Genomic DNA, 72089 nt, shown 5'->3' with positions numbered 1-72089 from the left:
GAAAAGTAACAGAAACAGCAAAAAGATCAGAAGAAAGCGAAGAGACAGTCATCAACGAGCGGCTTTCGAAAAACAACGCGAAAACAACGCGAAAACTTACTATGAGAAAGAGGACAACTCAGACTTCATCAATTGACTAGAGTGCCCTTTATTTCATACATTAATTTTTATTTTCTGGAAAGAACCTTCAATATATTTCTTAATAAACGTCAAAATCATTAAATTCTATTTTATGTTATTAAATTTTTCTGTTAAGAAATAGGGGGTCGGTTTCGGACCACTACTTTTGAGTACGACCAAAAAGTAGAGTTTTATATTTGCCTGAATATCTAACGCTTCAAAGCACCTACGCACTTACTAATCATTTAGATGTATAGTAAACTGATCCCTCTACATAGTAAATTTTTGAACTGAACTGAAAAATTGATTTTTCTCACCTTTATCGCCTTTGCCTTTTAGGGGGTCGGTATGGGACCACCCTCCCCTACTTAAAATTTTGAGAATATAAAGTAGATTTACAAAATATATAGAATTAATGTTTTTGACATAATAATTTAAAAATATATGTATGTTTCTTGGTATGTGATAGTATTTTTTATATAAAATATCCTACCTGCTCTTAATTGAAGAAAACCCGTATCCTAAATGTAAATCAATCTTCCATCCAGAAAACTTTCCAAGGGTTCCTTTGTTCCACACTTTGGTAACCTCTGCCAAGAATTACTTTGATTGTTCAATATTTGTGGCAGGGCAAAAATATTGATGGATCACCGCCAACAAATTCAAAGGCGATTGCCACGGCATAGTAACCTTGATAAACTCTATGTCTTTCATGACTAATTCCCAAGAAAAACAGCTGCCCGTGGCACTTTATCTGGAAGTAATTTTCCTTAGCCGGCTTGAAAGTTTTCCCATATCCATGGGTATGTGATGTGGGTGAAGATATTTTTGTCGCCACTAAAAGCAAACACAAAAACATTTTTGCCAAATTGCGTCAGCTAACCGAACGCCTGCCTCCCATTTTCGTGCTGGGCTAATGATTTGCCTAATGTTTCTAACAATTATGTGGCTTGGCCACACAAAAGAATATATTATGTAAGTTATTAAAATTATATCACCAGCAGCAGTAGCGGCAGAGCCACGAACAGCGGCCAAGTCTAATAAGCCTCCTGCACTAAGAAAAACTTACTGCAATTCCATGCATAAAAAATATTTAGTAAAAATTTAAGAAATGTATTAAATATAAAAGTAAGCAACTGTTAACAAATGATGTTAACTTAATATTCTTTTACATCCGACTGTACCCTTTATCTTCTTGTTGGAAACTACAAGCCATGTACCCAAAAATTAAACCTAGATCCATTCCTTGATACCTTTTTTTTCTGCCAGTGTGCTCCTTATTTTCCTCACCTTCAGGCCTTCGCAGGCTCTTTCAAATGTAAATGGCGGCAAGGACGAGGTTTTTGTGGCTCGCTTTCCTTTGTGTGGTGGCACATGCAGCCGTGGAGGAATATTTCTTCTCCGCTCTTATTCTTTTTTCGGTGGTTATCAATTTGGCGAACGCTTCTGGCTTTTGTCCGTGGTCCTGGTCGCAGCTCCTTTATTTATGTGGCCCATAACGAAGGTTTCTTTCGCTTTTTTTGGTAACACGAATGACAAGATTTTCATCAACGTCATTAATATTAACTTTTGCAATAATTCTCGAGCTGTGGAAAATTATGAGAAATGACCCACAAGATAAAACCAGAGGCTGGGGCGATGCGCACCAGAATCATAGTCCACTTTTCGACAAAGCCATAACTCTCGGTCTGGAGATTGGATTGGTTTGCAGGATATACTGGATGTCCTTGTCGTGGTATTAGCCCGCCGTCTGGACGGACGGCTTTCAAGTCAATCTTAATTGTGGCTCTATGCTCTGTGCTCTGGACTCGGCCTAATGACAGCATTTCGGATTACTTTCACTCAAAGCCAAGGGGGAAGCTAGAAAAAAAGGTTGCATATTTTATGGATCCCAAGCAGCTTTACGGGTGCACTCAAAAAAACATACGTAAATTTCCATAAAAAAGCTATATCTCTATAGTTTAATTTAAATGTTCTCAAATATATTTGTTTGCTGCTTATAAATCCAATTTATTTGCATACATGTTCAAATAAAGTAGGTGAAATATTTAAGTATGTAAACACAAACCAAACATCTATCATTATTTATTGCTGGTTGTATTTAAGCATTTTAGATCAGAGCATGAGTTATTGTTAATTAATTTGATAAGAACAAATGCGTATTTATCCAAGTGCATTTGTTTAAAGACGATTAATTTGCTGACACAAAAAGCACTTTTGTCCAGATAATAGCTCTGTAAATATTTGATAAGAAACTAGTTTTAAGTGGATTTTTCTCTTTAAAATATTTAAAGCGTATAAATGTAACAACTCTTGCTTGATTAAATGTTTTGCCCTACCAAATTGCCAAACTGCTTTGGCTTAGTTAACCTGTACCTAAAAATACAGATAAATTATTAATGAAACACCTTGAATTTGCTTTCAATGTAATTCGATGTGGGGCAGGGGCATCTTGGCCCCTCCGACCAGGACAAAAATCACAATTAAATGTAACAATTGCGTCTCTGGGGGCCTCAGGTCTCAGTAACAAGAGCATCAGACTCGGTTCCCTCCTGTCAGTTGCTTGTCCGATGCCAGCTTAAATTGCCCATACACGTCACAGGCGAATACCACCCACCACCCACCGCCCACTGGCCACCGTTCACCGTTCACCATTCACGGCCCCCACATCCTTCAAACACCCAGCCGCCAATGCCATCCTCCTTATCCGTCCACCCACCCACTGAAATCGGCCCATTCCGCCATCCTTTTTGGCAGCTTTGGCTCGTCCTCGTTTGTCGTTTCTCTTTCACTCTGTTTGCGTTTATTAATTGTTGCCTTTATTTTGGCCTCATTTTATTTGATTTGGTTTTCCTTCGACTCTGCCGGCCTTCGGCTGCCGTTTTCTGCTCCTTTTGTTTTCACTAGCCGAGCAGCTATAAAGCCAAACCTAATTGACTTATCTTGCCATGGGTTTGCTAATTTCTCGGCCATTGTGTCTCGCTGGCCCGGGAGCTTCTTTGGGCCATAAAAATGACCAGATAGCCGGATAAGTCAGTCACTGAGGCATTTCAGGCAGCTCAGACAGGCGGATAGGAATCTTCAGCGCACTAATTAGCAATTGACATGAATTGCTCATTAGCAGCAAACTAAAGCTAAAAATTTTCCTAGGCTATCTGTCCAACTAGTCGGGGATCCGTATCCAAAAGATATGGACAGGATAAAAAGTGTCAGTCATGGGGGGACGAGGAAAATGGGAAAGCTGCTGCTGCTAATCTCTATATACACTTCTAAAAAAAATATACGTAATGGAATACAATGGCATTTAGCTGACACAAATCAAGTTGTAGCTGTCAACGTTTTCTTGGTTGGTATTTACGCAAGTGGTTTAATGGTAATATTAGTTTTATTTTTAATTCTCCTAAGCAAAATCTTGTTGAAGAAGTAAAAGCTTCTAATAACTTAACTAGTTTAATTCAATCTACTACCTGTTTTCTTTTTTAAAGTATTACAAATTCAAACTATTCTCAAAATAAGCTTTTCCAAGAATTTCCCCCAGCTCTCTTGAAGCGACAAAGCCAAAGTAAATAATGTTTAATATACGGAAATTCCGCAGCTAACCCAATTTTTATTGGAAAATATCTTTCCGCATGGCGAACGCAGAAGGAGGCTGCGGTTTCGTCTCCCCAGCCACCTCGGCAAATATGTTGCAACAAATCTTGAATGTTGCCTGACCAAAGTCCATAATGACAGTTGTGCCGCAAAGAAAATTGCACAAGAGCCAAGGACGAATCGAATCGAAAGGGAAAGAGGAAGCGTGGAGGAGGAAAACCGGTAGCTGGAACTGCAGCAGTTGGTTCCGAGCATTTTAGCCGGACCAAGTAATTGCCCGGTCGACCTTCGAGACGTTGAGACGTTCCGCATCCACATCCACATCCACTGCGGCTCAGAGTTTGGTCCGGTTCACATAAAAGTCCTGGCCACAGTTCTGTGGGTTATGAAAAGGTGGCAGCCGGAAATCGAACATGTGGCCAACTGAAATCGGAAAACGGGCGGTTGACATTTAATTTATAGGGAGCCGAGTGCCGGCTGGGTGGTTCACCTTGGGTGGGAAATAAGATGAAGTCCTTCGTCCACCAATTTAGTTGTCAAAATACGCCAAAAAGCAAACAATCAGTGGACAAAAAAAAAAAGAAAGAAACAAAATAAGTGAACGACAGTGCGACCAACTGGGCTGACTTGACATTTACCTACATGTTAGTGTTTCCTGCTTCCGCTCCAATGGAAAATTCAAAGAAAGGGAAACGGACAATGCACAAGGCCCATAAAGACATTTGGGAATCAGCTAACAAACAAATTTTTTATTTCCGTTCCCGGGGCAAAGAAAGGACAAGATGAATTGCCGATGGCTGTAAAATGTCCTTTTAAAGCAAATATCGAAGGACACCGGCGAACTGGACTACCACCGCAACTTATCTTGAGCATCCGCAAGTGTTTACCTTGGAGTCTCCTTTCAATTCCTCAATCTGCTCAATCTTCCTCAATTGCGGATTGTATGTGTGCATGACTATTGGATTTTGCATTGAGATCTGGTTTGCGTGGGCGGGGTGGGAATATGGAATTAGATAATATCTCCATCGAGATGACAGCCTCTGGGCTTGCAGTGCGATTCTGAGAGATACGGAGATACGTGAATGCCCGGCTCCTCAAAAGGATGTTTATGTCCCCTTCAATCTCAGATAAAAGTGTTGAGAATCCGCCTCTGTTTACCCAGCAAAGTGGCTCGGATTTGCAGGGACAAAGGCGAAAGGCTCGCTAAGCAGATGAAGATGAGATGGTTAACTCTCGAGATTCCGGGTATTTGGATTAGCACTTGCAACTGTTTTTAAAACGGAAGTTGGATTAACATATATCTTAGATCAGCAGTGAGAAGAAAGGTGGGACTAAGGAACATCTTAAAGCCTGGGAATAAAGTGTAAGGGTATCTTTCAGGACAAGATAGGAACAAGAAATCCTTCTGCAAATGATCACAAGGATACCCTACTTCTATTTTAGGACTACAAACCCTTATAATAGATTCCCTGTTATTTTTATAAAATATATTTTTTACCATTTTATCGTATTAATGACTGTTTAGGGATATTTATATTATCCAACTCCCATATGGCTTGAGCCCTAAGAACTTTTTGTGAAACCTTCTTAAGAAGGTATAAATAAGGATTTAATGTCAAATTCGACACCGTTATAAATCGAATATCCTTAAAGACTCCCTTGAATCGCTTTCCAACAATTGAAAGTGAAATTCTGTGCATAAGAATTTTCCGTTTTCGTTCGGAGGACTCTATAATCTTCTCATTTCCGCTCCGCGTTCCCTGGAGTTTTAAGTCTGACTTTTGGTCTGTGCCTGCTGTCAAAGCATTTCCATCCCCTCCCCTCCCTAATTTTTCTCCGCTCAAACCCTCGTTATCCAGCTCCACAAATCAACCAGCAATTTTCGATGTCGGGACAATATTCTCGGGTAGCGTATTCTTCATAACTAGAGACTTCTCGAATTTCATAAATTTCGAGGACTCGCACCCCTCGAAAGGACTGAGGGACTGAAGTGAAAGTGTCAATTTCCTAACGATTCAATCTAACTTTGCTTGTTGGGCAGTTGGTTTTTTATAGCTGGGCCACATAGTTGCCTGCACCTTTGGGTTTGATTTTTCGCTCTCCGGTGGAAATTGCGATCGAAACAAAAGCCGCTGCCTGGCAGCGGTCGGTGGGAGGGGGTGGGAAAACAATACGAAGGCATTTGGCAATGCGCCTAGCAATCAGTGCTGCCTTTGTCCTCAATCCTGGAGATTTCACACTGTTTAGCTTGACATTTAACTGTCAATCAAGACGGCACTCTGGCATTGTTGGACTCCTGGCTGTCCTCTGTGTGAGTCCTTCTCAGTTGGTTTGTAGGTGCACTCGAAAAAAAACTATGGAATATATAATAATAATGATCTTGAGAATACTTACTTTCAACTAGTCTGGTAAATGGAGCTCAAACGAAAATGTATTTATATAAATACCAAATTCAAGATTAAAACAAGATTATATGATGAAAATAGCCTCTTATTACAAATCTTCATAGCAATAAATTATTTACAAATTCAATTGGGCAATATAAAAAGATTTTGAGCTGAAATGGTTTTACTTGTTTATATTTCTGTAGGAATATCTACGAAAGGGACCAGTCTTATGTAAATTGCCGTGCACATTTTCTTCCAGTGCATGTCTTGTCCAGCAGCCGTGAAGTGTGACTCGAATCCAGTCGATTCAGTTGGATCTGCTGCGATTTGAGTCGTAAGGTACGAGTATGACAGCTACCATAATGCCATTAGGCGCAGCAGGAATTTCACTGTAGGAGCGCCACAGGACTTCACACCGAAAGAAGGAAAACTCATTAAATCGCAGCTGAAACAAAAGGGGAACGCCGTTGGATATATTGGAAATACGAAAACTGTTTCGAGACGGCGAAGAAAACCCTCAAAAGTGAAGTCAGTCGAACAATGCACTCCATGGGATGTTGCAAAGAGAGCAAGGAAAACTGTGGCAGTCCTTTCAATGTTTTTCCTTATTTTCCGCCAGCATCCTTATGTGTGCATGTGTGTGTGCATGCGTGTGTGTGAGTGCTTGTGACTTTGTGTTTCTGTTTTCGAGAGAACAGCGACAGCTGTTGTCCGTGGTGAGTTTTCTTGGCCACTTTGCAGACTTGAAAACCCACCACTCTCTCATTTTCCTCACTGGGTCACCTGGGAAATTTTCTCCCGCTCTCTCCAACTTTACTTCTCTCCCATTTCTCTTTGTGCGTGGGTGACACATTTTTGGAACTCCAATTTGGGTCTGTTGTTTTTTCTTTTGATGGCTTAAACTAAAATAAATTTAAATTAATTGCTGGCTAATCATTAGAGAGCTTTTAAAGACCTCTTTGTTTTGTTATATTTTTAGAGGCTTTTTAGGGAAATAAATAAATATTAAGAGTCCAGACTTTTCACGCTCACTGTTGCCACTGCTCCACCTTTTTTTTCGCAATTTTTCTTCGCCTCCTCTGTTTTTCCCATTTTTTTTCTTGTTTTGGCGGTTTCCTCGTGACTTACTTTTTGCTAAACAATTTTTCGGTGTCAATGTCGGCATTGTTGTTATTTTTCCCTGGCATTTTCTTCTTCTTCAGATTGCGCACATGTTTTCGAAATTCTTTCATATTTATTGGCAATTTCATCTGTTGCAAGTTTTTATTTTCATATCGTTCTCTTTTATGTGGGAGCTATCTTAACGTCAGGTCATTAAAGCCTTGTTTGGGTTGGGTTTTTATTGGAGAAAACACTTTATATGGCTTTAAGGTTATGGGTGTTGGCTTTACACACATGACTTGGTGATATTGAGGTAGGTAAGATGTCGTTGAAAAGCTTTGCTCTTATAATGTCTGTCAACACCGAACATTAGTTAAGTTTTAGATATTCTGCGATTCGATGTTAAATTTTATTTTTATTCAGTCAATCATACAAAAGGCTTTAAAAATGATAACCAAAAAGATTGATGTCGTGAACCAGTAAATCATCTCAGTAAGTTGTATTTTTACTCTCCATCTTTTGCTTCCATTTGAGTACGTCGTCCACACGAAAAGTATCTTAAGACTTAATGTTCTTCATCTGTATCTCTCGTCGGTTCTTTGCCGTTGCTTCTTCAATTTTTGACACACTTTCCAGGCGAGTTTCAGTTTTTATGCTCGGTTGAACTGAAATAGTTTACCCAAAACCAAAGCGCCGAAGTTGAAAGCAAGGCAGCAGTTTTGCAACCGCAAATATGCTGCAAGGATGCTGTGGGTGGTTGGTGGAAAGTTGTGGGAAAAGTGGGCGGTAAGAGCGAGCGGTGAAAGTGGGAGGTGAAAGTGGAATTGACTTAACCTGAGCATTAAAGTGCCTCCCGGCTGTTTTGTGGACGAGCCATCTGACTTTGATTTCTGGCCCGAAGGTGCGTGGATCTCAATAATCTTCCCCTATTCGGTTTCCTAAACGATTGTCACTATAGTACACTGAAAAACAAAACTTTCATATATAATGTATATTAGATTCACTTTATAAAAAATATTATAATATAAATATAATATTTAATATTACATATATGGATCGCTTACATAAAAGATCTCTATTTTTTACATTACGTATACGTATTATTTATATTTACGCAAACACAAATAAATAATGTATATTAAACATATCATTTATAAAATGATATACTTTTTTTGTGTTTTTAAGTTTGGTTAGGGTTGCCAGGAGCATAAAGATAGGGTTGCTTCTCCTCATCTGCCATGGAAACAATTGAATTGGCAACCGAGCGATGGCACGCCGTCAACATTTTTCAGCCATAATCAAAGTGAATAAATAACATGAAAGAACTTTTTTCACCCCAGTCGCCAGCATTTTCTCTCCTTAACTGAAACACAGGCGACAGAGCAATTAGAAATCAAATTTTCTGTGCAGAGGAAGCGAGCGAAATATAAATGGTTGGGGGCTCTGAGGGAAATTAATTAAAATATTCCGGAAAGGCGGAAAAAAGTGGAGGGGGGCATAGGACAGGGCAATTAGATTTCATTTATTTCTTTCTACTTTTTTATTGTTGCTCTACCGACCACAACAAATGATGGTATGGTCTAGGTTAAGTTGGGTTCGAAAGGAAAAGAGGAAAGCGGGAAAAACAAGGTGAAGGGAAAAAATTGATGGGCAGTGGAGAAGCGAAATTAAAAATCCTGAAGCTATTTGAACATTAATTGCGCGAAATCTTGTAATATTAATCCCTTGTTAAGAAAAGAATTTTGACGAGTAACTCTTTTATCTCAGAGGTTTTGAGATGCTTAAAAACAAATTAAGTAGCAACAGGACCCTTTGAATTTAATTTTTTTAAGTACAACGTAAGCAAATTCTATTAAATTTAATTTTATAATGCTTACTTTTTATTTAAAATCGTGTATCGTAAAACACACAATTTTTATAGCATGATACGGCATTTTTTCGAGAAATAAATATGTGCAGAGCTTTAAATCCATTAAGTCCGCTCTCCAATGTGAACAATTCAATGCGAAATGCCATTAAAATCATGTCAATTGTAATACGAGAGTAAAGCTTCGATGTGACCGTAGTTAAGCCTGTCTCTTTTCATCCCAATCCCCCTTCCCCTTTACCCTTTTTACCTTTTTCCCCGGTTGTTACATTCAATTTTTTGTTAGGCAGCTTTAGGTTTTGATGTGCAGGGCGTTAAATTTGTCAGAATTCTCTCGCTTGCTCTTTTGGTATGCGAATATGGCCATCTCTTCCCGTGCATATAGAAAATGTCATACAAATAAATTTTAATACCACACACACACACACACGCACGCCCACTTGCACTGTACAAAAAAGCTGTGGAAAAGTTTCAAGTGCAGTGCAAAGCGCACACCTCAATTTTCCCGCTCGCCATTTCCCTTTTCCCGGCCAGTGCAAAAATGCCATAAATTAAATTTTATAAAAAACAATTACAGAGGAGCAGGGACACGCCTTCCGCCCCGCCCCCTTTTGCACTTTTCCCCCGGTTTTCCACAGGAAAACCTTGACAGGTCTACATGTGCCCAGGCTGTGGTTTACACTTGTAAGCATTTTCTGCCCGAGCATATTTCATGCAGAAGGACCCGAAAAAAGAAGGAAATCCAGGGACTAGCAAGCAGCATTTGCAAGTGTGTAAATTTTATTATTTTTGCGGGCCGGAGGAGGTGACTTACCTGCATTGCTTAAATTAGCACTGCCAAAAATATGTGGGGCAACAGGTCGCCAGCAGGAGCAGCCGCCTCCTTTTGGCCAGAGCTCTACTTTCCTTTTCGCTAAATTGGCAACGGGGCGGTGGCTGCTCGTTCGCCCTTCCTTTCCATACATCATTTCCGCTTTTATGCTTTTTTATGTCCTTTTAATAGATGTCTCTGCATTGGAAGCAATTTATATTCCTTTTTTAGCCAAGGAATCTGCAAAGGAGTTGCGGTGAATGGGGACGGCAGACTAGAAGTCCTTGCCTGGGTCCTGTCGGTGTCGTTATTTGCATTTTATGTATTCAAATTGTGACATTTACACACATGCAATCGCACATACTCGTACTCCTGTAGAATTCACACACAATTCGGCCCGAAATTTTAGTAATTTATCGTTTTATATTTGATTTTGTTTATTTGTACAATATTCCAAACTTCCTTTATGGACATTACAATTATTCTAACTCCTTTTTATTTAAAAAAAAAAAAAAAAATTGGCACACAAACCGAAATATATACGTTTCATCAAATTTTTTAACTTTGAAGAAAATGTGATAACTTAGAAAAAATCCTTAATTTACTATTTCTTTGGCTTCAGCTGTATTTATCCGGAGCACTCATAGATATTCATTTGTATGTCAGTCGACTCCTTTTCGTTTTCCCAGCCCCTTTTCCACCATTCCCACTCATCCTGCACGAATGAATCTAATTGCGCAAATGTGTGTTAAATTATATTTTTGCATACGCAGACAATCTGGGGAGGGGGCAGTAAGGGGTTAAGCGGGCGGAATTTCACCAGAGGCGGCTGCCTTGGGGGGCCTTATATGCCAGCTGGGCTTCACATCCTTCCCATCCCGAGACACGTGGTTGTTCCTCTGGTCTTACCATCTAAATCTAACAGCCAGGTGTGTGTTTACATATGGCGCCCTCTCTTTCTCCCAACATTCGCCTCTCTCTCTTTCACTCCCCGAGGGTTGGGTGAGCAGTTCTCTGGGCTACCAGCATGGATGGGTTCAAAAAATATGTTACACTTAATTATCGAATGAAATATCTTAGGGGAGCCCGCATGGAAGAGGCATGATTTTGTATTCTGATCAAGAACTAATGAAGGCTGAGAAACGTTTTAAAAGAAGCAGCTGAAAAAATATCATTGAGTAAAATAAATATCAAATGATTTAAGGAATTTTATATCTTAAATATTAAACAACATAAAGAAAAATTTTATCAAAAGGCTAATTAAAAAATGTTGTTTCCCCTTACTTGCTTGTTACTTTTAGTTTCCATCACAAAAATGGTTGATAGCCCAATAAGTTTTTTGCCCGGAGGACGAAACACTCCCAAACTGAAAAATAAATCTGCGGCAACCACTGACTCTATAGCACTTCAGCATATCCCGAGCCCAAGGTCGCATTCCCTTACGCTCGGCAACCTTCGTAAACTTACAACTTTTGAAATCCACCAGGCACCATCATTTGAGCTATGTTTCGGATGGGGGGGATTCCGGGGGTTGTCGGTGGGGCAGCGGTGGAAGGATATGGCATTCTTTGGTGGTATGTATGGCTGGTGTGCCATAATTGTCAGTAGCTTTTGTTGAATAATTGCTGCCATGCCAGATGCCAAAGCATCAGAGAAGCGGGGCGAATACGTATATGGTACGTATATGTATATGGCACATTTATGGCAATGCCAATGGCACTTTACCTGTACCACCAACATCATTACTATTGCCATCATCATCGCTTTCAGCGGAAGCCAACAATGTAAAGAGCCATGGCCATGACTCTTCTTTTCAGTTGGGGCGAAATTTAATACATTTGGATTTAAAAGTCAAGACATGCGGCGTTGCCAGGGATTGTCCTTAAAAAAAAAAAACCAGAAAAGGGAACTGGAATGGGAAGTGTGACCCAGGCACACAACAAATTGCGACCTACACGTTGTTTTCTACTTTACATAAATTACAATAGCACAACCCACTGAAAAACAAACTCCCAACACACCCGCAAAATCCCCATTCCGTTCCGGCAACGTGCAACATTTTTATCAATTAGTTTAATCTTCTGTTCCATGGGGAGAAAATTCAGTCCCCCCATTTTCTCTTATCAAGGCAACAAACAGTTGACAGAAGTTTTCCTTCGCTCTGTTTTGTTTCTTCTTTTTTTTTTTTTGGTTTGTTTTTGGAGAGAGGTGACATCAGAAATCGTTAAAATTGATTTTGATTTCGCAAAAGAACATTTCCAATCTTCCGCCAGACACTGAAAACTTCAGACAGTGGCAAATCAGGCAAATTATATTAATTTCCCACATTGTCGGATCCCATTCGCATGACACGAGAAATCTCCGATTGAATTGGTTCCCAACTGCGAGACGCACACAAAAATTACGCAGAAAATCGATTATTTTAAAGCAGGGAAAACGGGAAACGGGAAAAGGACTCGCAGTTCGGTCCTCTGGTTATGTTTGGGCAGAACTTTTGGCAAACGGCAGAGACAACTGCCCAAACAAATGTTCGGAAAAAAGATTACTTGAGTGAGGACAAATGCACAAACTCAAATTATAGGGCCGCAACAACTACAAAGAGGAAGTTTGCGAATTAGATTAGGGTAATTTGGATGCCCTATCCTGTAACACAGGTATTAACTTTGCTTCCTTATAAAAAAATTATTATTAAAAAATTATTACACATGAGTAAAATAATAAGAAATTATGCAATTCGAAACTTTTGCTTAAGGAAATTTTAAATAAATAAAACTACAATTCAGTAAGGAAAGTAGTTGCATTAAATGCAGACAAATGTGAGAAAGTTAATCAAAACGTATATTCATCTGAAAAGCTTTCCTTTTTTATAGAGTATCCTGCACAAGGCTGAAAAAAGGAAAAACAGCAAAAGGGCTGATGGCCTGCCAACACATGGGTGTGTCTCACAGACAGCACACACTCGCAGGGGCGGAGACCGAGTGGGGCACACATATAGTTGGAAAAAACACTAAAATGCTCTTATTCAAATGCAGATTATCCCACACACACACGCACACTCACTACGACAGTTGGCCAGGCTTAGGCCAAGGATTTACTTTCATTTGTGCAAGGAGTGCGTGCCTGTCGCCTACTTTCGAAAACCTCCAGAATTAGACAAATGAAGTAGATCCTCGAGTGCGGAGACAAAATTTAAAGTGCACACACACACATACTCGTACACAGCACGAAATGGACACTTAAGTACCTCATCGCATAACTCGATTTGTGTAGTCCTTCCTTGGAATCCTTTCACCTTTCCCGATTGCTCTCCGAAAATGACCAGTGCTGTTCAGAGTGCTGTCAACTGTTGCCTCGATTTCGAGACTTTAAGTGTCCTGTGATTCTCGAATCTCGCCCCATCCTCCTGCCGATGAACCCAAAATACACTGGATGTTTTGCCAATTATCGATTTGACACATTTCTGAGTTGTCGGTGCCCCAACATTTTGACACACGCATCTCGAACATTTTCGGCCATTTCGGCAATGGGATTTCTCTCAAAATGGTCAGTGGCGAAACAATAGCCAAATTGAATTGGTTTTTGGATTATCAAATTTTGTAGGCCACAAAACGTAGATGAAACGAAATGAAACCAAAAACCAAATCGAACATTTTGTCAGCTCCCAATTTGCCATTGACAAATGGGAAACAAAAAGCTTCGAAATGTTTGACAAGTGCAAACCGATGTTTAACTAATGAGTTGGACGTGATTGAATCAATTAAAGTGGTTTTAAATGTGTCAAGAGAGCTTTAAGAAAGATGACTAAGAAAAACAGTTTAAATTTAAATTGAATTTACTAACCAAACTAAAGAATAAATTTTGTTTGTTTCGAAAAATCTGATAAATTATTAACTTGTATTTATTTTGCTTTTGAAATAGTTCCTTTGAGTGTGTTGAACTTAAACGTTGATTTCAACTTTGCAAATGAAATGCTTTGAAATTAGAGATCTCTAGGATGGGTATCAGTTTAGTTTCGAAAAAACCAGAAGCCCTTCCAAACATTTTTTTCGGAACTACTTATTTGTATAGCACTTTTTTCCATCTAACTGATGTACTTTACTTTTTGTTCTACTTAAGCCAAAAGATATTCTATTCAACTTTTTCTGGTCTCGAATTTCTTGTTGTGTCAACAACAGTTGGCCTGAATGAAGAGAGGGGCTCTTCAAGTGCCCGCCCTTCTGCGAATAGGTCGTAAATCCTATTAGATCCTCTGCAACATGTGATGGCCTTCAGAGAGGTTGAAGGGATAGCTCAACTCAAGCTGCAACATAATCGGCTTAGGATCGATTGCCAGCCATTGATGCTGTCAACGAGTCTGAAAAGAAAAATATCTGGACTGGCAGCATTTTGATCAATAAGATCGATTTTCTATGTCGGAATTAAACCAATTTCCGATCAAATTTTCTTCGGCCTGAACGGATGTTCACACCCTAGCTGTTGAAGGTCAGAAAAGCAATATGGTTTGTAAGAAATTTTAGTTTTAAGAATAGATCTTAGTATGAACAAAGTATGTTAGTATGTATTTAAAAAATAAATGCTCTAAAAGTATATAAAAAAGTCGTATAACTATATCACAAGAAAGTCAAATAAAAATCACCGACAACTGTTACTGTTAAATATTTAATGAAGTCGAATTTATTGTATATCAAAGAATATCAAATTTCTTTCGAGATGATCTTCACACCTTAAAATCCATCTGGTAGCTTATCTCAAAGATACACAAACAACAAAACCCAAACAAAATCGTCCTACAAAATAACCATTAACTAGATAGCCGGGTGGGTCAAACTGATCTCGTTTATCGGAAATGACTAAACACTTTTCTTGTATCGATCTAACAAGTTCTTGCCCCATAATTTGATGCCTCACCGAAGACCGAACCCATAAAAAATCAAAGAAAACACAACAGAAACCCTAGAATCTATTTATCAATCCGACTATAGGGTTGGGCCCAGATCAAACGAGATCGTGAAAGATCCAAGGAGTCAGCTGACTGACTGACGACTCCCAGGAGATGACTCCCAAGAAACCAAAGCGAAGCGAATGGCAATCGGAAAACTCTTTGCCGGCTGTCGGGATCGGATCGGAATGGATCGTTAGGGAAAGCGGAGAGACCGGCAAAGGGCCATATGGCAACCCCTGTCTTGTTTTAGGGCCCGCCTCTGACTTCGGGCTATGCCATATGTTGCACTCTTTTTTCGGTAATTATCCTTTACTCGCCCGCTCTTTTGCTCTCTGCACAGAGGGAAAATTGTGAAGATTTTAAAAAATAAAATCAGAGCAGTTTAAAATGTAAATCAAAGTTTTTAATTTTGGTAATGAGCAAAATAAAAAATCACTAAAGGGTTTTACTACATTTACAATAGAATCTTTTCCATAACTAATTAATTAACAGTCAGTAAATGAATATACAAATGTAAAACAAATATAAAAAAAATAAAAATCTGTCTTAAATAGATAAAAACTTTTAAATAATAATAACATAATAATAATAACACTCCTAAATTATTTTGTAATAAAGCTTCGTTTTTAGTTATAGGTCAAAGGTTATATTTCTAATAGGTTTTCTTTTTCCTCAGTGCATTCCTTTTCCTGTCCTAAAATTAGTTTCAGTTTTTTCAATTTTTGGGTCTTGTTGCACAGACCAAAGCGGCTGCCGCAAAACTGCACAACGTTAGTACGGGTAGGTCGTGTATCTCATGGATGCGGCCGCAGCTAATGCGCTTATGTACGCTCAATAAGACGCTGACAGCAGTTTTTTTTTTGTTGGGGGCCGCCAAGGTGAAGGGCGTGCCCAAGACCTCAGAGCGCTGTCTGGAAAAGGTTTTCGTTGTACACAAACTCATAAAAGTTGCACCGGCTGGCAGTGGGCATTCCCCCCATCCATTCACTCATTGCCCTCCGGGTGTCTGGTTGAGTCTTTAGCATAATCTGCATATGTCTCCCAGTGCAGGCACTAAATCTAACGCCCTCGAATCTAGAGCACTTAGCGCCAGCTGCCGCAAGCATCGAGTGTTCCAAGGATACTCTCCTTCGGCTCGGCTTGTTTCCTAGTTTGGGTTTACCAAAAACACAAAAAAAAAGTACTTAATTCTTTAACCTTTAACAATGCATAATACAGTTTACACTTGAATAACATTTTCAATAATATTATTAAATATTCAGTGTGTCTTAGAACGTTATATAATAGAAAAAGTGATTAAAACGCCATACATGTTAGCTCAAAAGCCTCACGTATTTTTTGTATAATCTTTTTTCTTACTGTGTATTTAGTTTGGGTTGTATTTTGATACTTCTGGTGTCATTTATCATGACCTTCGACTGCACTAAAAATAGTCGCTCTAGTTGAGTATGATGGAGAGCATTGTATTGGAAACGAGAGTCAGTAAATAAGGGCTATATAGATAATGCGATCGGTGACGATGTACATGAAGTACTTGGGCTGTGTCAAAGTAATCAGCTAACTGAAAGTTTGATGATCTTGAGGGAGGTCAGAATGCGCTGTGTCCCTGCTAGAAAAAAGAAAGAAAAATATTTGTTTTTTAATGGAAAAAAATTAAACTTCAGACAGTGTGAGAAATGAGATAATAAAATAGATCTTAACCATTCGTAACCCCAAAGTAGTAAATCAAAATTAAACATGACCAAATTTTATCATTTAAAGAATTAATTTAACCATAAGCTCAAGATATATTCAAAACCCAAGAAGAAATAAACGGAATCCTGGTGCCCTAATTATAATAATTATAATTCAAAAAATTGTTTTGCTAATTTTCACAGTTTTTCCTTCGTATTTCTTCGTCACTTTCTCTTTCCCTTGAAGGGGGCACCCCAAATTAATTATTTTATTGAAATTTCAATTTTCGTATATCATTAGCATAGTTTTCCTCTTCAAACTCCGTTCCCCCAACTGCTTCGTCTTCTTTATTTGAAATTCAACGAATTAATTTTGTTGTTCTCTCCACTCTCGAAAAAAAAAGCGTAAAAGCGAAAAATCTGCGCAGTTTTCCAATCGCCCGCTGACTTACTAACTTAACCAACGAGCCAAGCTGGCGTTCCCCGATCCCCGGCAATATCCTTTGCCAATTTGACCCCCCATCGACGCCTCTGCCTCACCTCTTAGCCCTGCCCTGCCACTTGGCCCTGACTTTTTGCGTACAAGTGAATTTTAATTTAATTTCCCTACAACTAGACGTTGAGCTAGACGTGAGCTGAGCGAACAAGCGTTCCCCCCATTTCCCCAGTTCCCATCCCTCCGTTTTCACTCCATCTACACCCCTGAAAAACCTACAGCTGCGGTCAGAAAGTCAGTTAACTTGAACTGGTAAATAATTAAAACAATGCATGTTCAGGAGAACTAAAAGCAATGCTTATTTAGAACAATTGTGGATCAAATTTATAGGAATCTATTAAAATATTTTAGAAATATAAAGATAATGTAAGTTACAACATTTTACAATTATATTATTTGCGTTATGCCTTTTCAACATTCATATATATATCTTTGTTAAACTTACATTTGTTAAACTGATATATATTTGTGATTTTGCTTTACCCGATTAAACAAATCACTATTTAAAATTGAAAAAGTAATATATGTTTTAAAACCCCCAGATGTCTGATGGGGATAGTAATTTTTCCACAACTGTGGGTAGCATAGACATAGCTCTGCTCTCCAGATCCTGGCGCTTTAATTGTGTATGGCATGACAGCGCACAAAATGGCGTCGAGAGTTGCACGTCATCAGGCAGCACTGCCACTCCCCCCTCCCAGCTCCACCGCCCCTTTCTAGGCCCCCCTTTCACCGGCCAACTCGCCCTGTGCTGTGTGCGATTTTCGTATTTAGTTAAACAAAATTAAAACGTGATTTGTTTTCTTGTTTTCGCCTAGCACTTGCTCTCTCCATTTCCCCGACTTCCCATTTCCCATCGCCTCCTTGAATGTTTGCACATTTTTGGCATTCCTCGAGTGAACTACGACGAATGTTTTCGGGGGCTTTCTTCATTAGGTCCCAGCATTTGCCTGACTTAAAGCGTTTTAAATTCAATACACCACAGCCTGCGGCACTGTCAATAGGAAATTTATTGCATTTACAAGTCGATTTATTATGCAGCGCTCTCGCGGGGAAGCAAATACACAGAAATTAGTTTTACCAATCGAAATATCTTAACTCTATAAATTACCAATATCATTCTGGAGTTAAGAACTATAAACCAGTTATGTTTATAAGATACATAGCTATTTGTTATAGTTTATTATTTATTTTATTCATTCATATTCATACTTAAAGTTTTAAAAATATTTATTTTGTTAAATCACTAGTAATTTATATATACTAAACATAATGAAGTATCATTCTCTGATTATATTTTTTGTATTCTCTGTAGGCAAGCTGTATCCTATCAAATCTGTCCTTGGGTTCCGGTTTTATTTTTACTTGTTGTACTGCTCCTGCTGCTGCCATTTTCCAATCTGCACTTTCATTTGAAACGCTGCTGACAATTTCCATTTGGCGACTCCCGCCAGCTGTCTCCCTCCAACTCGGTTTTCCCCGCTACTTCACCAGGAAGCTTCGAACCAAACCGCAGCTGGTAACCAACTGACGTTTAGATTTGATTTGAAATGTTCAAATTACCAACATTATAAAAGATGAACAGCTCCGGGACAGTCAACTATCTAGACCAGTCAACCGACTCGCGCCCTCTGTGCCACCCACTTTCCCACCCTCCCAATTACCACCCACTTTCATCCAGAGTTTCAATTTATTGGGTGGGTGTATTGAAAAGTTCTGGAAGTATAAGGAACTCTCTTTAAAAAATAAATAAAATTGTAAGAATTTTTTTTGTACTTGAAAATTGTTTAAATTGGTTTAGAATTTTCTAGATATGAACACTTTTATTTTTTAAATTTCTTTACCTTCCCCACATCGCACTTGGCGAACCCTTCCCATCTGTATTTATCCATCCGTCTGTATGTACACGTATATAGATATAAACTATATATATATCCAACTGTGGGTGGGTGTTTTAAACGCATCAAATGCTTGCGTGTGATTAGTTTGCATACAAGTTGACAGAGACGAGTGGAATGAAGACAAGGAGCTCCACTGATGATGATGATGGTGGTGGTGCAGATGGTGGCTCTTTTGATGAAGGGGCGGCGGCGGTTCTTCTGCTGAGATTCGGTTTTGGTCGGGTTGCCAAGGATGAAGGATTCCTTTGTTGACAAGTGCTGCATGGCATCATTCATTCCTGTCCTGTCATTTAGCGTTGCTTAATTTCGCGGTTTTCACGCGCTTCAAATTCCCCTTCAACCCTCCTCGCCAAAAGAAGACTCCTTTGGAAAAACTCCTACCAACGACCACAACAAAATGAACATTTTTGGGGATACTAAAAAGGAATTGATAATGACTGCGAACCTGATTCTGATTAGCATCGTGATGGGTTAGCTACTTTGTTGGCTAGTTAGTTAGTTAGCACGGAAATATGGGTGAAAATTGCCTGTAATTTTCAACGGGGCCAAATGCTAACTAACCATGGTCCAGAACGATTGCCAATGGCAAACAGTGTCCGACATGAGTGTCTAGTGTCGAAAAATTGGGGCTAATGAGCATTTGAAAAACGCACAATTGTGACTATAACACGGGAATTGGAGCCTCAAAGTTTCCCCGTATCCCCTTTGCACTCGAAGAAATTGTAAGTCGTTTATATTCACTATGGGATGGTACCAAATAAGAAAAAAGTATTTAACAAACAAATCTTAAACAATTAATACTCAGAGTTTGTGATATACCTTTTCCTAAAATGTTTTGGCGACACCAACTTGAACTGATTATTTTTGTGTGTGCATTTCCCTTTACAACTAGTAGCAACCGTTAACAGCTCCTGGCAACTTGTTAACAAGCTGGCACCCGCAACAAGCTCTCGGCTCAAAGGGGGGCAGGGAAAGACGTAGGGAAATTGGGAGGAAAAGCCGGGGGAAAGGCGGCAGTGCTGCTGGCTGTGTGTTGACAATTAAGCCGGTTAATATGATTGCCACTTGATGTGCTGCTGCTGAATGTTCGCTGCTGGCTGCCAACTGATGATGGCTCCTGATGAGGACGAGGACGTTGATTGGGGACTGGGGCTAAGGGTGTTAAGGGTTTTCAGGGGGCTAAGGGATAAGGAACGAGGAATGAGGCATGTGGCTAATGCCTCCCTTTTCGTCCAACGAAATGTGCGATCGCAGTGCGGCCCTAAAATTAAAACCAAAAAACTATACCCTAAGTGTACTTAGGAGATTATTTTGCCATAATTATATGATTTCGAGATTAATTGTTTCAAGAAATTAAAAAGGGATAAATGTAAGATAATGTAAATAGACCTTACTTTACAAAATACTTTTTTGTAGACTAAAGTATTTCTTTTTTACTTTAACATTTCGTATTGTAATCAGAAATGATTCTTAGATAAAGATACAAAAATAAAAAGTTATAGTTCAAGATGTAGCGAATTCAGGTTAATGACTAGCCATTCCAACAGCGCATTCAACTTTCGCATTTTAACCAGGTTTGATTTTCTCATAGATTTTCTCGGCTCACCTCCACTTCCGCCCACATTTTCTAATGCGAACTTTGCGCGCAATTTGTTGCCGCTGACAGCTGTGAGAAACGGAGAAAGGGAGAATTTGTTCCTGTTTCTCGTTTCTCGTTCCTCGATTCTCGTTTCTCTATCTCTGTCTGCAGTTGTTTTGCCATCTCTGTTGCCGCATTCAGGCCAGGATGTCAGCGGCAAATGCAACTGCAACTGCTGACATTCCCATTGTCCTGGAGACCTGAAAAGATATAGTCAGAGAAAGGGAAAGAGCGAGAGGGATAGGGGATAGGGGAGAGGGACAGAGAGGGCAAGAGGGAGCCAGAGTGTGTCACAAAATGCTAACGACATTTTGTTATTTACTTATTGCATTCATTTAGCTTGAAGATTCCCGCCCACTCCTTCACTCAATGTCTCCTTCTTTGTACAGAGTAAAAAAAAAAAATATAAATTAAAATTAAAATTAATTAAAATGAAATGCAACAAAAAAGCCGAATAAAAGTTTGCATGTGCAAGATTTAAAAAAAAATTGGTGTGGGTTCTATTTATGCTTTTTTAAAAAAATACCTATCAAGATATTCTAAAAGTGGGTAAAACTTTAACTTCCAAATACCTGTGAGTATTGAATGTCACCCATGTCATTTTTTATTTTTAAGACTTAAGGCGTTTAATAAACCATAATGTCATAATAATTTTTGTAGCAGAAATTCCAAGGACAAATTAAAATGAAAACTATTTTCGTTGCCTTTTTCTCTCTCTGTATGCGTCTTTTGCACATTTTTAATCTGGCTGCCTTTTGTATTGCACTTAACTTGGCTTGCAGTCTTGGCCCAATGCACTCGAACCCTCCCCCCACTCCTCGCCACACCGCTCTTTGGAGAATGCCTCACAGCTCCTTAGAATTTAGCCAGGAACAATGGGCTCGCATAATGGGGCAAATTGAATTTGAATTGCTTGGTTGGCTTGGTTAACATTCTAAGCGCACTCACACACTTAGAGCGAGACGGGTAGTGGGTGCAGAAAGAGACGGGGCGAACGTGTGCACGCCGGCCACATTTCAGATTCTCAATAATGCTTATTGTCAGGGAATTGAATGCGAAAACAATGCCATGTCCCAGAGTCCTCTTTTCTAGTGTCCTGCCATTGTGCGTGGCTCGGTAAATATTATTCTTCTTTAAAAATTGTCGAATGCCCAAGGATACAGCAGAAGAGGACCCCGGGAAGAGGGGGAGTTTTTTCTAAAAAATCTTAGAAGCACGAAAGGTTATGACAAGCACAAACCATTTGTCCCAAACAAGATAAATGGGAAAAAATTAGAGGCACAGAGATGGCTCATAGAAATCAATTGAAGTCGAGTAGAAAATCAACAGCGTATTATTTTTCCCTCGACCATTTTCCTGAATCCTTTGTGCGTTGTGGCAAATGACAAAGGAGCAATTATAAGGAGCACACAAGAATGTTGAAGGAGCTACAAGAGCCTCAGCTAAAATAGGGATTTTAATAGAGAGGCAGCGGTCCAAGAAGTGCTGAAAATCAAGCGAATTGTAATGCAATTGAAAAAAGTGATTACCAATTGGCAAGGTGTCTTCGCGATTGAGGTATCTATTATAGGAAGGCATTTTCAGGTAAATGTCCGAGGACGGGAACAATTTCAGATGGATTTTTGCAGAGGGAGTGAGGCCACACAACATGTTGGATTTCCTTTGATTTTGGTAAATGAATTAGGGGCTTTAAAATAAAATAAAAGTTTAATAGTAAAAAGCGGAAACCACATTTTGTGTTATCCTCTTTAAGAACTATGAAATGTCTTCACTATATTGAATATAAGATATTACTTTTTATAGCATTTTATTAGTGTAGAATAGGTATAAGAATTATAAACTAAAAAACTCAAAATATATTGAAATCTAAAAAAATAAATGTATGATATTTAAGAAAAAAATCATTCGTAAATTCGTATCAAAATCGATAAGATATAATCCATAAATAATTCTTAAGAAGGCAAGTCATCCTTCATCTAAGCACTTCCTTTTCGAAGGAGCAACCGGAAGCAAAGCGAGTTTCCCAATATTAATCTCCCTCAACTTGACCTCAGGACCGCAGCCGCAGGATACCTTTTCAATCCCATTAAAGAGCAATTCATTTAGCCTGGGCCGCAACTCCTCAATGGGTTAATCTCACCCGAATGCAATCTCCTTCTTAACATATGTATGCACAGACCGCAGAACCGAAATCCAGCATCCAGAAACCAGTCCCGAAACCCGAAAACTGAAAACCTGAAAGCCTGAAAACATGCACCATATCCGTTGCTCGCTGTCATGGCCGATTGAGCAAATAGCTAAGCCGAAATGCTAATCCTTTTTCCATTTTTTCATGGTTTCGCTGGGTGAGTTGGAAGTCCAGCATTTGTGCAGCTGTTGCTACGAAATTACTTTTTTTGTTTTTTTTTTGTGAGTATTTGAAAGGGACAAATCCACTGATCCACTTTGCGTACAGTAGCAGCCGCCTCCGTTGTTTTGACAAAATGTTTTTGTCGAGTGCCATTGACTTTGGTGGCAGTCGGTAGTTGGGAGTTGGTAGCTGCAACTGCAGCCCGCATTTACCTGGCAAATGATGATGACAACTTCCGCTCCCGGCTAAAACCCTCAAACCGCCCAGCACATATTTTAATTTTCGAAACAATCCAGCAAAACAAAATACGAGAAAATCAGTGAGACACACCAAAGTCGAACGGAACACGCCGAGAGTTGTCCTGTCCGGCCACGTTAAGAGGATTATGTCCTGGCAGAATGCGAATACGAATGTGTGGGGGTAAACTCGCAATTTTTATGAATATGGAAAAGCCGCTTTGGACGGCGGAGGAAATAATAACAAACTAACGAAACTTCAAACAAAAACAGGGCAACAATGTAGTTGGGTCGGGTTAAAATGTTATTAGAGCTGAGCAATGATTACATAACCGAAAACCAATTTGAAAAGAAATTGTTTCAGGAAAAATGGAGAAAGCTGTGCTTGAAATGGAGCTTAGATTATTTAAGAGGGTGAATATTAAAGAAATGTGTGAACTTACAACTTAAATACTGGAGATATGTTTAAAATATCTTCCTGAAAAAAAGGTTTATTAAGCATTTGTTTGAAACGTTCAGCGAAAGAATGCTTTTCTCTTTAGACATTATTTTGTGTACAATTGAAGATCTCCAATTATATATTTTGAACTAACTTCAAGTACTGACACCTTTATCAATGCTTTTCAATCACTTAACATCTGCATGTCACACTCCTCGTGTACTTTATTTACCATATCTGATCTCATGCACTTGGTTTTTATTTATGGAATCTTATTTCCCCACATGAATACTTACCCAACCCAACTTACCCAACTGTCTCCCCAATGGAATGCAATATCCAAAGTTGTAGTAGTCCCCCTGCATTAATTAGTTTCGCTCTTTGCCAATTTGTCACAGAGCCTGATGTCAATGCTCGGAAAATGGGAGGGCGAGATCTTGAACTCCACCCAACGGAACTGCCCCTTTCGAAGGTCTTAAAGTCTTAGCCAGAGGGACTTTAAGTTTTGGCGCCCATAAATATGCCATAAAACTATTTGAACGGTCGACTAGATAAAGGGGGCGGACAGTCGGCGAGCAAGTGTAGCAAACAACCAAAACAACCACCAGACCACCAGACTTCTGGGACTACCAACTAGATACTCCCCCTCTCCTCCCGGCCCATAACAAAGTTAATAATAATAAAGCAGGGGCGGAGAAGTCAGGGGCACGCCCCAGACAAAGTCCCCGCCAAATACGATTACAATTTGTTACACTTACGCAGCACAAAAGTCGTCAGCCACCCCGCGTCATCCCATATTCTCATTCTCATTCCGAGTCCGATTCCCATTCCCATTCCCAAGACCAAAAACTAGAACCACCAGTCCATCTTTTCCGTGGAGCTGGGACGCCAAACAGTCGCCAGTTGTTTCGTCTTTCGTCTTGTGGTTATACAAATCTCCAGACTGGCATCAAAAGCAGCAGCAGCAGCAGCATCGTAGAACCAGAAGCATCAGCAACCTGACCAAAGAAATGCCCAAACGAATGTCCGCATAAATCAGAGCATGGTTTGGGTTGAGACACAAAGGGGAAGCTGCCACATCGGCTGCCCAAGGGGATGTTTCCGTCTAATCAAAATCAAAGCAAAGGGGAACGCCACACTGAACAAAATCGCCAAGGGCTTACTTCATTTTACATTCAAGGTTGCAAGTTTGTGGCATGTAAAACAGAAATCTCAATCTTTATTCGGTGGTTGGCTTAATTAATTGAAAATAAAAAAAGAAAATGGTTTAATAGAGTTATAAAAATATTATGAAGTTGATAATAATGCTGCATGGTAGCATATAGAGAATATAATTTGTATTTATATCCTTAAACAATTTTATTGTAGAATTAGATTAACAAAAGTAACCACAGGTTTTACTCTTCAAGTGATTGTGCATACAATTTTATACACATCCCTTTGGGTTTTGGTTTTCTGTGTAAAACCATTTAGAAACTCACCGAGGAGAACTATGAAAAGGTTAAAGGGGAAGTACACTCCCCGAAAAGAGCGCACACTCTCGTTCGACGATCAGCCGATGCCAATTAATTTATCAAAGTCAGTGTAGTCGAGGAAGAAGCATTTTCAAGACAAGGCCACTGGGAATTAAACGACAATGAACGATCCCCATTCATTGGGTTATTAATACGGCACACTCTACAGATCCTCACAAGATCATCGGGGAATCGATTCCGGAAGCGGCTGCAGTTGCCATCGACATTTCTTTTCTTTCTTTCCATTCTTTCCCTTCGCTCTCTCAGGTAAACTCATTTGACTTTTATTAATTACAACTAGATTTTTATTTATAACCAACAAATTGTTCACAATTTATCAAATTGGCTTAGTGAGGCCTTCGTGTATGTACACCTATAAACGAGTAGATACATAATTATCAACATGCTCAGAGACGATCGCTGTATTTGAGCTTCTGCCAGCCAGCCCTTTGCCGCTTCATTTCCCGGTAGCTGTTGGGCAGGCCGTAGAAAAAGTATATGGACAGTCCTATATAGTATGTGTGGAGAACCGATTAGTTAACGTATTTGGAGGTATCTTAGGCATGCACTAGTTCTGACGTTTTTAATACCATTTAATATAATACTTTTACGACTAGTTTGAGTTAGCTAAGCATGCTTCGTAATTAATTGGTGATTGTGAGGGGATAGGATTAAAAGGAGTTTCTTTAACTTATTTATTATATTTACATGTTTGTCTCATTATAGCACTTATTAAGCACCCTGGGTGCCGAAGCATTTATAAGAAATCTAACCAAGGCAAACAGTTAAACTCAATTAATAAATTACATAAGATTTGAAAAATAATTTATCGCTCTTCAAAAACTAAACAACCATAAATTTTCTCTTTCCGTTAGCAGTTATTTCTTCACTTTGTTAGCAACTCCTTGTTTTTCTTTTCCGTTTCACTCTTTATGGCAAATCGTGAAGGACCCTTCGTAGCGGACCACCTCCTCCCTCACAAGCCACCTGGTACTTATCGTCTAGGATTGCTGGCACTCCGTACTAACTACGAACTAGTAACTACAGCTACAGCTAGATACATATGTACAAAACAAGCTACATTTGCATTCCGATTCGAATGCGGGAGTTAACTACTTTTAACCGGGGGAAAATGGCACCCTCTTTGGTTTCACCAGGGGCGATGGGTTGTGTGTGAAGGGGGCTGCTATATAATGGGTGAACCCCCCTCGGTTCTCGGCACTCAGCTGTCCCCCTCCTCGACTTCTATGTAGGTGGACTGCGGACGTTGGCGACGCACCAATTCCGGATGCTGTTGGGTTCGGTGCGAGGGACCCCGCTGCAATATGGCCTCCAATTTGGCTTTGAATGGCACCGGCTCGGACTGCTCCGGTTGCTCCGGCTGCTCACCGGGATCCGGACGCGCCTCCGCCTGCGAATCCGGTGGCAGGAGCGCCGCGTTCTTGGCATCCACGATATGCTGGCGACTTAAACTGGGTCGCTGCTTGCGCAAACTAATGCTGTTGATGGTCTTATATAGCACCGGATCGAATTTCGGTGGACGCGGTATGCTGTTGGCAGCCGTAGCCGCCGCATCTGCAATCCGAACTGGAGCAGGTGGGGACTTCGGGGTGGTGGGCACTCCGGCGAGGTCCTCATCAGCATTACCAGTCTCATTATGGTCGATTTTCCGCTCGCTGATGGCCTTGAGCATTAGGCGACGCACATCGGTTTCGCTTTTCGATTGCTTTAGTGGTGGCCTTGCTCTCGGCTCCTCCTCCTCCTCCCCGTTGCTCCTCTTGACAGGAGGAGGCCCCTTCACCTGGTGGGCATTGGCATTCATAATGATGTGGCTTAAGCGGTCTTTAAACTTGGCCGAGTGCAGCGGATCCTCAATCGCGGAGGCCTGGGATTTGAGGGAAGTTTGAGAGGCCAAACGCTGCAGTACGAAAATTGGTTTTGGCTCCAGCGACTCCTTCACTGATTCCGCATCCTCATCTAAGTTATCCCCTTTCAGTGGGGAAGCCTTTCCGGCTTTCATCTTTTCCAGTTGTTCATAGAAAGCCTCGCTGTTGAACAGGTCCTCCAGCATTTGATGGGCCACCAATTTGCATTCCTCGTAATTACTCAGTTTACCTATTTTACTCAAGTGGGAAATGCCGCTGTGGACTTCATCGTCATCGCTGCTGCTGTGAACGGTGGCCACAATGACAGTTTCTATAACACTCGGATACATCTCGGAGTCAAGGCTAAAGTGCCGCTCAAAAATCAGCTGTTGCTGGAGGTCCAACTCCTGTTGACTTGGCTGAATGTCCACTGCGTCCAGGACATCGTCCAACATGGCAATAACCGACTGTTCGTCCTCGCGCGTTGGAAATTCATTATCGCCGCCCAAAGTGGCAGTGGAATTCTCACTCTTTGAGTCTTCCACATAGAAAACCTTTCCATTGGCATGCTTAACTTCAATCAAATCTTCACCAACATCACTTAGATTCTGGATTTTATCCAAGCTGCTGGTGGGACTTTTCTTCAGCTGCGTTTCCAGGGTCAGGACACTCTCATTGGAAATACAGTGATACTCCTGCTCTCGACTTTCCTGCAGACCCTTCAGCGCCTTGTAGAAAGCCCACCGCTCGGGATTTCTCTTCTGCGGATTCTTGCTATCGTACAGATACCAGCATGCAAGGAATATGGGAATACCTAGGACATTTAGGTTAGTACAAACGTGCCACATGCATCACACTTCTACCACATGCAAAAGGATCTTAGGTGTGGAGTCCGACTCACCCACAATCATCCAGACCCCGAAACGAATCCACGTCCAAGTGTCCAGCTGGAGCATTAGATATATGTTGATGAAGATACTGATGGCGGGAACAACCGGCACAAATGGCACTCGGAATAATCTGCGACGAGCTTCTCTGGGCTGAAGGCAAATTAGCAGGATCACCAGGAACATCAACAGGACTAAAACAACTAGGAGACTTAAGGCCCAAATTTCTTTTGCGACAATCAAGGAATGAGCTTGCATAATCAGCACTCCAATACCCAAGGAAATCAGGCCTAAAAGTTTTTATAAATATCAATAGTTATATTAATATAAAATTGTATTTATTAAACTCACAAAACAATGTAGCCAGCACTCCCACAATCCTCGAGGATATGGAATTTGGTTCCTTGATCCTGTGCACATTGAAAAGTTGTGTGCAAACCGAACCGCAAGTAAATCGCTCAGCACTCGAAGTCAAAGAAGTGGTTTCCGAAGCTCTAACTTCCCTCTGTCCTGGATTCTCCTCCTCGCAGTAATCCATATATCGGAGGAGCATTATAGATATGGCCACAACGCTGTAGGCCAACAAAGTGCCGATGGACAGCAGGCTGACTAATTGAGCCAAGTCGAAAAGTCCAGCAATTGCGGCCGTGAAAAGAGCTGACACAATGGATCCAGTGACGGGTACTCGGAATCTTGGACTCACTTTGCCCAGAAATTTGAACAAAAGGCCATCCTGGGCCATGGAGTACATCACTCTGGGCAGTGGAAATAGGGCTCCAAAAAGACTTGCCATCAGACCCACCAATCCACCAATGGTGACAATCCACATGGCTGTTGGCCAACCAACGTATTCGAAGGCATAAGGAAGCGGTGCGTTGGCATCTTGGAGATAATATGGCAACATTAATGTAAGTACAGTGGACACTCCGAAATAACACAGGAAGATTATCAGCAGAGAGAGCAGGATCGATTTCGGTATATTTTTGCGAGGATTGCGAACCTCTTCTCCAGTTGTGGCAATGCAATCGAATCCCACGAAGCCAAAAAAGCAAGTGGCAGCTCCTCGAAGAGTTCCCTCGAATCCAAAGGGGAAAAATCCTCCTTCTCCAATTGTGGAATTCGTGCTGACAGTACTCGGATCCACCGTCCAGTTGGAAATGTCGGCTGGGGTTAAAAAAACAAACAAATAATTAATTAGAAAAACACAATCTGAACTTGATTCTAACTATCTTCAATCAAGATAAATTTAGTATGTTGTTAAAACATTTTTGAAAATAGAAGTAAACAGGTAATCTAATGTTGTTGACCTTTTTGTATGCTTAGGAACTTAGAAGTACATTTCAGCTAGGCATTTCCTTTTCTGTACTTATCTGTGATTATTTAATAAAATATTTACCTTTAATGGCGCCAGCTATGATGACGAATCCGAGAATAAATATATTAAGACACGTTACAAAGTTGTTAGCCATAGTGGATGTCTCCACTCCAAAGGCAAGAGCCACTAAAGAAAAACAGAAACTATTAATAAGTGAAAATCACTTATACTACATATTTTATCACTTACCACCAAAAACAACTACTAATCCGAAGGCTAAGAAGTCGAAGTAGCTCCCCAAAAAACTTACATTCATGGGAGCCACTTCTGCAAATGTGTTTTTCAAGGTGTCATTCAGCAAGGAGTCTAAATAGAGACTGATACCCCTACAAACACTCGCGGTGCCAATGACATACTCCAAAATAAGATTCCAGCCAATGACGAAGGCCACAAATTCTCCAATGCAAACATAACTATATACATATGCCGATCCCGCTTTGGGAACTCGAGCTCCAAATTCCGCATAGCAAACTCCTATAAATAACAAATAGTTATATATTGGTTTAGTCACTTTTACTAAAGCTTTTGTATTTATCTGAAAATATTTTTATATTTTTATATTTACAGAAATTTATGGGACATATTTTTTATTTATTTAAGAGCATACTCGAGTATTTTTGTGATTGATTATTATTATTTATTGGTTATATCATTTTTTAAGCTTTAAGGTTTATTCTCTTTTTATATGATTATTGTATAGTTGATTTACTAATTTCTTCAATGTATTCACAATCAAACTCACCCGCTAGCAGCGAGGCCAGTGCGGCGATGGCAAATGATATCATCACCGAGGGACCCGCCTGATCCTTGGCTATCTGTCCGGCCAGCACGTAGACCCCTGCGCCCAAGGTCGATCCCACTCCGAGGGCCGTGAGGTCCCATAGACCCAGCACCCGATTCAGCTTCGTCTCCCCCTCGGTTCCATCGGCCTGGAGATTTTTGCGCCGGGTGAGTACTTTCCAGGGCGAGATTTGGCGAACCATTTCTCCGTATCTCTCTCACGATTTGCGGGGAGTTCAGTAAACCCCAAGATTCTGGAAAGGCAGGAATTTCAGAATTGCACTCAGCAGAGGCTTAGCCAAGATCATAATGCACTTCGATCTACGTATTGTCTTATCTTGTGACGACGCACGATTGTATAATGCAAATAATTGAGCTCAAATTGTAATCGTTAATGGCGAGGCTATTGTGGGCTGCGAGTTTGAACTCGATTGCTCCACTTAGAATTCGGTATATGTACAAAGGTAATCTATATGTCGGGAGTGGTGCATACGGGAAGGTTTCAGGGTTGGGGGACTTGTGATGGAAAAGTTTTCGGATGCACCTTTCTAGAAAGTTTTTAATCAGTTTGACTTACCTAGTTAATTCAACAAAATAGTAATACAAATTAAAAATCACTTATTCAACTATTGCCTGTGTTTTTCCTGAAAGCTTTTAGTTATTATAAAATTTTTTTATGTAAATTCTGAGTGCAACATCTGATAAATGAATTTTGTAGCAAATAATGACAAAGATTATAAAAAACGGTAGGTGTTTTGTAAATTAATCTTTTAAATCCTTACTGCATTCGCTGTGTATCATAATTTTTCTTGTATTTTCCCCGCAGGTGACTAATCAAAACACCCCACCCACACCTTTTCCTTATAAAAATACTCATCACTTTGATAAGAATCAGATGCTCAAGTTTTTTGCCTACAATATCTGCCTCAACTTTGTTTGCCTTTCTATTATTAAGTTTATAATTCGTTTGCTCTCCGCTTACGAAGATAATTAAGTGGGTCTAGGTGAGACCACCCTACATGTCGAATGGAAACTTATGCTGTATTTATATAATTATGGTAAACTTGGCACTTCACTCACCGCCTTTAAAACAGTTTTTCTCGCTTTTTCTCGCTTGACAACTATTGCAGTTGTTGCATTTGCAGTGCACTCTGGGCAAATATTTTCGTCTTGCCTTTGTTTGATTCTTATTAATGAATTGAAAGTCTATTATTAATTTCCGCTCACACAAAACAATACAAAACGGACAACAAAAGCGGGACTGACACACTTGGCGATCTGGGAGCGTCTGTCTGCAGGCTGTCGGCTTCGCATTACAGCCGCGAATTCTTCGCGAACTCCTCCTAAGATAAGACCACCAGGCCAGCGAGCCGAACTCGAACCGCCTCCTCAGGCCGACGAGTGTTAGCCATCAGCGTAGAGAGTGGGTACACGGCGAGAAAAGAAGTGGTTCTGCAGGAGCAAGTATAGGTTTAAAGAGTGGAACTTAAAATATCACAACAAATTTTAAAAGAAAACATTTTAATGGGACTGAAAAAGTTATTTACGATCTATATATTGCCTCGTACTTCAATGGTAATGTATTCATTATATTAAAAAGTTTTGATCTTTGCACTGTATATAAACAGGAAGCCATAAAATATGATTTTCAAAGGGGAAACAATCTCAAACTGTAAACTATAATACTTTAGTGTTGAATTTTCATATATTTGTAGATACAAAGATTCAAAATCGAGAGCACAAAATATTTTTTTCTATTGCATAAATTATCAGAAATGGCAATTAAGATTCGTATTCTTATTTATTGCCGAGTTGAATAGTTCTTTGCGAGTAAAAACCTAATATAGTGGAGAACTTTACTGTTTTATTTTCAGTGCACGCCCGAAGCAAAGCTGATAAGAGACGAAGTCGGCTGGATTTATATGAGATAAGGCCCTAGACGGGGGATCGGTGGGTTTCCGAGATGATCTGGGTTGTAATTAGAGCGAATACAAAAAAATTAGCAGGTGTGCGAGAGGGAGGGGGCGAAGGAGCGAGGGAGAGGGGCTGAGTCACACAGTGTGACGTCGACGCATGTTGCTGCTGTGTTTTTGATGTTGCTGCTGCGATTGCTGCTGCTGCTGCTGCTGTTTCACTTTGTTGTTGTTTTCCGACTTTCGGTTTTATGATCTTGCGATAGCGAAACGACAGATTTTTTTTGTTTTTGTTTTTCGCCGCCACTACAAGCAATTCCAGAACTGTGTTATTTATGTTGTTTCAGATAACACTGTTTGTATTCACGTTTTTACTTCATTTCCGATCTGCCGTTTTTTCGGCTTTAGATTTGGGCATTCATACTTTTCTCCCGCTCGTTCTGCTATCTCCCTTTCGCGGCGTATCACTCTCTCTTTCGCACTGCCAAACGGGCCGCGGTTGTTGACGGTTTCGGTGTATAGCGTTAACTGAAAGTGTAAGATAATATTCTGGCCGCTATATAGAGAGAGCGCTACGAGAACTGGCCGTCTATATAGTGGAATGCAGTAACAATATCGCACAGGCGAACACAATTATAAATGCTTTCTGCTGCTCGTCTTCTTCCCTCTGTTATTGTTTTCATTGTTTTTGGTCTAGATGTTGCTGTTTTTATTGTCGTTAGCTGTCGAGTGTCAATTTGTAGATTTTATGGAGTGGTTAAGTCGGTTGATAAGCTCGGATGCGCTCCACACAATGATTTCAATCAGACGCATTGTATTTACTTACATTTCCCTTAATTTATTTTAAATCAACTAAGCAAGTAAAACAAAAACGTAACCAACTGCATTCGATTTGGAGCACCCAGCTTATCTCACTGAAATCTACAATTACGTAAACTCGGATCATATATGGAGGTGAATGAATCGCTTTATTTCATAATTCTAGATATGATTTACTGATACGAGATAAGCCGATTAAACAAATCTGCTTTGATTGCGTTGTTCAGGTGTTGATTCTTTCTTTATAAATGGGGCTCTTCAACCGATTATCCAGAGCGTTCCAACAATTTTTACTTGTAAATTCCACATTTGCATTGGCGAATTCTTGGCACTTTACTAAATTTGTTTGAAAACGAACGCAATCACTAACAGCTGTATAATTATCTGTAAATGATTAGGAGTGTTGTTAAGCCAAACCCAAATTTTATTCCGTTTATTATCACGTGTGTATTACTCACTATCATCGGTTTTATGTTAGATACTTCAGGTATAAATTTTCATTTCAAATTGAAGCACAATCTGAACATTAGACGTTGATTTTGATAGATTCATTTTTGATTGCAAATAAAAGTTAACTTTTAAAGATTGTTAACATGCACTAAAAACATGTATTACAAATTCAAAAATAATTATTTTAATGTGGTTTTTTAGAGGAATTATTTATTTATTAAAAATATGAGTGTTTAAAAATTCTTGATATTATTTTTTTGTGTTTTGGATAATTATAGGGAATTATTTTAACCAACTCAACAACTAAATGCTGATAAGACTTTCGAAATGCTCGTGTGAAGAGTCTGAAGTTTTGCCGATGGAGTGGGAAAAAATCACTGCATTGCCACACAGAATGTTTGCCGGGGTATTAAAATTTTATTGCACCTTCTTGAGGCCGCCAGACAAACATATATCCGAGCATATAGGAGAAGGAGCCATGAAGCAGGAGGAACAGGAGGCAACCTCATCACATGTGCGGGCAAGAGCGTGTGGCAAATTGGCCTTTGTGGGTTGTCTGCTGGCCTGGCGGCAAATATAAATGATCTAATTTAAATAATTACGCCCACAAAATGTGACGCGCCTACCAAATTGCCTTCGTTTAATGCTTGAGTGGGAAAATTACCCCCCGGCCAAACCGAAGACTAGAACTAATTTCAAAGTTGGCTTTGCTTATGGCCTCACAAAGTGTTTCCCCCTTTCCATTCGCATTGGCATTGCCAAGTCGATTTCCCAGCCGTTCGGTGTTATTAAAGTTTTCCAATTGACAATTTTCGGGTATGACTGTCTCATACACCGCCGAGGTGGCAACTTGCAGCCACTTCGGATGTTTTTGGAAGCTTTTGATGAGGTGAGACTTCTTCGATTTTCCCAAAAAGGCTATAGTATATATATATGATTATTTTACATATCGGCAGATGGCGTGCGAGCATCTACAAGATTATCTGGGTGGATCTGCTGGCGTTTTTGTTCTGCTACTACTTAATGGCTATCATTTACCGTTATGCTCTAAGGACAAGCGATAAAGCGTAAGTGTGTAAATGGTTTCTAATTTTCTTTAAATAAGAATCCTAAATATACTTATTTATTTTTTGATTAATAATAATCCTTTCCCCTTAATACTTCCCCAGGATTTTTGAGGATATTGTGATGTACTGTCACAGTTATAGTAACCTGATTCCGCTATCCTTCGTCTTGGGTTTCTATGTGGGCATCATAATCGAGCGCTGGTGGAGTCAATATATCACGGTTCCCTGGCCCGATCCCTTGGCGGTTTATGTTAGTGCTTTAGTACGTGGTCAAGATGAACATGGTCGTCTGATGAGACGCACAATAATGAGATATGTTTGTTTGGCCTTGACCATGGTTTTATCCATGATATCGCCGGTTATTAAGAGGCGTTTCCCAACTTACGAGCAGTTGATTGAAGTGGGTCTACTGAATGCTAATGAGGCGAATATTATTAAGGCAATGGATGTCAAGTTTCCGAAGCACCCGAAATATTGGATGCCACTTGTCTGGGCCGCCAGTATTGTCACCAGAGCCCGAAAAGAGGGTCGCATTTGGGATGATTTCTCACTCAAATCCATGATTGATGAACTGAATAAATTCCGAGCTGGGTGCAATATGCTCATTCACTATGATACGATTTCGGTTCCGCTGGTTTACACTCAGGTTAGTCAGGTAAACGTTTAGTTAATACTTAGATTTTTACTTTTTTTATTTAGGTGGTAACCCTGGCAGTTTACTCCTACTTCGCGGCCTCAATTTTTGGACATCAATGGATTGATCGGGAAATTAAGCATCACAATAATGTTGTGAGCTACTATTTCCCTCTATTTAGCACTCTGGAGTTTTTCTTCTTCATGGGCTGGCTGAAGGTGGCCGAAACCCTGATTTGTCCCTTTGGCGACGATGACGATGACTTTGAGTTGAATTGGCTGATTGATCGGAATATACAGGTCAGTTACTTGATTGTGGACGAGATGCACAACGACCATCCGCAGTTGGTGAGGGATCAGTATTGGGATGAGGTCTTTCCGAACGAACTGCCCTATTTGGTGGAAGCGGAAAGAGCCGAACATCCGGAAGCCTCCACCGCTCGCCTGGGCATTCCAAAAGGCGCTCATGTTGCATCCGCAAAGAGCGAAGTTAGTAACGAAGACGATTATACCGAATTCGACGATGAGGATGAGGTTAATCCCGAAGTGACGATCAAATTCGCTCGTCGCTTGTTGAGTTTGAGCAATAGTAGTTCCGTTTCGCTATCGTTATCGGTGTCGGGGAACCCGAGCAAGGATACCCTCAGTTTAGATGGCATGGGTGCCGAGGAGGGTGAAGGCGAGGGGGATCTAAGGACTTTGAATTCCGACAGCAAGGACGACTTCGAACGACTGAAGGAGAGACGCGAAAAGGAGCGTAGGAACCGGCAGCTCCAGCAAACCGCCCTCGCCATGGAGTTAATGAAAGGAGAGCTGGCATCGAATGCAGGGTCAGCAGGATCAAGTCGAACTAACGTACCGCAGAAGGACTCTACAGTCCAAACCGACAGAAGCTACACCAGTCAGAGGAAAAGAGAAAAGGATAAGGACAAAGAAGATGAGTAATAAATAAATCAAGAACAATAATGATCAAAAATAGGGAACAATAAAAAAATACACCACAAATTAAAATAAATGATGGTATTAATGGAAAAATAATGGTTTTTCTAATGGATTAATTTTATGAATAATTAGATAAATAAGGTTCTTGATTATCCAACAATTTAATGTACATTTCAATGGAATATTTTGTATGAAAAGACTCCTGAGGTGTTATTTTGTTCATGTGCTTCATGGTTTCTCTTTTGTATTCTTTTACTCTTGTTTTTCTGGCTTATTTGAAGGATGTGCCTTGCTATTTGACATAGTATCCTGCTGGGTCGCATCGCCCGCTTCCTGGTCCTCCAATAGAGTTTGATCGGACGGAGGACGAAGAACAGTGACTGTGTAAGGAGCTCCAGTAGGATCGTGGTGAAGATGCGTACTGCGCATATCCAAAAATCGGTGGCGTATGCGCTCCCTGCGTTCTCGACGGCGTTGTTCAATAAGCTCGTTGAAATCAACTGTATAACAAAAAGATATTATAAATAATAAATAAATATGGAATGGATGAATACTTACTTGTTGATTGCGACGGTTTCAAGGAGCTTTGTGGATCATCTTGGTCGGACACAAACTGATTTTCACTAAAACTCATTCCCGATGGTCCTTCTTCCATTCGAAAGGAATCTGAGTAACTCCCTGTGGCAGATGGTCTCCCCAGGAAGCTCTGTCTGAAGTTGTGATGAGAACGGGTACTATAGGTCGATTGGAGAGATCCAGGGCGACTTTTCTGTAGTGGCAAACGATTGATTAATTACTGAAAGTAAGATATTGTGTTTAAGAAAACAAACAACCTTGGATTGGGCTTGGGTTTCCATGTAGGCCGTAGATGCTGCCGGTGGATTGGAACGCATCTTTGGCACGGTATAGGGTATTTCATTCGGAAATACTTCCTCCCAGTATTGATCCTTGACAAGTTCCGGATGCTCCTGGTGCATCTCGTCCACAATGCAATATGAAACAGTGAGATTGCGATCAATTATCCAATTAAGCTTAAGGACAGAACAATAATTATAATAATATATTGCATAATAAAATGTAAACTAGCCAAACCGATCTTACCTCGAAGTCGTCATCATCCTCGCCGAAGGGGTTTATCAAGGTCTCCGCCACCTTGAGCCAACCCATGTAGAAGAAGAACTGAAGGACGGTCAGGATGGGGAACCACCTCATTATACTGAGTCCATCCTGGTCCGATTTCGTTTCACTCCACTGCTGACCCAGGAGGCTGAACAGGAAGAACGAGTAAGTGGCCACGGTGACCACCTGGGTGTAGACCAGTGGCACACTAACCCAATCGTAGTAGAGCAAAAAGCCACACAATCCGCGAAACTGATTCAGCTCGTCGATGATTGTCTTAACGGCGTAATCATCGCGGATTTTATTCTCCCTCCGCGCTCTTATCACAATGCTAGCTGCCCAGACGATGGGCATCCAGTGCTTCGGGTAAGAGGGAAACGCCTGATCCAGGGTCTCGATAATCTTTTTTTCATTCTCCAACAGAAAGCCAGCTTCTACGATTTGGTTATAGGTGGGAAATCGGCGCTTAACACGCGGTGAAATCATTCTGAAAACGAGCAACTGGCACAGACAGACATATCTCAGGATTGTTCGCCGCATCACTCGAGCTCGGTCGTCGAAGCCATGGATACTGGTGCTGATTAAAATGGCGATTCCATCTGGCCAGGGAATGGTGGTATACTGCTCCCACCAACGATTCATCACGATCCTTACGAAGAACCCCAGCACGAAGGACAATGGAATGAGGGAACCATTCCTCTCGCAATACGATATGATGGCCTCGAAAAACTTCTTTCCCGCGTCGTTCATCAGCAGGCGATATGTTATGGCCAACAGGCAGTACAATCCGAAGAACACAATCAAATCTGGCCACATCAACTTGTAAATACTTCCGCGCCATCTTAAAACAAATTAAACTTTGAAGGAGAAGGAGTAAAAGATTTTATTTGGAATACTTACCTTACCAGCAAACCCAAAAAATTGCTGAAAACGCTAAATGTGTTCACACGAGATGTATAGGTCACAGTCATGATTGAACGTTTATATTTAACAAATTTAATTCACAGGCAAAAATAACTGACAGTTTAAGCCAAGATAACTAAAGCGGAATAAAATTTATTTTCTATTTTTTGTTTATTTTGTGTTTCATTGAATTTATATTGGGCTTAATGCAATGTTTATTTTAATAAATTCGACGAAACCGGTTAGCTGTTTGAAGACAATTGCTTCGGAAATGATTTGAAAGTACTTGATTAAAAAAGTGATGGCGAATCAACAATACGTGTCTTTTCCATCCAAATGATATCCTTTCCTCCTGAAAGTAACTCATTGATAATTTTATTTATGCCAAAACCATTTCCATTTTGTTTTCTTTTATACCCTGCAGCTGTAAAAAAATGTGGGGGTATATGGTATAGCTATTTCTCTCACAAGTTGTAAAAATAAATTTCATACATCATCCCTGAAGGCGGAATATTTAGTTATTTTTAGAATCAATCTATTGAGTATCCTGAAGTCGTATGTTTGGTGCCCAACATTTTCTACTTGTTTTTATTTACCTTTTCGAGGCCTCCCGCCGAAACTTCAAATCGAATTCATTGCTTCCTGTGACAAAGATTGCCTTTGATGCGTTAAGACAATACGTACAGTTTTGTGAATCATTTATAAACCACAATGCCCATGTGCTTTTGTCATGTGCCAGAAAAGTCCTTCCTGACAGCGGAAAAACCACATGAGCAGCGGCTGAAAAAAGAGGATATCCAACGGGCTCTCATTGTGCGTTCCATTATCATAACCAAACATGGAAAATCTGACGCGATGCGTGTTATTATTTTTTACACTTGACAGCGTTTTCCGCGCTGTAAAAATCGCGACAAAAACGAAATGAAATTACATTGGCGTGCCGCGCGAGAGAAAGGAAAAACTATGGCAACTTTTCATATAACATATTAAATACTCAGATTGGGGTTGACTGAAGGATAAAATAATTCCGATTCCGCTCACCACTTAACTCATTTGGGGCATTATTGGGGTTTGTTTTTATTTGCAGTTCCCTTTGCGTTTGTGCTTTCCAATTTATAATTACAGATCGATATGTTGGCGTTAAAGCGGTCGCACTCTTTTTGTAAACATGGAAAAAAACTTTTGAAGTTGTACCCCTACTAATTAAAGATTTTTAGTTATAAAATTAAAATTTAGAAAAGACTTGAGAACTAGTTAATTTTATTATTTAATTGCGAGTTAATAATTTAAGCTTCCTGTAGTTATTTACCCATCGATTGATTGTACTCCTTTGATATTTAAACATAAATATAAAATAAAAAAATTAATTCAATCACTTACTACCAATAAAGGTATTATATTTTTTTCTGAAATTAAGTGCTTAGGTCATTGTAAAAACGTTTAAAGTCATCAAGAGGACTCGACTAATTGGCCCTACTGTCATCACATCAACTTGTTATTTCGACCAGAGGCCGTAACCAATTCGCGTATGCCCCGTGTCCTCGGGAACAATTCAGGCAGATATGTGGCCATAAATATTTCATATTTGCACATCGCGTAGTTTGTGTTTTGTCGCCTGCTGCTCCTGATTGATGACGCGGTTGAGGATTGCAGATGCGGATTTTCATCCCGCGATATTGGGGGGCTGCACAAAAAGGGGTTAATTTAATTTCGCGCTCGGGCGAATTTGTCCATAATTGGCAATTAGCATTGACCATTGCCATATACATATTCGCCGAACGAAGCCATGGCAATCATCGCCGTTCTGGCCATCATCTCACACGGTCAACTTCCAGCATGGCCAGCAGAACTCCGAGCCAGCAAAGAGTTTGCATTTCTGCATTTGCCCATTGGCAACCAATATTTGCCTGACGGTTGTTCCCTCTGATGTTGTTTTTTGTGACCATTTTTCAAAAAGGGCAAACAAAAAAACTACCAGAATTATTGAGGCGTTGCAACAATAATCATCGATTCGATCTTCCTGTCAATGAATTTACAGCGTTGGAATTATTGATAGCAACAATGTTTCGTTCACGAACATTTAAATATTGAAATGGACATGGCAAACAGAATAAATGCTCTTCGATACAAGAAAAATACTTAATTGTTATTTGCAGTTTGCAGTTTACCCATTTCCTTTGAATGTTATATTTGTTTCAATATTATATAATAATAAAAGTGTACTTAATTTTAAAAAATACATCATCGCTTCTAGCATTTTATTGGCAACTGTAGATGGTTGCACTGCCTGATTGCAGCTGCCTCGTGTCATTAATTGCAACACAGTCATGCAAAATGCGTTTAACGCGAATGTTTTTTCAAGAATTGGGTTGGGGTTTTCCATGTGTTTTCACACCATTTTTCAAAGTCAATTTCGGTTGATTTTTAATGCGACCTTTGGGAAGGAGCATTAGGTAGTTTTATTTCGATACCGTCCCATCTCTACCGCTTGATTAGGAATGATGAGGGTTGGTAGGGAGGCGAGAAAATAGGTTCGAATACATTCAACAAGCTGAAATTGATGAGAGTGGCCCTCAGGTAGGATTGGGTTGGAAATGGAATGGCCCCAGGGAAAAATCAAGACATTTTTTCAAATATATTTTTTGTAGAGCTAACACTGATTTGTGGCGGAGTTCCAGAGGTTATTCCCAGTTTGTAGTTAATTTCCATTTTAATATAAAAGTGGTAAAAGGGTTTCCTTATTTTACGTTAAGAATCTATTCCGTGTTTTACAACCCTTTGTAAGTTGTGCAACATAACTGATACTGATAAACACAAATCAAAATTTGATATATTATATACATAATTAAATTTCTGAAATATACTTTTTATACATTTTACAAAATAAATAAAAATTTAAAAAATTAAGGTTTATTCATTCTTATCGCTGACACCTCTTCGTGTAAACTTTCTTATCCCAAATCCTTTCACTTTAATTTGCCTTCAATCTCATCCGTCACTCCAAATCTTGATTCGAAATAAACAGACCCAACAGCTTTATAGATTAGGCTGCTGCCGCAAAGCAAAAGCTCACACAATCTTTAACCCAATCGGAACAAGGCCATAATGCCCCACAAACCCAAGATGCATTAGGACATCTTTGGACATTATCGTTCCCGGTCATCTTTGACTTTCATCTAAGCCAAGGCTAATATCAGTCATTCAGCCCTTGAAACCTTTTTTTTTTGTTGGAAAGGTTAGTCCGAATCCGGTTGTTAGAGAGCTAATTATGTGACAGCCTATTAGCAACTCGATAAATATGTGCCCAGCGGAGGAAGGACGTCCACGGGACCCGCAATCCCACCCAGCCATTCGAGAAAAGTTTGCTTTGTGGGGAAAGCGCCTCGCCGGCTTTCCACTCATTCATTAGATATGCGAACCTTGCTCCCGGCTGATTATGACAAAGCACTTTTGCCCAATTGGGTAAATTAGGTGGAAACTGAAAACTAAATGAAACGGAACTTGGCACACGCCCACAATCTTTTTTTTTTTTTTTGGTTGTAGCAACGTCGCTCTAATTTTTAACCCAACCAAAGCCGGAAAAAGGCGGAAGGGAAGAAATAAAATACCGTTTTGACGTTTTACTTTTATTTTTTGGCCGAGTTTTTACAGCGCAGCTCGGAAAACTCGGACCACGAACCGGAGCAATTATTTTGCATTAACGAAAGGGTTTAACATTTGCGTTTTAGCCGACGTTTAACAACAACAAGCCGCACATTACGATGGGGCTTTTGGACTTCTAAAGGGCGGTGAGGGGGCGTGGCCAAGTTGGACAGTTGTCCTGAGGGTTGTACGCCTTGTAATTCGTTTCGTTAAATACCCTGCTAAAGCGGTACATAAACCAATCGGGGTATGATAGTCCGCTAAACCATTTAGCTACAAAATATTAAATCAATAGGGAGTTTATTGCGACACAGAAACCAAAAACCAATATGTAAAAATGAAGCTAAGCCAAAAACTTATTAAATATATTTCGAAAATGTATAACGTAAACAAGCAAGAAATGTTTTATCAATACACAAAACACAATTTTCTATTTTAATGAATTATGTATTTATATTGCAGAAATTTATGCATTGATTTAATTATTTTAAAAGCAAGCTTTCAAAAATAACGGTAAAAAATAAGTAAACCAAATAATCTAGGATAATCTGAAGTCGAGTCTCCAGCCTTTAGCATTCCCAAACATTTTTTGTGGCTGCTGCGACGACGACGATAAATTGTTGTAATTAATTTTTATTTAACTGTGAAAATGGAAATGCTCTTTTTTTGGCCGTTTTCAAATTGGCTTAAAATGTAAATTATTATTGTGGCCAGAATCGTGCTACATCATGCCAAAAGGGGCTGGGGATTGAGGTATTTCCCCAGCACTTTGCGATGTCTATTAATTAAGCTACATGTGTGTGGGCAGAACTTCCTCAAACCCCGCCTTTCTGCCTTTGTGGTTGGCAGTTTTGTTAAACCTGGAAAATGGGGGAAACGGAAAAGTGGGCGGGGCAGGCAGCTCCGTGTTGTAAGTGATAATTACAAGTTGGCAAAACTTTTCACACACAACGAGCGACGAGCGACGAAGTCTGAAGGAGACAGACAGCTCCAGCTTTTGCCAAAAAGTAATTACAATTAAGCCGACGAGCATTTGGGAACTCATTTTATTAGTTTATCCATCTCCACTCCATCTACTCAAAAAGTTGCAAGTATTTTTCAAGAATTTATTAAAAAGAAAAGCAGAGACAGAAAAATGATGTACAAAACGCTTCTCTAATTTCCAAAAAAAAAAAAAAAGAAAATGAAAGGAACTCACCAAACAAACTTTTACGCTTTGAATCCTTTCACTTAAAGCCCTGGCTGTCTGTCCCCTCTGCAGAAAGTTTTGTCTAAGTATTACCAATAAAATTGATGGAGAAATAGTCCAGAACTATTTGGCTGTAGATAAAAACTTTTCCCGCACACACAGGGATATTACAAGTGGGTTGGAGGAACAGGCCAACTGCAGCTGGAGAATAGGAACAAGCTTAGCTTAATATTAAAATTCGCCTCCCCTTCGAAGAAGTGAACTGAGAACAATTTGGGTGCCAAGCAAAAAGTACAGAAATTGGGGGAAATCCCATTGTTATGAAACACAGGGGCGACTGCAACGGTAGAATACTTTTGCAAGTAAGTGTTAGGGTTAGTTATCCAAGGAAGCCCTTTCTCCCCTCCTTTTATTTTTCAGGGATCAAAACTCTTTGCCATTCAAGTCCTGAAGTAAAGACTTTGGCACTTTTGGACTCTAAAGAAACTATAAATGGAATGTTTGGCAAAGCTTCAAATGAATAAATGAATAAACCCGATTCATTGAACGAATCGAAGGAGAAAGGAAGTGAAGAGGCAGAGCTTAAATTTATTGAATTTGCAAAGGGTTTTTGGCAAGCCAAATCAAAAGGCTTTTATGAAATAGGTATTTTTAAAAATTCACGAAAAATATCAGAACTCATAAAAATAACAAATTTAATTTATTCATTTAATTTTATTATACTGGTTTAGGTTATGTCCATTGCAAATAATATGACCTAAAATCTATATAACATAGATTTATATATTTTGGTATAAACAATACCTTTTTTAAAAGACTCTCTAATCCTTATAAATCTATAAACGGATATTAAACTTTTTGAAAAACTTCTGGTTCGCATCAACTCTCTTGTTCTCCTTAACTTTTAAGCTTCATTAAAGCCTTAAGCCAATTTATACATCTATTTATCCGTCTTTCATTTTTCTTCACTTCACTTCTAAACTCTCATCGCCCATAAAAAGAAAAAAATTATAAAACTCTCCAGCCAGAAGATACAAATTTTGTAGGCCAATTATTGACACATTTAACCAAAAAGACGTCTGGAGGTTTAACGCCTGAGCAAAATCATATAAAAACCAATCAAAGTTTTTCTTCGAACAGGTGTCCGGGCTCCACTTTTCCCCTATTTCCACTCCGAATTTCCCTTCCCTGCTTCCCTTTTTGGCCCATTGACGCCGAAACACGCACAAGTTTCAGCTACTTGTAATTAGCTTTTCTTGTTCGATTCGTTTGGCAGCAGCCAAAAAACGCTTGTCCCACCCAAAATTTTCCTCCGCTTTCCTATTTTCCTCCCGAAACTTTGCGTGCAGAAATTCCGCCTCTAAGGCAGCCAAAGATTTAACTTTTTGATTGAGAAAACATCATTAACGCACGTAAAAGGTGAACTAACTATTTACGGGTCTCAGCTCTATTTCTGTGGTGGTGTGCGTGAGTATCTGTGTAGGTTGCAAGTTTTTGCTTTCCGATGCTAAAAATCAAATAGGGGAAAAGAGCGCGAAATGCGGTGAACGAGGGTAAAAAGATGCGGGATGAGCCAGCAAAGTTTCTAATCACATTTACCGCAATTACTAACAAGGTTTTTTGTTAACTTGGCTCAGATGAAAAGTGGAGAGGGCAGGGGGCCATGGCCTCAAATATGTGTGTGTGTACAACAAAGTAAATTAAATAATTTAATTAATTATGAAATTTGGGTTAGCAGAACGGAGCTGATGAAGCAGCACCAATCAAGATGGCATTAAAAGTAATCTGATTTGGTTAACAGAACACAGGAGAAGGGAATTTCCCTGTAAAATTCTTGGGCAAAAGATGAAAGAAGCGTTAATAAATTAAGCAGGAATTTCCGGGGGCTTCGTCGCGCTCTTAAAAAAGGATCCTAAATCTAGTTATATAAAAGCGTACAATCATGAAGCCACAAAGAAGCCCTTTATTGCAATGGAAAATCAAATCAAAACAAAGTTTTAATTTGGGGTGGCTCTCCTACTGAATAAATTAAAAACAGGAATCTAAAATACCTAGTTACTTCTGCCACTTAAGCATTAAAAAACTCCTATACCGATCCTTTTTTTTAGGGATCCCCTTATCTAAAAAGTAATCGCAAACCACTACCCTATCAAAATAGTGAAAAATTTCTGCATAATCAATTACGGCCTATGGCGTTGGATAGCCACCCCTTAAAAATTTAAAAAAAAAAAATAACCAACCGAAAACATTTAAATCGAACTAATTCAACCCTAACGAATTGATAATGCATTATCTCGGGAACCGAACTATCCCTCTATCCCTTTTCCGATGCTCCATCAAAGTCAGCGACAATTCTACCTGGTTGCTGCCAAATTATTTATATCGCACTTAAATTGGCAATGAATAGAAAATTAGGGTTTCCCGGCTGAATGGAAAAAGGGGTGAGGATATAATGTCCTCGGCGACAGCTGCTCTCGTCGCTCCGAACAATTCTTCTTAGACTTGCAGTCAGGCGTTAAGCCATTGATCGGAACCCCTACCGCTTATATAGAGCCGGTTCCTACGGATCCTAAGTAAATAACAATAAAGTCGCAAAAGAAGAAAAAAAACGAGGCAAGGGAAAACGATCTTAATCTTGTGACAATTAACGTTGGACTTTAATGATAGGGGCGCGACTACGACAGAAGCCTTAAAGTAAGAAAGAATAACAAGGATAATCCAGTGAAAGTACTTGGAGGCGGAAAACGCTCTCGATTCTCGTTGGGTTCTCAAGTGCTCTGAACAAGGATAACCGAGGAATTGAAAACTTGAACATTTTTTCTTTTTTGCTGTCAGATTTTCTTGTGCCTCCTCCCCCTTTTTTCCCAGTATCAGTTCATTTGCTCGTGATTTCGGGCCACGCTTAACAATATTTCAAACTGCAAACTTTTTCTCGTTCCTCTGCTTTTCTCACGCCCACTCAATGGGCCCACAAAATTTGACCAAAGAAATAAAAGGGGGCAAAAATGAAAAGCAAACTCAGATGTGAATGGGAAAACACAGTTTGGAAAAGTGTCTGAATTGGCGGGCACAACAAAAGCTGGACAAACTAGAGCCTCAAGTGCAGAAGGTGCTCGCAAAAGGAGTGTATGCCCAGCTCTGAAAATTGGAACACAACTTTGATATTCGCATTCAGAAATAACACTAGTGAATAGTGCTTTACTTATAAAAACTTTTTGCAAATATTAGTCAAGTTGGGTTTTTACAAAACCATTATTCAATTAACAAAAAAGGTCCTCATCAACTAGATATACTGAACCCTATAAAAGCTGTATTTATATTGCCTACTTTCTACTTTGCAAAATCGTGTTAGCCTTACTTTTACTCAATTATTTTGAAATGATATGTAATCTTTGGCCCCTTAGTTCGCAAACTGATCTTTCACTTGCAACTTGACCATCTCCTCGACTTCGACACCCCAATTTTCTTATAGTAAATTTCTACTTCGTTATGTCGTAATTTGTCTGGGGCTACCGACAAACCTGGAAATAAAATTCCCTCGCACGAATTTTCCGCACCCAAAAGTCTCACACTGACACTCTCTAGCTGCTTTCATTCATTCACACGCACACAGACACACACTCAGAAGAAAAACCTAACGGAAAAGCGGAAGAAAAGCGGAGAAAGGAGCCAGAAAAAAATTTGCTCGCTTCGTTTTCTGCTTGAATTACAAATTGCAACATCAAAAGTTTGACGTTCTTCGTTCGCTTTTCCCGACCACCCACAATCCACCACCCACCACCCACAATTTTTCACCCCACAATCCCCTGTTGTTGTGTTGTTGTTATTGTTGGTTAACAATACTTTCGGGTTCGGCTGCTGCTCCTTGGCTGCTTCTGCTTTCTGCTGCTCTCCCTGAATGCCGAAAGGAAAGCAATTTTCCAGCAATATGTTGAACGTATTAGAATTTTGTTTACACTCGAAATGGAAAACATGTTGGGCAATGCAACGTCGCACAGTCATACGAAAGTGTGTGAAAATTGGGTGGGTGGGCGTTTGGCTGACGCTGAAGGCCGAAGACTGAATTCTGAAGTCTGAAAACTGAAAACTGAAATCCGTGATAGGGACAGGAAGCTTTCCACATATATGTCGCTCATTTGTTTGCATTGAAATTCAGTTATCAGACTTATTGGTGAGTAAGGAAATGGACTTTGATTTTCGGTATAAAATGCCCCAAAACTTTTCGACTTAACTAGGACTTTCCCCACTTCGCCCCTCATCCGCAGATCGTATGCTAATTACTTTCGAGCAGCAGGAGCAAAAGCAGCAGCTGTTGTAATAACTCAGCCATAAACTGCTCAATGTATACACTAAAAATTATGCATAATTATTTCAAAGCGTTTTCATTAATTAGCTTCCTGCAGAGCAGTGAGCTGCCCAAGGAAGAAGTCGGCTTGTGGCAAGGATGTTCCAAGATTTCGACAAACTTATTGGGTATCAAATCAACACCAAAAATAAATATTTTTGCTTTAGATACAAGTTAGTAAGTATAAATAGGAAAGATAAAATGTTTGATCATTTACAATTCCCTCCTAATGAGAATCCACATTACCTTCGCAATGAAAAACATAGTTCTAAGCCAAATCTCGCTGAGGAAATCTAAAAACCGGAACAAGTATTTTTCACCCACCCTCGCGCTTTCTATATAGGTCGCTAGGTGGCGCCAGGCGCACATTGCAGCGCAGATTTCGACAATTTAACACCTTCATTATTAATTGAAGATATACCCCAACGAGGTGGAGCTGGGGGGCACCAACTCGAAACTGGGTAAATTTTTATTCTACTGCTTAAAAGTTTTTTGTTTTCTTTTGCTGGTTTTTTGCGTGTGTTTTGCTGAAAGCTTCGCCCACAACTTTTGGAATATTAATGATGAGAGCAGCTTGACTTCTGCTTTTCCTTTCTCTGCTGCTCCTTCCAACTTTCATTATTATAGTATGCATTGTTCGAGGAGTGGGTTTTGGCGAGCTAAATTGTTGGAACGTTTCTACCCGTGGCTTATTAAGCTGCCAAGCTTTGAATCTGATGCACAGGAAAAAATATTTTAGTGCTTGGTAAATCAATTAATCGCTTTCGAGGTCAAAATATCTATTTTCTTTTGTAATAATATTTATTTAAAAAATGTCACAATAATTATTAGCAAATTTATAAAAAATAAAAGACAACTTTACAATCTTTTCATGAGTGTAATTTTTGTAATGCTCGACAAAGCAAATGATTTCCGACGGAATTATGTTATGGCAAATATGAATTTAGTGCAGGAGTCGGGATAGAATGGGTAATGCTCCTTAATTGCCGTTGAAAAGGTCAGCGGGAAGCTTTTCTCATTGTAGAGGTCATTTGAAGGAGTAGGAGTAGCGAAAGGATTTCGAGCTCTCTTTCGTTATAATTGATTGAGTTACGATGATGATGGATGCTTCATTTGCTGCTCAGTTGTTCGTATTGCTAAGTCAAGTATTTTTCAGGTATTTTTTGTATTTCTGAATCGAAGTTCATTGAATAGATGAGTGGAATTTCATTAAGGCACCGATTGTTTTCGGAATTCGCCTAGCGGGGGTGTCTGAAGTGGCTTTATTATGATTGAAATCAAAATGAAATTGTGGAAACCAACCAATTCAATAAAAATATTCAATATAAATATATGTTTGGTATATTGTTAACCAAAACATATATATTTTTCAACACATTTAAAAGCCATAAAATATTTAAACCACAAAATGCAACAAAATCCAGAGCCATCAATCAATGGCGACAATCCCGGGTAAGTTTGAGTAAACATCACGTGATCCACTGCATAATTCCCTTCATTAAACCTTTGGTCCCACACATCTGCTCCAAATATCTCATTGTTGGTAGGGCAATGTATGGTTGAGCCAATGTTTTGGGTATTATATGGCAATAATCCAGAAAGGACCTTCGCGGTGCTTTCTCCGCCTCACCCTCGATGAACTTCCCCTCCCCCTTGATTTTCCTCATTAGCGTTTCATAAATTTGATTAAGACAATCCCAAGGGGAATCCGCTGTTGCTATTTGCTTATTTGTTTGTCTGCAAGGGGAAGGGATTTCCACCCCAGCATTTGCCAAATTAGCAGGCGTATAGCCACCACCAAGATAATGCACATATTGCATCAGACACTCGGGGTTGATTTATATCCATTTGTATGCAGATATATCATGGAAGTCTTTTACATTTTCGACGCCGCTTTAATTGGATTAATTTGTATTAATATTTATTAGAGGCAAATGCAGACAGCGCTCAAAGTGGAGAGCCTCGGGCTATTTAAGCAGCAGAATCCGAATCCAAGGAGCGACGGACCCATTTTCATATCGACTCGGGGGGGGGGGCAGGAGATACTATATGGCTCTTCTTCCTGCGCAAAGCACAAAACATGGCCAAGAGCGGAACGTGGCTAAAATGTGCACTTGGAACTTGGAACTGTCAAAGCAAATATGTCAAACATGGCAGCGTTTGTCCTTGGCTGCTGCACCATTTTTTCCTTAGCATTTTCCCTTCTATTTGCTTTGCTCTCGAGCGATGTTTGCCCTCATATATGTATGAATGTCCTGGCTCCTTTTCCTTTTCTTCTTCCTCCCTTCTGGATCCTGGCTCCTGGCTCCTGGCAACCCTACCGCTTTCCCTCCGCCGTTCCCTCCTCTACGCTCCTTCTGCATTTGTTTGTTAGCAAACATGTAAGTTGCCTTTGGCCAGCGCCTCAGGAGGCGGGACTACAACGGGGAAAAGGCTATGAACAGAGAGAAAAACTGTGAACTAGAAAATGTCTTCACTAAGAAACAGAAGATTAGTTACATTTTTGAACACAACAATATAGATTTGACTATATGATTATACAGTTTATTTATATAAGTAATTAAATAAGATTTAATTATAGTCTACAGTTTCTCATGTCTCTATATTCTTTTCATGGGAACTTTAAGTAGTGAGTAGAGAATCATTAATATATATTATATTTAAAAATAAAAAAATAAATTAGTTTTTTTTGCCAATGATACGTTACATTCCTTCAGCTAAGTTGAACAACAACTAAAACATAATTTCATTACCACATATAGCAAATCGCTTAAGTTGAAATAAAGGCCCATAGGCAATAACAAATAAAGTATGTGGTAATATTTACTTTTAGTATGTGAGTGGCTACTCTTTTCTCCGAGTTTACTGGGAACTGGGAATAGTTTGGTGGGGAGATTGCGATGGAGGAGAAGCGACAGGCGAGACACATCGCTTACTTCAATCATCTGGCACTTGGCTCCCACTCTGCTCCGCTGCACTCCTATTCCTTTATGTCTGACTATGGTCTTTCGATTCCGTACACCCCGCTGCTATATCAAACCATCCCCCTTACCCTCTTACCCCCGCACTCCAAACGTCACACAACGAAAATCTATTTTACAATGCAAGAAAAAGTCCTTTGCCTCGGTGAATCTTCTACTTCAGCTTCGATGTCTCTGGTCCCTGGGAGCTTTGTGCCCATTTTATATTTTTTTGGCAAACACTTCATACTTTTTGGCAGCATACCCCCAGCGTGCCACGCCCCCATTTGGCCGCCCCCTCGCTGATGTATTTGATTTCGCAAAGTGCGCGCTGGAAATTTGATTTCGACTGCAGCAGCAGCAGGACGAAGGATGTACGTCTGCCATGTGTCATCCAGTTCGCACACACACACACGCACACACCCACTCACACATCCGCCAATCACAGACACGCCCCCTTCAGGCCACTCGCCGCCCCTTTTTCTTGGCCTTTGTCCCGTTTCTGATGCACAATGTCATATGTGCAATGTCTGGAGACACAAATGGCAGCAAATAGCTTTGACTCCGATTTTGATTCTGATTTCGATTCCGATTCAGATTCGGATTCGGATACAGCGCATATTAAGCTTCAATTATCTACGCCGCCTTATTGCATTTTCCTGTCATTCTTGAGGTGGGAAAGTGGCCGCAGTTTAAGAAAAACCACAAGCCGAAGTGAAACCTTCGCACACAGAATAAACCACTTATTTATTATTATGATCTTGAATACCTTTAATAAAAAATCAAGCAGGTAAAATAGTTTTCCTTTGTTTACTTAAAAAATTCAAAGCTTTAGAGTCTTTGAACATAGCCAAAGAGTCTTTATAAATATTAAAAGCCTAATTATATATATCAAAATTAATTTTGTAATTGAACCTCTTACATTCCCACGATAAAACTTAATATTCCGTCTCGAATTTTACACATTCAGCTAATTCCCTACTCCAAGTCGAATCCTCAGTGCCACCCGGTAACCGAATTCCCCCTTCCCTTGAATCTTGACACCTTGGAAAACAAAGCCAAAATCCATTAACGTTTTGACGCCTGCTCAGCCCTTTTCCTCCCCGTTTCTCGGATTTCCGCACGCATCGCATTCGGTGGCATCATAACTATAACTATAATGCTTATCACGCTCCACACTCCAGCACGCTTAGGACTTTCTTTCGTGCTTTTCCCTCCGCCTTCCCATTTTCCATTGCCACGATCCAGCCAATGGGGCGAAAACAAATGACAAACTTTTCAGCGCTCTGGATTCGAATTTAACTCGTTAACAAACCATAAAGTGAAATTTATGTTGACTACGTGTGTGGGCCAGGCAAATTCAGAGCAGCTCCCCCAAAAAGGATTGCCGCTTCAGGTTGGCTACTCTTTCATCCTGCTATCCATCTAACTATCAGTATCTCGACGTGCGCCTTTATGTTTACAGTAAGACGTAGTCAACATGGACCAATATCTAGTTTAGAAAAGTTTTCTTTTATATAAAAACTTTATTAAAACACTATAACAATCCAGTTTCAGGATAATGATATCCTAAGAAAAATTTTATATAAAGCCATATAATTAAGCATAAGCAAGTTCCACTGTACCGTGATGCACCTTTATTCCATCTATTTGCTCACAGTTGTCATTAAACTTGGCTGCTGAATTTTCACTTTGAAGTTGTTTTGCGGGGGGAGGACGGGCTTTTCAATGGGCTAAGCGGCAATCCAATGCCATGGAAAACGAAAGGATAAATCCCAGACAGGAAGGGAAAGGATAAAGGAGGCGGGGTTGGGGGCGGCAGAAGCCCAGAACCCATCTCTTTCTTAGCCATTGTTCAAGTTGCATTTGATGCTTTGACTGCGTCACTGCACGTTCTATGCGAATATATCTCTATATACATATATATTCACATATAGTTTGTAGCCTGTGTATAACTGATATTTTACGTGCCACACACGCATGTCCTTTCCTTACACCCGTGTGTGAGTGTATGTGTGTGTAATGATTCGTTGTGTGTTTTATGTCCTTGGGTAACATAAATTGAATTTCACAAAATTGTTGAAGCATAAAACCTGCTTCAAGTGAAATTTTAGCGTGTTCATTCTCGTATAAAATAATGTTTTTTTCTGTCTGTCATTCCAATCAACAAGAAGAAGAAGACGAAGCTAGAAGAATGGGAGGAAACCCCTTTCCAAGATCGGAAAAGAAAACTGCCGCGTCACAAAGCTTCGAGGAGAAACAGCAACAAACACAACGAGATGAAGCTAATTTACAAGGCGTCCCATGGACAACATTTAAGTCATGTCAAAGGAAATCCACGAGGTGGAGCGGGAAAAATGCAGGAAGGGACATCGGGCCACTGCCAAACTTTGGGCCTTCTGTTGTGTCAGGCACACATCCTGCACTTAAAGAAATCTTGTTTGGTAGGAGCAACATATGCAAAATTAAATCTATTTTTCAACAAGTTTAACAAACAATCTTTAGAAAACTTTTCATCTTTGCTATAACTGCAAGGGTTTGCTTCTTTAAATAAAATTGCTTTCATACAAAATGTGATTTCTAGCTTCATAAAATTAGGTCGAAATATTTTTCTGTGGACACTTTCATCCATCACATACACACGCATCCTGTCCGCCGAGCCTTAAGCGGCAATCGCTGCTTCCGCATCAATGGTTCAGTTTGATGGGAAGAGAAGAATCAAACCAAAAAGAGAAAGTTATAGCAACAGGAAAAACTGAGTCGAAGAATGTTATATGGTAGAATGGGAAAACCACAGAACAAGGTTTTCAATTAAAATAATTGGGAGCTAAATTCAAAAAATTAACCTTTTGTTCTATAGAAACAACTTTAAAAATCTTTTCCACTTTGTTTAAAACTTTTTTTTTGCTAAAGTTCGAAATAAACAAACCAGGGTATTGAAAATTTCTCTCCGTTAAATTCCAGCTTCGTTTGCTTCCTTTCTGTTTGTTATTGAATTTTTTGTCAAGTCATTTTGTAAATGTTTTTTTTTTGGCAATTAACCAAGAAATCTGGGGAATGGAAAAGCCAACGGAAGCGAAGGACACGTAATGAAGAGATTTATCATTTCATTGACTGCTGGTGACTCGAAGGTTTCCCATTTAGCCATACATTTGCACAGTGCTACATATAAATTCCTCATTAGGAGCGTAACTCTATCCCCCGAAATGAAAAAGGGAAAATGATGCCGAAGCTTGATTTAATTTGTGCTTCGCTAAGCTTCACACTTAAATTGCTGCCCCTTTTGTTAAGTCACTACATATGTAAACTGCCACGCCCCCGTTTTTGCGATACAGGGGGAGTTGGCTTCAACTGATGACGTCAGCTATAAGGACTCTTGAGGGTTAAGGCAAATGGAATATCTTGGGGTAGGTAAGCACGTCGAGAGGGTTGAAGGAGTCTCGAGGAACTTCCCTTAAGGAACTCGACCACATTCCCCCACTTTTTCAGCCGTAAGAAGTGCATCTAATTGACACTCGAGGGCTGTTGCCTGACAAGTGGTTTAGATGGAGAGAAAGGTTCCTTTATTTCCGCTCCTCATTTGGGGAAACCCTTTTGTGCCAAGTCCCCTTCCCCCACATTGTAATTGCCATTTTGGGCGGCTGAAGACGTTAAACGTTTGCCACACTCAAAACTCCGGCTGTTTATGGCAAACCATTTCGAAAAACCAAATGAGCGTAAAACAGCTGCCAAGGCGACCCCAAAAAACATGGATGACAGTGATCCTTGGACACAAGACATAACTCATAAAGTGTCCGAGGGTCCGGGTTAAGAAACAGAGATGCCAATTACCTAATTAAAGAACTGGAAGAAGAGTTTTTTATATTAACCATGAATTTTAAGAATTCATATTGTAATGTATAAAAAAAGTAACTATAAACTTGTAAGGCCTATGAATTTAAATAACCAAAAATCTGTGTATAAGCCTAGACCATAATTTAATAAGAAAAATAGAGAATATATAAAACCACACATCTTGTAATGCCTTATTAATAATTTTCTCCATCCGAAAAAGGCCAAATTGTCATCGCTGCCAAGGATCCTAAGCTGAAAATAGGAAGGTGGTAAGGAGAAAATCGTTTTGGGCAGCTTCAAGGAAGCAGAAAAAGGGGCAACAAATGAGGTGGATAATTTCATAAGCAAATGAGCAGATTACAGACCAACAAAATGGCATATTCCTTGGACCGAAGGACCCATCACATTCAAAACCCCCACCCACCGAAATGCCACCCCTCCTAACTAGACTCCTTGGTGGTGACCCCAAAAAACAAGGTCGTTCGTTGGGCATTTTGTTGTCAAACCAATAAATGTAAAATTTCCTTTAAGTACATATCAAAAAGGATCATAAAATAAACCAATAAATATTGTAGTAGAGCTTCCCGCCCTGTCTCCTTGGCTCCTTGAACGCATTTCGGCATTTTATTGTGCAGTTTTTGCTCCTTGAGGCCTCGCCATTGTTGTTATTATTGTTTGGCCGCCATAACCTGAAGGCAAACATCGTCGAATGTACATATGGACAAACATATAATAGAGGAGACATAAAATAAATAAATTCATGCAAATGCGAGCCTGTGAGAGGGTGAGATATGAGCATTGTTCGCCGGAAAGTGTTTACCTTTCTGCTGATGCGTCTTCAGCCTCAATTGAGTTGAAGAATGGCAACTGCATATTAAACAGGTTCCCAACTGCGCACCCCAATCAATAAGCGATGAATGCACAAGATGATTTAAGCACTCGCCAACCCTTCTTCAACCAGTCTGCTTATATTACATATTCATCGATTTCTTCAGCATTTGTGGTTTTTAATGGGTAATTACTATGATTGACTCGTAATTATCAGAACTAAAATTGTGTGGTTTAGGTAAGTAGATATACAAAAGCATAGAATAGTTATTTATAATAAATACTTTCTAGACACAATTCCTTTTAACTTTCAGTAACTTTCAAAATATTGTAGTTATTGTAAACTATTTTTAAAATTATTTATTTTGTAAAAAAAAATGTTTTTTATTATGAGAATTATTATGTTATATTTTGTTTTTAAATTTCCTTTATTCAAATTGAATTTTAAAAGTGATTTAATAGTTTCTCGAAGTGCATTCGTTCTTCAAAAGAGCTCGTGTTAATGATATGTTAAGCAGCTTTACGCGCATCTTGGAAAATTTATCGGTGGAAAAGGATTCAGTTACTTTTTATCGCTTCCGATTGCTCTGCACTTAATTTCAATTTCATTTTATATGCAATTGCTTACCCACTTTAATGACTGCCAAATTGTTTTCCACTTGTGCTGCTACTTTTAAATTTTACATGTCCTCTTCGTTGGTTTTAACGCGTGGGTGTGTTCCTGTGTGTTTTCGTCTGTCAAATGGCAGTTTAACGGCTTTAACTGCCTGGTTGGTTGGCTTTTCGGCCAGCACGTGCCCCGTTTGTTGGCTTTGTTCTCGGCTCTTTTCCTTATCCCCGTTGGACAATATAGCCGCTCTAAATGAGAAAGAAAATACGATGCCATGTGTGTGTAGGCTCGAAGCTGCTTAACATTCATTTGGTCAACTGGCCAGCCCTTATTGCCACCCAACCCTCTTCCCCTATTTTTTTTCGGCCACCTCCCCCTTTTCTTTTTTTGACCAGCTTTCTTATCGCCCGGCCATGCGACGCGTTTTAAGTAGCCGCCAATGCGTTAAATTGTGTTTTGTTATTATCAGAGACTTTGTGCGTCTCACTCCATTTCAGCTCGTCCATATGACACTTTCTTCTGGGGAGAGGGTCGAAGGGTGTGGAGATCGGCCATCGGATTGGGTATTCACTGGGATAAATTATGATGGCTACTTTAAAAACAGAAAACAATCATACAAGGCTTCAGAATAAAATAATTGCAATGGGGAAAAAGTTTGTAGTTTCTTGTTAAAAAATAAACAATTTGGAAAGCTTCTGGAAAACAATTGCTTAGACTAAAAAACATTATTTTTAATCCAAGGGGGTTTCTTGAATTAAAGATTATATAAACTGCTAATTAATTAAACTTATTTAAGGACAGGAAAAATAGTTATAGTAGTAATGACCATAAAACTAGATTTTTTTGTTTCTGTGCATTGGTTGCCCATAAAAAGCGTTGAAAGCGTTTACACCTGCGCTTCCTTGGTGGTGGACTTTGCCCCAGCCCCTCGTTACCTCCCACAACCCCACCTCATCCCTCACTTTCACAATATGTGTGTGGGTGTGTGCAAGTGTGCGTGTATCGTGCAATTTATTTTAACGGCTCACGCTTTTGGACCCTGAAAACCGCTTTTAATGCCCCAAACGCGTCGAGCTAATTTTGTGGCATTTTTATGCCACCCCCCAGGAATCCATTCCCCCCAACCCCACATCCTTGCCAAGGTCCCAGCTGTGCGATCGTTTCTCATTTGTGTATGCATGTGTGTGTGTGTGTTTCCCTACCATTTTTTGTTTCTTTGAACGATATTACGCGGTAATTAGATTATAAAATATCCCATAAAATATGCATGTGTCATGCATTGTGTCTTTTTATGACACTAAAACACATGTAACCGCATAAATTTGTACTTGCGGCGAAAAAAACCCTAAGTGCGATTCCTTTATTTTAGCCTCCATTTTTTGTGTTTTTCGCTTTGGTCAATTTGATGGCAGCAAAAGCGTTTAAAAGCCATGAAAAAGCATCTAAAACGCAATTGGGGAGGGAGTGGCCACCCAACAAATTTACAAATTAAGCAAATCAAAGGCACTGAAAAGGGGGAGGGGGAAAGGGGGAGCAGGTGGCAGGGTCGAAGGCTAAAACATAACGCAGTCAGCGCTAAAAGCGTGGCAAATGGATAAGTAATCAGGAAGCAGCGAGTCACTTTTTTAGGAGGGCATTACAGGGTATTTTCCAAATGAACCGTGATATTTCTTCTTTTAGCTGTAGTATATTTTATGGTAACTAATGTAGGTAGTGAAAGCATTTCCCTTTCAAAAAGGCAGCGTAATTAGTCCTGCTAACTGCTTGAATAAATTTAAATTATTTAAGATTGAAAGATATAAAATGAATTATTTTTGCTTAACCACAGATTTTCTGTTGGACAATATAAATAATTATTTGCTTTGAACTTACAATTCGACTCCTCTGAACTTTTTTGTGTGGAGCCGTAAGGGGTATTGCAAGTTCTACATTTTTTTGTAGTTTCCTGTAATTTAACATTCCGTTATGGCCGCAAAAAACCTTTGATGTATCTGTGTGTCTGGAAGGAAGGTCCATCTGGTGCCCGTTTGGTTTCTGGTCTGGCTTGTGTCTCCATTTGCCAAAAGGCGAATGGCGGCGGCAGCATTAGGACTCATATAATATGGTTATATTCATAAAATATGAACTCTCTGCTTGACTCCGGGTGACAACTACCGAGCTCTCCGCCGTCTGCTAACTAGCTTTGTATTTCAGTGGCGTTTTGAAGCGTCTTGCGGGCCAACAAACTGCTGGTCGGGGTTCTTTGAGTGTGGAAATGGCGGGTTGGGGGGTTCTCCGGAGGGTCCGACGGGTGATAGCCACATAAGTGTTTGTGTGTGCGGCAAATTATATTTGTACATTAAGTTTTCCCATCCGCGGCAGTTGACTTTGTTCAGCATCCTTGTGGCTGCTTTCTGGCCCCGATTCTCGCTCCTCGTCGCTGTCCTTGTTTGCCGCAAAAATTCCTAAGAGCTCATTAATTATTGAGATACTATAAACAAGCTGGAGCCCCTTCTCTCTGTGCTCTGGAAACGAAGTCAAGCTCGTTTGCGGCTGCCTACAGCCCAGACACATTTGCAACGTGCCCCACTGCCCCACCGCCACCCACTCCACTCCTCTCCACCGAAAGGAGCCCCCGGTGGGTACCAAAATCCTCACTCCTTTGCCACAATTCGAATGAAAGTGGACAGCTTTTCTTTTGAATGCCCTTTCTCTGGTGGCGGAGTGTTTGTCTTCTGAAATTGAGAAATTTTATAAAAAATTGGATGGATTTCAAATGGTTTTGAGGCTTAAAAGGCTGGCATAAAATGGGATGAAGTAAAACAGGTTCATTATAACAATCAGAAACAACAGATTCTTATCAGGAGTCTCATTGGACTTTCTCTTTGATTCTTATCGGAGATTTTCGATTTTTTTAGCATACTTTTTGGAGCAATCGAATTAATCGAAATAAATTTTATTCCGCTTTAAAATTAATAAATAAGGAAATTCAAACATTTTAAATCGAAAACTGTATTTTGTGACTTGCAAGCTATATTTTTATAATAACTGACAACCATTATATAGTATAATTTCGATTTCGAAATGGAAAATGATTTAGGAATCTTTAAAAACCATGTTTATCCACTTCCGAGTATTTCCTGCCCTAAAGGAAATCCTTAAAATTCTTGTTAGAGAATTCTCCACTTCGTCTTTCCTTTGATAGTTTTTCAAAGCCTCCTTAAGGCACTTGCTTTCATTTTATTCCCGTCGCCGCTTTTACTTCATTTTACTCACCACAAACTCACTAACCCACACACACACACAAACAGGCAGCCATACAAAACATTCTTCCACACACGCACACTCATACTCACACTCACTAGCATACACACACTAGCACACACACGTGTGCCGCTCGCTTTATTCATAATTTATGCCAAAAGCACATTGGGCTTCACTCTCCTCCCAAGCGTTTCCCTTTCCTCTTACGAACACCGGAAATGCCACCACACACACATGTATATGTGTGTGTGTGAGTGTTGGGGATTCCTTGGGGCATCCATTGTGGAAGGGGGGCGTGGCAGGCGGAAGGGGGCAGACGACAATGCGTGACAATAAGAGGCCACGGCTGACACTTGAACTGCGCTCTTATTGTCATTTACTGTTGTTGTTTATGCACTGCGGAAAATTACTCCAAGGATATGATCATCCTTGAATTCACAGGATTCTGTTCTTTGTCGGCATAATATAGTTTGATTTCAATTTGATCTGATTTGCGGCGTCTGAAGGTGAGCAGATGTTTTCCTTATCGGACATGACTGATCCAAATACCTGTTTATTTATTGAAATATAAATTGTTGAAGCATTTTTAAGCCAAAACAATTTTTGAGAATGGATTAGTTCCTATGAAACCTAATAAAATCTTATTAAAATCCATAGTTTTTCAATCAGAATCTGTATTAAATATTATATTATTTATGAAATAATAAAGTTACTAGATTTTAGCGGTGTGGCAAGGCAACCCCAATTTGCACGCTCTTTCCCATAAAGGCGAATGCAGCTAGCCACCCCACGAGGAACTCCCTGCCCCCCGCTGTTTCTACTTTCGGTTCTGCTGGGTGGCACATAATTTTTTTTTCATCTTCCCTTTTCTTGAATGCCGCAGAGTGCTAAATTGCACACACACACACGCCCAACTCCCAAACACATATGTTCCCCCCTGGGAAGTCGCAGAAGGGTGGGGCCTTTGGGGCGGAGAGTTGTGTAGCATTAGTAATAATATTTGACCCATGCACTGCAATTAACGTCGCACACAAAATAGACAACAAACTAAATTGGGGCACACGGACACACACACCCAAACCCCGAGGCTTCCAGCTGTATAATTGTTATTAGAGGGGGCGGAGAGGGGTTAACTTTTGTAGGAGGGGGAATGTCACATAACTTACACGAAATGTTCCTTAAACTATTTGATAACATTTTATTCATACGTATGTATATGATGGGTGCCCAGCATTTGCCATAACAAAACTTTTGGTGTTTATGTAGGGCAAGCAATTCCAAAACACAAAAGTTTATCTTTCGGAAGGAATTTGACTGAAATTCGGATATAGAATTGCAAGTAAAACAACTTTGATGTTGGAGTTGCTAGTCCAATTAGAAACGCATTTGGGAAATCAATATTTGACCAGTATTTATGTATGTTAGGTATACTAAATTTGAAGGTATAACGCCGAATGAGCAATTAGAAGGTGTATATTTCAATAGATGAAAGCAATATCAAATGGGGCCATACATTTTAAGCCTTAGAATTAAGAAAGTTTGAATAGTAAATTTACTGGAAAATAAATAGAACTTTTTGCCCGAAATATTTGACTGCAATATTCCTGAGTATTATTTTCTTGGCATGGATTTCACATGCAGGATTTTAATTTGGCTTCCTTTGCTTGTTGTTGTGTTTTTCTGTTGATCTTTGGCAGACCCTGCTGAAATTTCGAAGCAATTTGTTTTGCGAAATCTTAGAATCACATATTACTTTTCCTTACACTTTCCCTCTTGCTTTTCCTTTGCAGAGCGTCACTTTTCCATCTATCGTTTGTTTTTTCTTTTTTTTTTTTTTGGCAAGTATTTTCCCTAGACTCCTTTTTTGCTGGGTGGCCATTCAAATCGCCAATCGATTTCGTTTGCTTTTGTGCCTGCATTTGCCGACCTCAGTGTCCGATTCCGTACTAATTCCTTGCTCGATCCTAACTCTCCTGCGCCATCTCTTTCCGACACTCGAAGGCCATCTCTCTCGCCCATTAGGCTGCCTGTGTAATTTGAGTGCAAACACTTTTTTCGGATTGGGGAAATGTATGTGATTTGCTCTGTGCCGAAACTCACTCGCAAAAATTTCTTTTGATTTGTATGCCTGGCTGAACACGCCACTTCCTCCACCCATTTTACACTGCGAGAAGTTAGGAATCCTACTAAAACTATGCCATGTTTACATAAAATTCCTTTAAAAACGAATTCTACAAACTTACATTGTTAACAAGTTTTATACTTAAATACAATTAAATTAGGTAATGGCGATGTCCAAAAAAATTTATGGAAATATATTACCAATCTAGGGATTGTAAATCCCTGTGTAAGGACACTTACCCCTTCATCTCCCCACTCTCCATGCAATTTTGTAGGTCAATCGTGCCGGTTCCTTTCCGTTTGTTTTCTTTTTTTTTTTTTTGCGTATGTGCGTTCTTTGCACACACGTCACTACATTTGAGTTGATGGGGAATCAGGGAGGGGAAAGTGCAGGAAAAAAAAGGGGCGGTGGAAATGTGATTGTGACAGTGGGCGTGCCAGTCAGCCACGCCTACCCACAGTTGTCATGCCAAATGCAGCGCAATCTTTTCTACGGTTCACCATTTCCCTTTGCAGTGGTCAGTCGCAAATTAAAACGTGTCTGATATATTCAAAACTTTATACAACTCGTAACTTTTTTATTAAATATGACTTCATTTGTTTAGTATTAGAAAGCTCTGGAAAAATAATTTAAGCTCGAGCGAGTATATAAAATATAATATTTTACAGATAAACAGAAATGTTTTTTGATTTATGATGCAGTTTCCTTATTTTTATCTTAGACGCTTAGGTTATATACATTTAATTAAATAAAATGTTTGCGTATGGGAAAGTTTTAGTACCAGATTTTACAAATTAAGTTCTTAACTTTAAAATGTTGTATTTTTCTTTTACCAACAATTTCTACAATTTGCAGCTTCACTGTACCCTACAACAGTGCCCTCGTTGTGTTTGTTTTGCATGAAAACGTCTCAAACTATAAATTCGCTTGCATTTTTGGAACTAAAAATTTGTGGCTGGTCTCCCTGGTGTTTGTCCACCCCCCTTCCCCCTTCCTCCTTCCCTGCTTCACCCCCTCGAATCCCCAAAAAAATGTGCCTGTCGCCTGCTGCCACCGCAGGACACAGTGCATATTTGATTTTATCTGTTAACTCTTTTAGCCACAAATCTACACAACTGGCCCAATGCAGCCAGAAATGCGTTCTGTTGGTTTTGGCCTTAACCCACTGCCACCCCCTGAGAGTCCATGCAGCACCCAGAACCACCCACTGTAGGACCCAAGGACTGGATGTGACAGTAGGCCTCTGTTCCTGTTTTCTCATCCGATGATGCCAATGTCCAGCGAACGCTTTTGGCATAAATGCATGCATCCAATCCGTACCACTGCCCCCATGCCATATCTACAATACCATATATACGTATATCCGTATATCCTTATATCCGTATATATACCAGTGAGCCATCTAGCTCTCCGATCTCCCCGGTGGTTGGAAATGGCAGTTGCGGCCACCCAATTTGTTTTATGACACACCGAATGCAGCCTCTCATTGTTATGCCCCAGAGAAGTGCCGAGGAACGATATGGGGGTCACTCTTCGGGGAAGTATAATCGGTACGTGATGGGGTTTGCGAGCATTCCTCGCAAGGGTTAGTTCCCCGATAAGAAACTAATGGCTCTGCATAGGTGGGAAATATGCGTAGAAATGGGGATGTTCAGACACGGTCGCTTCATGAAAGATTAATAAAGAAGTTTTCTGGGGTGTCACTAAAACCTCTTGAGAATTCAAAGCAATCGTAAGGGTTTACTGAAGGTGTGTATTCAATTTAATAAAGCTGGCAATCGATGGGAAATGTTTTGCACATATATTATAAATTTTAGTTACTGAACTACCCCTTAATATTTAAGGGTTAAATATAGTTCGTTAGAGTAAATTTCTTATAAACTTCAGCAAAATATATTTTATTCTTTTCTAAGCTTATTAATTTCATAATTTATAGACTTGAAGACTCAGACCTTTCAACAACATTGCCTTATCACAATAAATAGAATTCTTATCACCTATTGATATTTTTAGAAATTATTTCCTCTGCGTCAGCTTATTTTTAGTGTGTTTCCCATTCGTTCAGTATCATTTCCCTTTCATTGTTGTTTTTGAGCTGGATTTTTGCGTGTGCGGGTCAGTCAGAAATTTATTGTTTATTGTGCGATGTGCAATTCATATTTTGTCATATTTTGCGGCCCAGCATCGGCGGACTCTGAGCTTGATTTTGATTTGTTGTTCTTTCTGCGTTGTTCTGTTTGATTCGTCCCGCATAAAATGTAGTTCGTGTTCATCAGCATTTGAGCGGACTCCAATATGGCAGCGATTGTTTTTGGGAATTTTCAATTTGCATGGCATGATTTGCCAAAGGATATTAGAAATTTCCGCTTTGTCAAAATGCAATATTGAAATGTTTGAAAGAGGACATGATGTCTTGAAATGAGGGCCAAACTATCAAAAAGAAAAGAGAAAATGGCAATGAAAACATTTAATGCAAACAATTTAAAGCTGATAGAAAAGTGATCAAGGCTTTAAATAAATTTTTCTCTCCTAGTTAATCAGATATTGTTATTAATAATTTGCAAGGATTTATTATTTTATATTTTAAAACTATTTTCAAATTTTAAAACTTTTTTTTTCCATGTAGCAAATAATTTAAAAAAACTTCTTGCCTTGTATTTATTTGTTTGTGGCATCGTATTATTTGTATTTATTTATCCTCTTTCTCCTTTGAGTGCCCCATAAAATATAGTTCAACTGCATCAACTTTCAGTGAACGTCATTGTTTGATTTTCAATATGAGCGGTTAAAACAAAGAGCAACAATAAAAACAGAACAAAATAGTGAAATTGTTTTCCCCTCAAATGCCACTACTCATTTTTTTCGCCCCCTTCCCCAACTAGTGGACAATGTCCGGTTGTTGTCCTTTGTTTGCAATTTTCTTGCAAATATTTTAGACAAACAGCCGGGGAATGTTTTTTGCTCCAAACCCGAGGAATAAAGTCAATGCAAAGCAAAGAAAAATATAAACAAAACTGACAACCCACACACGCTCCCCTGAATGATTTGTTTGCCTTTTCTTCCAGTCTATCATGTTACAAATTGTTCAAGTGCGCCAGATATTGGCAAAAGGACGGAAAGTGGGGACCAACGGTACTTTGACTTGGCCACGTTTGTTCCACTCGCCTTTGTCCACATGCCTTACACACAGTGGTGCTCAAAATAATAGTTGCAGATTATTATAATAGTTCTTATTTAAGTTGGGATGAACAAAAAGTCAAGCTAAGCAAGTATTTTTTAAACTAACAAAGAAAAAGTATTTTTTAATTTTTGCAATTCAGGTTTTTATTTTTTAAATCGTCTAATAGTATTGTACCTCAATTGTTTGTAGTTCCCCCACATTCTTTCCTTTGAAATCAGTCAAGTGCGTGTGTGTGTGTGTGAGGCTTGAGTTGGGCGGAAAAGCGGAAAGAGGGAAGGTGGAACAAAAGTTTTCCAAAGACAAATAAAACAGTTAAGTGAACTCTTGAATATTTGTTGCTGGCATCGTCAAACGAAGAACCTTGCTTAGAAACGGGCAAAAAGAGGTCTAGAGGGGCAGAGAGTAACGTATAAGGGTTAAGGGGGCACTGGAAGCTGCTGTCGAAGGGCTTGTAAATATCAAATTTGTAAATACATATACAAAATACGGGCATGTTTAGCATTTGCAAACATTTGTGCGCTTCAATCGGCTGACCTCCCGCCAGTTCCCCTGTTTTTCCACCCCTTTTTATCATATCCCCCATCGGAAAATTCCGGCAGTTAGGTTCAATTGAAGACTCTTCTTGGCCCATCCAAGGGGATAAGCTCTAAACAGGGGGAATTTGTCAATGAAAAGGGATATATTAAAAAATAAGTTTAAACATATTTAAGCACAGCTGTTTCTAAAATAATTTACAAATTATTAATAAATATATTCGAGTACCATATCCAATTGTATTTTTCATAAGTTTATTTAAAACAAATTGTCTAAAAATTAATTTTCATTTCTTATTAGTTTAATTCTTTTATATATCAACATTCTAGATATCCTTTGCCATAACTTGGCTTGAGCCTAAATTAATTTCCATATGCTTCTAGCCCCCAGGTTTCCTGGATTAATTCGATTATTTATATGGGCATAAAGCCCCACTCGAACCGTTGATACCTGAACATTTCCGCAGCAGTCCATAAATCCCCAGTTGCCGTTGGCTTCCTTACCTTACCTTACCTTAACTCATCTGAACCTTTGGTGCGGTTCTATGTGAGTTGTCCCGTATCCTTCCTTTTCGGCTCACTTCGGTTGCGGAAATAAACTCTCCCTTGACCCGACTTCTTCCGCCTTGAGGTCCCCTTTGTCCTTGCGACTCGCCATCCTCCGGGCTCCTTGTTCTCCTACCTCTTCCGGTTGCTATGACAATGTCCGTATTTTCCGTTGAGTCAATATATTATACATTGTCGTCTCTGTTTCTTGCTGGAATTGAAAGTGGACGATGGGCTGAGGGCTGCGAGGGGAAAAAAGAAGATGTGGGACGGGAAAGTGGACCGCTTAGAGCTTTGTTAGCAGTTTTTCAAGTGAACAATTTGGTAGGTAGCGGTATTTGAGGGGGGCAAAAGTGCACAAGTAGCACAAAATGTCAATGTAAATAAATAAATTTTGAAATGTATATCTTTCGGTCTCCCTCCTGCACAAAGAAAAACTTAAGCTTGTTGTAGGGAATCCCTTGATGTTTCAAACCTTAAATTAATACTTTGTAACTAGGAAGTAAACTTAATTTCATTGAATGAGTTTAGATAATAAATTCTTTTTTATATCACATTCAATATAGCCAATACCAATTACTTCTGCACTCACTTAACTTTTTTATGAATCAAAAAAGGTTTTTTTCTACTTTTAATATAAATAGCACAGATCAATGAAGTTTCTAATTGATTTAAATAAACTCTAAATTAAATTTACAGACAATTTTCATAATAAATCAAATTATCATATGGCTAGCTGATAATATGAAAACAATAGCTAAATTAAGTTTACTGCAAGCTTTGTTGATATTCTTACTCTGTAGACTCCGCTTGCTCTATCTTTTTCGATATCTCTGACATCTACTACATGCGTTTGCCATTGTTGTTGTTGCTGTTTTGTTTCTATTACTGTGTTTTGCATGTGTTCCCCCTGCCTCCCCCTCCCCCATCCATCACCGCCCCCACAGCCCCTTTACTCTGTTACAGATAGCTACACATGTTCAGGTTGGCAAACAAACAGGAGCACACACATTGCGCATACGTACCGTTGGGCTGAGGGGAAATTGCTGCTGTTATTGTTGCGGGTGGGTTTTTATATGTTATAGCTTGGGCTATTGGGAAAAGTCGTACATTTCGTCCGCGTGTGACATTGTGTGTGTGTGTGTGTGGCAGCTTTGTGATATCATTTGTTGTTTTTTCCTCCTTTGTTTTATTGGTTAATTTTTGGTCATGAAATATGGAGCAATTGAGGGGCTGACTGTTCTGCCAAAAGGAAGTCAATTAGACTGATAGCCACGTGAGACCACGAATGGGAAATATGTCCTTTATTTATTCATATTTTTAAATGTCGGAGCTTTGTTTCAGAATTGATTGGAGATATGTATTCATGTGTCTTTCAATAAGAAAATAATTAAATATATGGAAAAATGTGAAAGGCCAGTCTCTTAATTATTTATTTTACTCTAGTTTCTTTTAAGTATTTTAATTTATCCGACTTTTTTTAAGTTTTCTCTTTTTGGTTTTATGCACAGACTCCTTATATTCTATACAGTTTGGGAACCATTGTACACAAGGTTATTAATCCTATGGTAAATTGTTCAGTTTAAAGTGAGTGTATATAAGCCTAAGTGTGGAGGAGAACCAATTAAAAATCGAGGATTTAAGGTCTACAGTCTTAAAACCTTAAATGAGAAACAACAAATAGTTCAATCGTACTGTGTTATAAACAAATATTGTTAATCTAAGCAATGATTATTATCTCGTTTCCTTGGTTTGTCCGTGGTATAACGCCCCTGTTGTTTGGTAGCGGAACTATATTGGAGTTTTGTGGCTTTGCTAAGCAACTAAAAGTATGCTATACTGTTCGAACTCTTTCTGAAACTCCGTCTCTAAATTTGTCCTGTTATCACAAATTAAATACCTTTTATGCGATTATTATGTTAAGTTTGAGTAAAAAAAAATTTACAAAATCTAAAATAAAAAAAATATAAATTTTTAAAATTAAAGCTAACCGATCCAGCATATTCCCTCATTTATCGTTAACCTGCTATTAAATTTCAAACAGCAGGCTGTATCGATTAGCATCCGGCAAGAGGCACCAGAGAATCCCCACGCGCCTATAAAACCATCTGCAATCGATGATGATCGGGCAGTTTTCAGCATCTTGTGCAACTCTCCTACGGCCTTGTCGGCAAACCACTTGTTAAGGCTACCGTTTTGCAGGCAACTATTTACTTATCAGCATTGCAGCTGCCCCGAAGTCAGACGGTCTTTGGGCCTCGTTAACGACGGACACACGCAGCAGAAATCATCAAATGTTTTCCTTCAAAATTGATGCTATCATAGTGAAATGATAATTATCAAAAGACAAATGGTTCGCCGTTTGCCGCTCGTTCTCCTTTCCATCTCATCTCATCGCAGCGGCGGACTTAACACAGGATTGATGGTATAACTTAGGCCGTCTTCAGGGCTCACACTGGAAAACTATTCTTTAAAAATATTAAATGCTTTAAAAAACAATACATTCATATATTGTTGTAATTTAAAATCACATGCTCATATATTATTATAGATCCTAAATATTATTTTTTAATATACAAGTTATGCATATGAAAAACATACTGAAGAACAACCAGGGCAAAGTCCAGCTGCTTTCAAACTGTAGCCAGAAATGATTTGAATATTTTACATATAATTAGTTTTTACACCAAAAACTACTTTAAAATGGAAGAACAAACTGATACAATAAAACAATTCAATATTTGAAGAAAGTTTTCTGCTTTCATCTTTACTATTTTTGGTTCACTATTATTTCTCCCGGTGCAGAACCGAGTGAGGTACCCACAGCACCGGCTCGCTGGAGAGGAATCCATCAACATGTGTACATATTTCAAATCCAATTTATGTACTTGCATAGCCGAAACGCAATTACTTCGCAGTTAACGCCCAGTCTCGGTACCACCGGTCGTCTTCCTCTTCGCTTGTTGCGTTGAAAATCTCGAGTCGCCGCAAGTCGGGGCATAAAAATCAGCGCCCATGCAACAGCCAACAGCCAACAGGCAACAGGCAACAGGCAACAGCCAACAAACAGCGAACCAACAAACCAACAACCAATAACAACAACAACAACAAGTACAACAACTATAACTGGCCATGAGTGCCGCCGGTTTGTGTTACCAACTCGTTGGCTTGTAAGCGATCCTGCGCCTATAAATTGCAACCAATACAGCAGAAGCCGCAGCGGCGAGGAACCCGCGGCTGCTTGTTATACACCTGATATGTTGATGGGGTATATTGATTGTACCAGAACAGTTGATCGTAAAGCTCAGCTCGCAGGGATAATGCGGATCGTGGCGATCAGTGGTGGGGTCGGTGTGTTCTTTGCGCAAAAGCATTTGAGGGATTCCGGCTGAGCAGCGTAAATTAAAGTGAAAGAGCACAGATGCTGGTGGCACTGGTTAACTCGATAATTGGCTGCCCCGCGTTTGATGGTCCATTTCAGGGATCCGTTCTCAGGTGTGTTAATCCACAGCAACCCGACTACGGTGGGTTAAACATAAAGCATGGAGAGATGAAGAAAGTTCTCTAGTTCTAACTTAATAGGAAATCCAAATAAAAGAACCAAGAATTTGTAATTAACAAAATGTTTCAGATAGAAAGTTCAATTTAAGACTGGCATGTGAATAAAGAAGTCATCGAAGTTTTATTTATTATTGCTATAAACTTATATTTTCTGATGGCTTCTCAGGTGAGTTTAATTCAAACTTATCGAAATCAAATTATTAACAATTAAAAGTCATAACTGGAAAAGTAATATATGTATGTTACAAAGTTCTTAAAGTCTTGATGAAGAAAATACAACCAGAAAACAAAATTTCTTTACCATAAAACAGTTGGTTTAAATACAAATGAAAAAGATATACCTTATGCACCTTATATTGATTCACATAAATGTATATCTGTATACATTTTTATTATTATATATATATTTATTTATTATTATTTATGTTAATATTTATCTTTGAACTCTTGGCATTAAGAGCATTTCGAATTCGGCAACTTGCTCCCATTTGTTACCTGCGTTGCATGCATATGATGTGCGCACACACACTCTGATCGCTCCCTCTCTTTCGCTCACTGTCGCTCCGTCTCTTTCAGCGTCTCCTGCTGGCCAGGCTTGCATGATGACCATCCATGCCAAGAAGTTAACAAGTTTGCGCCAAATGGGAGAAAGGCCAGCGATGAATACCGACAACGATGATGACGACGACGACGGCCAAGACGCAAGCAAAAATGCTGCAGTTGCTGCTGATGTTGTTGTTGTTGTTGCTGTTGCAACTTCAGTTGCTGCTGCTGCTGCGTTGCCTGTGTAAATTTTAATGGCTATGGCAGTTGCTGCATCCGCGCTGCGCTTTCCCCCTCCTCGATTCCCCCTCTGCCCTTCACCAAACTAATTTTCTAGCCAAGATCGTTGCGTAGGGCTCAAATGCACAGGGAAAAATTAATTCCTCAATCGATCATTATAACAAAGTTTGAGTACTTCAAATTTAAATTCAATTATATTAGTGATTTATTCGCATTTTATTTTTTAAGAATATTTTCTTTACTTTTTTATATTAATATTAAACGTTCCTATTGAATTTCTTAAGCACTCAACCAATCTTACGTAGTTCGAACGCATTTTATAATCTTTGAGGTACAAGATTTCATAATAGGCTTATAATGACTTTCATTTTTTTCAGTGTATATCTTTGCTACTTCTTTGGCCGCCTCAGCTGGCGTCGCTGCGTAATTGTAGGCCGCTGTTTTAGCTTGTTGTCGATAATTAGCGCTTGTTACCGCTGCCGCGCCCCTCGATTCTCTTCTCTTCGCCCCAAAGAATCCCGCAACTAACGCAGCTGAGCTCAGCCTGGTTATTATTTATTATGATCTTGTTGTTTTTCATCCTAGCTCATTGGCCATGACCATGCCCATGCGCATGCGCATGCGCGTAGGTAAAAAGGAAGCAGCTCCCCCGATCACTCGCTCACTCACTCCCCCTCCCCCTCACAGTTTTCCTCATTTAACTTGGCATTTTCCATAATTCTTTTAAGTAAAACGCTGTGCTTTACTCGAGGAAAACAGCTAGTGGCACACTCAAATTAATAGAGGATGCAATATATAAATATCTGACATTACATTCCTCCGTTTATATCCTTAAATAAAGTTTGGATTCATAAGTGTCTTTGATTAAGGTTTTTTCCTATAGAAAGTAGATCAAAACATTTTAGTAAATTTTATGGCATCCTTTTGGATAACAATTTGTTTAAATTTTCTTCAACTTTTTACTTTCACTTTTTCTGTTTTCACATACTTAATGTTCAAGTAATCATTCTTAGGGAAATCGAATTTTTGAGAGTGTAGCACCCCGATGATCAGCAAGTAATGTAATATTATAAGCGAACGGCAGCAGTTACTTTTCAATCATGTTCGCTCTTTCTCTTATGCAGCCCCTTTCCTCCAACTTCCAGACTTTTCCCCATGCGAAAGGCTTCTTCATTGGAGAGTTTAGTTCTTTGCTTTTTCCTCGCCTTTTTGCCCCGCAGTTGTTTGAGCACTGGAAGACGTTAAGGATGCCAGTCGTTTACACCCAGCTATGAGTCCAAATCGAAAGGAGCCCCTGCCCCCAAACAAAGGAGCCCAACAGCTCGTGGGGTTGTGTATTATAGTAATTACAAAATTAAAGCCGCCGAGCGGAGATGCGAGCAGAGGATCCATAAAATCTGGCCAACACGATCTGTTTCACTATGTGGCGAAATATCTTATCGATCAGATCGGCTGAGATTCGAATCGCTTTTCGCCAGCATGGGGATAAGTAATGGCGAAAATGTGCAAGAAGATTGGAAAATTCTATAGAAGGTGCTAGTTTAAGCACATAAAATGTTTTTTCTAGGAAAAATATAAAGCATCTTGGTAACTTTGTTGCACAAAATTGGTTTTGGTTTGGTTTTAAAGGATTTGTAAGAACCGCATTTAAATGTTTACAAAATCTCAAAAATTATGGGTAATATTTCAAAACATTGTACCCATTTTAATCCTTTTTATGAAGTGTATGTCATATTCACACGATATTATTAACCTCGTTCCCACACTCTACTCACTATTATCCACAGAAAATTCTAATTAATTTCCCGACCTACGTTTCCTGCCCTCATGTGGGTGTTCCACTCGGACCTTTCCCTTCCTTCCCTCAATTGCGTGTCGAGGAACAATCAAAACAGATGCAGCCACATCCTTCCACTTTACTGAATTCAGTTCTGGCCAAGTGGGCCACAGTAGTTGACCATTTAGCATGTCAGTAGTGGCTCGGCCCACCTGGTTTGTCATGAGAACTCCATAGAACCCAGAATAATATTCCAAAATAGTCCTTAGGCCATACAGTATTCTTCTCTTCATGTCTTCGTGTGTGGACATGTGCAATTTTGTGGAACTATTTGTGAGGTATTTATCCCCTTAGAAAGTAAACGACCAATATTAAGACTGTCTCCGGATAAACAAGAGAAAGGTAGAATAAAGAGTTCCTAAGCCGTAGAAACGATCGATCAAAATAAATCTTAAATGCGTACAAAACACAAACACAGAGCCAGGAAATGAAAGCCTTACAATTGCACAGACAATTTTCCAATTTTCCACACACTTTGTGTGTGTTTTGGGTAAACAAACGTTTTCTCCTCTGCTGCTGTTATTTTTCCCTTCTACCATTTTTGCGTAACAAAAGAGGAAAATGCAGGCCAAGAAAATTGCCTCCGCTCAAAGGTTTTTGTACCTTTTCGAAGGCAGCTGTCAAGGCGAGAAGGTCACGTTAACCCAGTCCAGTTAGGAGTTTGCACTGAAGGAACAAAAAAGGACAACATCTGCCACCGTGCTGTGACTTTGACTATACTATATCTGGGACCCATTTTTTGAAACGCCTGGCAGGATTCCTGTAATAGTCTTTATTTTTGTTCCTTAGGGCGAGACCCCATGCGTCGGAATGGCCTTCGGACCATTGTTAGGCACGGCCAATTGCTTGGAAATTTGTGGTGTCCTTTTCGGGCCAGGTAAAGAGGACTTGCGGCCAAGATCGATGGCGGAACAAAAAGAATTACAGCCATCGGGGATAAACACGAAATTGTGCGGTCGCGGTCACTATGGCCATATATCAATGGCCAGAACCTGCGGTTGACCCGGCCCAAAAACTCGAACTCGGCTTGACACTAATCATAGATCAAGCGTAAA

At 39.6% G+C, this 72089-nt stretch overlaps 3 protein-coding genes across 4 annotated transcripts; 1 reads left to right on the top strand and 2 right to left on the bottom strand.

The window, feature by feature from the left end:
- Positions 1–25349: 25349 nt before the first annotated feature.
- Positions 25350–32413, bottom strand: LOC108096406 (cationic amino acid transporter 2). 2 transcript variants are annotated; one of them, XM_017197978.2, is made up of 8 exons: positions 32312–32413; positions 31055–31426; positions 29937–30228; positions 29384–29668; positions 29216–29320; positions 28171–28983; positions 27834–28109; positions 25458–27746 (listed from the first exon to the last, which is right to left on the bottom strand). In XM_017197978.2, exons 3-8 carry the CDS (start codon positions 30175–30177, stop codon positions 26290–26292), a joined length of 3177 nt encoding a protein of 1058 aa, XP_017053467.1. In that variant the 5' UTR covers positions 30178–30228; positions 31055–31426; positions 32312–32413; the 3' UTR covers positions 25458–26289. The 2 variants fall into 2 exon arrangements, with proteins under 2 accessions (XP_017053468.1, XP_017053467.1); XM_017197979.2 differs by lacking the exon at positions 32312–32413 and having other exon boundaries at positions 25350–25575; positions 31055–31369.
- A 1521-nt stretch (positions 32414–33934) lies between these two features.
- Positions 33935–35882, top strand: LOC108096171 (bestrophin-4). The gene is made up of 4 exons (XM_017197554.1): positions 33935–34045; positions 34113–34223; positions 34326–34869; positions 34923–35882. The coding sequence occupies exons 1-4, from the start codon at positions 33975–33977 to the stop codon at positions 35799–35801; spliced, it is 1605 nt and encodes a 534-aa protein (XP_017053043.1). The 5' UTR covers positions 33935–33974; the 3' UTR covers positions 35802–35882.
- A 53-nt stretch (positions 35883–35935) lies between these two features.
- Positions 35936–37909, bottom strand: LOC108096192 (bestrophin-4). The gene is made up of 5 exons (XM_017197576.2): positions 37818–37909; positions 36900–37758; positions 36632–36829; positions 36357–36567; positions 35936–36298 (listed from the first exon to the last, which is right to left on the bottom strand). Exons 1-5 carry the CDS (start codon positions 37886–37888, stop codon positions 36051–36053), a joined length of 1587 nt encoding a protein of 528 aa, XP_017053065.1. The 5' UTR covers positions 37889–37909; the 3' UTR covers positions 35936–36050.
- Positions 37910–72089: the final 34180 nt, after the last annotated feature.

This window comes from Drosophila ficusphila, unplaced genomic scaffold (genome assembly GCF_018152265.1).
Source record: "Drosophila ficusphila isolate 14025-0441.05 unplaced genomic scaffold, ASM1815226v1 contig_106, whole genome shotgun sequence".
Lineage (NCBI taxonomy): Eukaryota > Metazoa > Arthropoda > Insecta > Diptera > Drosophilidae > Drosophila > Drosophila ficusphila.
The sequence above is the reverse complement of the archived record's forward strand: the minus strand, read 5'-3'. Positions and strand labels throughout refer to the sequence as shown.

Excerpts from the sequence above, each read along its gene's own strand:
- LOC108096192 (XM_017197576.2), bottom strand. The coding sequence starts at position 37,888 with ATGACTGTGACCTATACATCTCGTGTGAACACATTTAGCGTTTTCAGC. Across the intron at positions 36,830-36,899 it reads AGGATGATGACGACTTCGAG|CTTAATTGGATAATTGATCG; the intron begins GTAAGATCGGTT and ends TCTGTCCTTAAG. Across the intron at positions 36,568-36,631 it reads AAACCCAAGCCCAATCCAAG|AAAAGTCGCCCTGGATCTCT; the intron begins GTTGTTTGTTTT and ends TTGCCACTACAG.
- LOC108096171 (XM_017197554.1), top strand. The coding sequence starts at position 33,975 with ATGACTGTCTCATACACCGCCGAGGTGGCAACTTGCAGCCACTTCGGA. Across the intron at positions 34,224-34,325 it reads CTAAGGACAAGCGATAAAGC|GATTTTTGAGGATATTGTGA; the intron begins GTAAGTGTGTAA and ends ATACTTCCCCAG. Across the intron at positions 34,870-34,922 it reads TTCCGCTGGTTTACACTCAG|GTGGTAACCCTGGCAGTTTA; the intron begins GTTAGTCAGGTA and ends TTTTTTATTTAG.
- LOC108096406 (XM_017197978.2), bottom strand. The coding sequence starts at position 30,177 with ATGGTTCGCCAAATCTCGCCCTGGAAAGTACTCACCCGGCGCAAAAAT. Across the intron at positions 29,321-29,383 it reads ATTAGTAGTTGTTTTTGGTG|TGGCTCTTGCCTTTGGAGTG; the intron begins GTAAGTGATAAA and ends GTTTTTCTTTAG. Across the intron at positions 27,747-27,833 it reads CGGGGTCTGGATGATTGTGG|GTATTCCCATATTCCTTGCA; the intron begins GTGAGTCGGACT and ends TAAATGTCCTAG.